Here is a 72,089-nt window from a genome sequence, read left to right on the forward strand (position 1 = left end):
CAGACGAAGAGGATTCAGAGAAATATAATGATTCATAAAAATGTAAGAATTCCTGTAGGATATCTTCGTTCTTGTGTTTTAGTAACCCTTCACAACCATAAATAGATTCAATGTTGACTTTGTTTTGTTTTACCTGTAGATAATTTGCCAACAATTTCCCAGCCTTATTCTGTCCACCATAGAACTTGGTGCTAGATTTTAAAAGAAAATTAGAGGCGTTATATGTGGAATCTTTATTAAATTGAAGTTTAGAAGCAATGAGGTCGTTTAAGCAATCTTTTGATTTGGAAGTATAATATAAGTGCTCCAATTGTTTAATTTTAGAAAGAAGGTCATTAGTTGCTTGTTGGGCTTTCTTCCGCTGCGAGAAACATAGTTTTTTTTTAATTGTATTTATTAAAGATTGCATAGTAAAAACGCAGCATTTACATAATATAACAACATGTGTACATCAGATGAAGCAATCAGTGTGGCGCTGCTGCTGCACATTTCAAAAAGGATACAATTTTTAGTTTTCTCATAACTAACCAGAAAACAGGCAAACGTCAGTATAGTTATAAATCAAATCCAACATTACAGCATTTGAGTGTCAAAAGTAGGATGGGTAAACATATTCTATGGAGTCAATAAGCAGCATTCGGACCAATCTTTTACCTCTATATACAAAGACAAGCGGGCGACTATATCTTCCTATATCTGTTACGCATTGGGGCGGAGAGCAAAGCACTCCTGGGCCTTCCGCATTCCATCATCTACACATTTTTGTAAGTACGGCACATTCATGCAAACAAATTTAGGGTAATCACATAACATCAGTTCGGAATTATGCAGTCGGTTCGTGGGTGTAGCCATGGGGGACACCACCCTATCATGTGAACACTGCAAGAATGGCTCCCAAATGTCTCTAGGACGTGAGGTAGTTGGCATCAAGTCCCAATAGGCTCCCAGTTGCGTGTGACAATATGTAACATCCGCCTGCCGGTCATTAAATTTAGGCTTAGTTTTACGCCCCCAGTTCATGGCCACTCGCCTTTTGGCATACAGTAACAATAACGCATGTAACTTCCGACCTTTGGGCTCAGTGTTTTCTACCCAGCCCAGAATGCCTAGGAGCGGAGAAGGAGCATCCGCTCTATTCAGGATTTGATTGATAGCAACAAAAATTTCAGACCAGTAATCAAATAAAGCCGGGCAGTACCAAGCCACGTGTAAAAAAGAAGCACTCTCCTCCCCAAAATTTCCAACATTTGTCATCGTCTCTAATGCCCATGCGATGGAGAGCTAGCGGGGTGCGGTAGAATCTATGGAGGAACTTGAAGTGTATAAGTCGGAGTTTGTAATTTGGGGAGAGTTCCAATAGCTGCCTACAGCAGAATGACCACTGATCGTCAGTCAGGGGCGTCTCCAGTTCATTGCTCCATAGTTGCTGAGACTTGGGCACCACTATGGGGGATTGTTCTTGCATGGAGTTGTATAGACCCGACACCAGTTTCTTCCGGGACGCCCTAGCTAATATGTTTTGTAGAGCCTGTAGGTGTGGCGGCTCCTCAGGGAACCGGTCCCACATCGCTTTGCATGCAGATTTGAGTTTGTGGTGTGTGAATCTGTCTCTAAATGACAGTGGATTGTCCTCGTCTGCGACCGGCAGATCCAGGAAAGTGCCATCAGGGTATATGTCTGCGAATGTGTGCAATGTGGATCCAGTGATGGTTACTTCGCCTCCACCGTCTTCCAGGCACGGAAACATAGGATTCTGTTTAAGGGGGATCGCAGGCGCATATAACAGAGATAGGGCAGCTTGCGAGAAACATAGTTAATGATGAAGTCTCTGGCTGACGCTTTGAAGGCGTCCCAAACTACAGGAAATTGAATTTCACCCGTATGATTAACCAAAAAATATTTGCGGAAAAAGGATGTAAATGAAGAAACAAATTGTGCATCAAGAAAGAGAGCATTATTAAAACGCCATTTTTTAATGGAAGTAGGTTTTTGCAATACATCTAAAACAATTGAGACTGGGGCGTGATCAGAAATTAAGATGGAGCCAATGTCAGAAGAAATAAGGGATTGGGTAAGATGATGTGAAGTAAAAAAAATAATCTAATCGGGATTGAGTTTGATGAGGGGGTGAAAAGAAAGAGTACTCTCGCAAAGTGGGGTGGCAGAGTCTCCATGCGTCAGCAAGTTTGTATTGTGCAATGAGTTGAGTGAAAGATTTTTGTGACTTATGTGGAATGTATGCACTAGCTGAATGTCTATCTAAAAAAAGGGTCAAAAACTCTGTTGCAATCTCCCACAAGAATGAAATTGTAAACATAGTGTTGAGTGTGAGCAGTGCTAAGGAGTTCCAGAAAGATGCATCACCACTTGTTGGAGCATAAACATTTAAAATGGAAATAGGAACATTATCTAGAATGAAATTAACTAACACCCATCTACCTGAAGTATCAGCAAAATGCGTTATTGACTTGATTGGAAGAGATTTTCGAAACAGAATCAAAACTCCGTTACGCTTATCATCACCTGGGGAAAAATATACTTCACCTACCCAACCCCTCTTCAGTTTAGCATATTCATCTGATGATAAATGTGATTCCTGTATACAAGCTACATCTGCGTTGAGTTTGGTCAGGTGGGATAATACTCTCTGTCTTTTAATTGGCGAATGTAAACCTCGAACATTCCATGAAAGTAATTTCAAAGGCATAAAATAATTTTAAAAAAGCATATCAAAAAACCAGTTGACGAACAAATATGAGAAAGAAAAACAATTAAGTCATATAAGCATGTTGATAAGAAATACCAAAAGTAAAAGAAAATAATTTCACAGAAACCAGCCAAGTAAAGGCCAATTACATGATAAAGAGAAAAGGTGAGAAGAAAGAAGAAAAGGTATAGTAAAAAAGTGAGCAGAAAAGAAGGAAAATGAGAAGACTGAATCAATAAGGAGATACAAAGAAGAGGATGAAAAGCAAAATAGCTGAAGGAGAGTAGAGAATCTGAGGAACATGAGGAAGAAAAAGAGAGGAATATGAGAACAGAGTAGCATAATAAGAAGAACGAAAAACTTACATAGTGTCGCGAACAAACAAAGAGAAGGGAGGATGGAGGCCACATAGAACAATGACGGAACTTAAGCTCCAAAGGGAAGGCAGGGAAGGAAGACGACCACAATGGACTCCAAGGACAGGATGGTGGGTGGTGACGTGGAGGAAGAAATCTGTGCAAAAGGAATAAAGTTAAAACATTAAGAACACAGAAAATTAGTGTAAAACAAGCAACTAGGAGAACTGTCAAAGCATAACAATCATGAAGATCAACAAAGAACATAGCATAAAAGCATTAATACTAGATAGGTGCGTGAGAAACAATTATTGAGAACTTGATGAAGCAGCAGTGTCCATTTTGTTATCAGTACAAGAGTACAAAAAGCTCTTTAGTTTCAACGGATCATCATAAGTAGTGGTTTTGTTGTTGAAAGCCACCTTAAAAAGGCAGGGATGAAAAAGCCCATATCTGGCTCCCATAGAACGCAGCTGTGGTCTGAATGAAAGAAATTCTTTGCGCCGGTCAGCAGTGGATTTTGCATAGTCCTGTGAAAAGAAAAGTTGATTTCCAGACCAAGTAATTCGAGGGAGAGCTTTGGCTGCAGATAAAACTATAAGTAGATCTGTATACTCGAGGAAATATAGGATAACACCTCTCGGTCTTTTAACATGAGTAGTAGATAACCCAGTAGGAGGAGGGCCTAAACGATGAGCTCTTTGTATATTGAGATTAGCGCTATCTGGTAGCTGGAGAATCTTTGGCAAAAAAGATTTGAAAAAAGTAAGGGCAACAGACCCTTCTGCATTTTCCGCAAGGCCATAAATGCAAATATTGTTTCTCCTATTCCTATTTTCCAAGTTCTCAACTTGTTTGTGGAGCGCAGAGACTTGGACACAAAGTGGATCAACTTTGGCAGCAGAGGATGCAAGAGTGTCAACATTTTGTTCAAGAAGGGTTACACGTTCATCAATATTCGACCACTTGTCAGATAACAACTGAAGAGTAGTTTTGGTTTCCTCAAGAGTAGTCTTAGTTTCTTCAATAAAAGGGTGTAGGGCCCTAATTTCCTCCAAAAGAATATCAATTGTTACTGATGAGGTTTGTTTGGGAGGAGAAAGTGGGTCTTTTTTTAGTCTTTTAATTGAACCTTTGGTAGTACCACTCGCTTGTGGAGCCGAAGAAGATGAGGAACTTTTAGAAGAGGCATTGAGGGGGTCATCCATCTCGAGAAACTAATACCTAGAACTCGTATGAAGGAGAAATTTACGTGGAGTTGGAGAAGGCTTGCGAAGATCCTTATATAATCTACCCATAGAGTAAATTACCTATGCAACTCGATTACATTAGAACAGGTAAGTGAGCAATATAAGGTTCCTACCATGGACGAAAATCCAAGTGTGAGTAAAACATGACCATATACAATAATACTGAGGTATTAAGGCAAAGATGCCATCAAAATAGAGTTAGTGAATTAAAAAAAAGCAAAAAGTATGAGCCCACAAAAGTCAAAAGACGCAAAAGGCCTCCAAATGAATAACACAATCGTGTACAGTTAAGTGCAGTAAGGCTGAAATGCTATAAACAAGAATTATTACTAAGTGAACCACATAGGAAGGTCAGTTAAAGACACATCAATTTATATAAAGAAGGCAAAACAGTTTAGTGAAAGAACACGCATTAGAGCTAGTTATTGTGTAAGGTTTATAGGACCATTAGAGTAGAAACATCTGTGTGATTAACTCTGGAACCAAGTAGGCAATGTAATACAACATCAATCTGGACAAGAAAAATGAAATAATGGTCACTTTTAGGTACAAAAACATCAACAGTTCTGGAGAAAGAAATGTATGACACAATAAGTATGTGAAACAAGCTCTGAGTTCATAAACAGGTATAACCCCAGAGAAGTCAGACAGTCAACTGTGTCAGCTTGAGGAGAAATGAGCTGCAATAAATATAATCAGTGGCATCCAGAGGCATGAGGAAATCGTCGAAACCAATAAAGTCACAATAGTGGTATAATTATATAACCAAGGTAGGTTGTCATAAATATAATAATAAATCCTCCATACATTGCAAAACTGCTAGGAGTGGGACTCCGTCGGCAGATTCACAAGATGGCGGCCGCAATTCCAAAAGTCAACACTTACTAATTTGTGAGGAAAAAATAACGTTAGACAGAAGAGCGAAAATAACAGGTGGCTGATAAGTGCATTTTCTGAAAAAATAGTAACTGCAGTGGATTTAACAAGCAGGCTGCAACATCGCTGTGAAGGAGCAGCATCAGTGTCATAGGTGCCAGGATATCCAAAGCGCTCGAAAAACGTGCTAATATATGCCCAATCGCTCCGTGAAGGCAAGTGGGCGCAACATGTTGACTAGCAGGCTGGCAACCAAGGTGGTATAGAAATAAAGCCACAGAGTGCAAATTTAGCAGAAGACTGCTAGGAGCGAAGCTCCGTCAGCGGTGTGGCAAAATGGCGGCCGTAATGAGGAGAACCGGCTCAGCTTACACTTGCCTGAAAAAGTCATCACACAGGCATATTCGAGTATTCAAAAGCACCCTGGTAAATCTCCACAACATCCAGCAATGAAGTCCATGACTTCCGAGGATGGAGACAATGCAGGGAGCCACGTCGGGCTCTCCACTCACCGCGTTGCCCGGGAGAGCTACAGAGTAGCGGCCATCATCAACGGGCGCTAGCCACGCCCCCCAATCCCAATGATCCTCTTACCTGTTCGATGGTAGAGAAGCTTGTGCCTCTCAATTTGACTCAAGTATTCCTAGATCCAACCAACCAAGCAGGGCATATTACTGATGTGGTATTTTCGAACATCGCTATACCAGTCAATGAGCCTCTTGTTGTGTCACGGTCTGATCACTCAGTCATTTGTTTATTTTCAGTGGCTCTACGGGGCAACCCCAGGCGGCAATTTGCGAATGAGTCTTAATCCTTCAGCTCCCGGAGTGAAAGCAAGCCCTTACAGCTGAGTTGTTTTCTTTCTAATTCAGTTCCTGTCCTCACTGATGACATAGTGTGTTATGTAGGTGTTGTTAATAGATGGGTACCATTTGCTTCTGATATTCTTGTTACTGTGGTATCTCGTTCTAACTGCAAATGCGGTGCATCAGCATCATGATTTTCGCCAGACATGAAACCAATCAAATAGCATAGCAAATGTGTGAAATTGTGAATAAGAAGTGAAGAGCAGTGTTAACTTGTCATCCTTGGTGTGGTCTTCCTCCTAACATTTTGCCTTCACCCCTCCTGTGTCTGAATTTCCTTTTTGTTGGCATTAGGACTCTGTGAACTTCACCACTGCTATCCAGTGCTAATGTGCTTCTGCTCTCTCTCTAGAACATGGTACACTTAACTTACACCTAATTGGCATATTTAATTTACCTAGAAATCCCTGATACATGGTACTACATGTAACCTAGGCCTGAAAATGTAATGCTTTTAGTGGGCCTGCAACACTGATTGTGTTACCCACTTCAGTAGCCCTTTAAAGACACCTGAGTAACTGTATTTCCTTGGAGCTAAGCCGTTTCGATATAGCATGAGCAGGCTGGAGCACACCATGGGCCCTGCACTCGACCACTCACTGCCAGGGGCTTGCTGGTGAGTGTCGGGAACTGATCCTGATTTCCTTTGGCTGCAGCCTCCTTTCACGTGTTGCGATATACAGTTGGCATGTGCCCATCGTGGACTCAACAAGGTGGCTGTGGCCACCTCTTGGTGCTGGTGAATAAGCGACCCAGACAGCAGCGCCTGACATCGCCCTGCTCCATGCCCTATCCCCTGACTCATCACTTGAGAATAGCAGATGGCACAGGTGGTGCACTGAGGTGTGGAGGGGCAGTTTGGAATGTTGGGGGTGGCCGGGGGGATAGTGACCACCGGGCCGATTGGCAGTAGCCGCATGACACAAGGAGCCGGAACCAGCGTGGTATCAGAACCGGAGGCCTAGTGACTTCATCTGGGGTGCTGCACGGGCCTCCATCAAGGTACACTTCCACATACCAGCACTGGTGTGAACATCTCCACCATATTGGGAACTCCTGCCTCAATCAATCAATCAATCAATCAGTGACACTTATAAAGCGCGCTACATACCCGTGGGGTCTCAAGGCGCTGGGGGGGGGGGGAGCCGCTACTGCTCGAACAGCCAGGTCTTCAGCTTCTTCCTGAAGGAGAGGTGGTCTTGGGTCAGGCGCAGGTCGGTCGGGAGGGAGTTCCAGGTCTTGGCGGCCAGGTGGGAGAAGGACCTTCCTCCTGTAGTCGCTCTTCGGATGCGGGGGACGGCGGCGAGGGCGTGGTTGGCTGATCGGAGGTGGCGTTTGGGAGCGTAGAAGTTGACTCGGCTGTTGAGGTAGCTCGGGCCTTGGTCGTGTAGGGCTTTGTGTGCGTGGGTGAGGAGGCGGAAGGTGATTCTTTTGTTGACGGGGAGCCAGTGAAGGTCTCGCAGATGTCCGGAGATGTGGCTGGTTCGTGGGATGTCGAGGATGAGTCTGGCTGAGGCGTTCTGGATCCGCTGGAGTCTCTTCTGGAGCTTGGCGGTGGTCCCGGCGTAGAGGGCGTTGCCGTAGTCCAGTCGGCTGGTGACGAGGGCCTGGGTGACGGTCTTCCTGGTCTCGGTGGGGATCCACCAGAAGATCTTCCGTAGCATGCGTAGGATGTTGAAGCATGCCGAGGAGACGTTGTTGACTTGCCTGGTCATGGAGAGGGAGGAGTCCAGGATGAAGCCCAGGTTGCGTGCATGGTCTGTCGGTTTGGGTGCGGTGCCCAGGGCGGGAGGCCACCAGGAGTCGTCCCAGGCGGAGGGAGAGGAGCCCAGGATGAGGACCTCCGTCTTGTCCGAGTTCAGTTTCAGGCGGCTGGTCGTCATCCACTCGGCTACCTCTTTCATCCCTTCGTGCAGGTTGGCTCTGGCGGCGGCGGGGTCGTTGGTCAGGGAGAGGATCACCTGGGTGTCGTCGGCGTAGGAGATTATGCTGAGGTTGTGTTTGCGTACGATGGCCGCGAGGGGGCTCATGTAGACGTTGAAGAGGGTGGGGCTCAGAGATGATCCTTGGGGGACGCCGCAGATGACTTCGGTGGCCTCTGACTTGTATGGTGGTAGGCGGACTCTCTGTGTTCTCCCGTCGAGGAAGGAGGTGATCCACTCCAGCGCCTTGTCCTGGATTCCGACGTTGCTGAGGCGCCGTACTAGGGTGCGGTGGCAGACCGTGTCGAATGCCGCGGAGAGGTCTAGGAGGATGAGGGCCGCTGTTTCTCCATTGTCCATCAGGGCTCGGATGTCGTCGGTGGCGGCGATGAGGGCGGTCTCGGTGCTGTGGTTGGCTCGGAAGCCGGACTGTGAGGGGTCGAGGATCCGTTCGTCTCGAGGAAAGCGGCCAACTGCTTGTTGACGGTCTTCTCGATGACTTTGGCTGGAAACGGGAGGAGCGAGATGGGGCGGTAATTCTTGAGGTCGGTGGGGTCCGCTGTTGGTTTCTTGAGTAGGGCGCTGAGTTCGGCGTGTTTCCAGCTCTCGGGGAAGATGGTGGTGTCGAGGGATGTGTTGATGATGTCTCGCAGGTGGGGTGCGATGACAGCGTCGGCTTTGTTGAAGACGTGGTGAGGGCAGGGGTCGGTCGGTGATCCGGAGTGGATGGAGTTCATCGTGCGGATGGTGTCTTCGGTGCTGATCGGGGTCCAGGCGTGGAGGGTGGTGGTGGGGGGTGGTTGTTCGGTCATGGTGTGCGTTGGTTGGTTGTTGAAGCTGTTGTGTATGTCCGCGATCTTGTTGTGGAAGTATGAAGCCAGGGAGTTGCAGAGGTCTTGCGATGGGGTGATGTCGTTGTTTCCTGCGCCTCACAACTTCCCTCGCTGGATGTCTCATGGGGAGAGCCCCAAAGCACTTCCCAAGGCGACTGCCTCCCCTGGACATCCTTGGTGCCACTAACCTGGGGATCTAACGACACAGGATAGAAGGATTCGGGCCAGGCGCAGGTTTTTGGTCGGCCCTGCTGCCGTGGAGGTACGTGACACCCTTGGCCTGGGTGTTTAGTTTGGGGCCACCAAGTTTTGCCCCAGCAAGGAGACTCTTTATGGAGGGGGCTTCGTCTACCAAGCTCCTCACCCTGGGTGGCGGCTCGTTCTTCTAAGGGCACTCCGACACATTCCACACCCAGCAGCAATTCATCTTGGCGGAAGGGACCGCACTTCTTCACTGAGATCCTCCCTGCAATGTGGACGCAACCAGATACTGAGTGGCTAACTGGTGGTCTTCCGTAATGGCACTACCACTCGTTCTGCACTGGGGAAGGGCATCGGAGACTGTGCTGGGTGAACGCCACAATATTGGGGTGCTGGTTAAATTACTTCCGTCATCAACACTGCACCTTCTGCACCACTGCACCTTTTGCTCCCCTGAGACAAGGTCTTGGCGCCATCAAAGACATTCTCATCGAATCTTCAGTCCAACAGAGGCCCGAACATGTCCACTTACTGTGGCAATAAAAACACACTAACCTCAAGGACATGTTTACTAAGACTTCTGTAGAGAAGGTTTAATGAAGGGGGCTCGGCCCTGCCTGCCCTTTTGCTCTCATCCCCACCAGCTGTGAAGTCTTAAGGTGATGGCACACTGGGCACCCAGTCTTGTATTACCTCTTTGGCACTCTCAGGGATGACCTAGCCACTTTAAAACATGACATAGCAATAGGGATCACGGAAGAACCTTGAAAAGAAGGACCTTAGTGAGCTTGGCCAGAGTCAGAGCATTGGAACAGATGGAAGACTCGCGTGAAGGAGCTGGAGGATCATGGGCGAGAATTATTAAAATTGAGGGACAAGAATGCATAGCTCCTTTACCAACTGGAGGATCTTGAAAAACAGAAGGCGCCCCCTGCGCCTAGGAGGCGGGGCGCCTTTAGTGGCATTTCGGGCGCGTCAGGGTGCCACGGTAACATGAGAAGGCAGGGAGGGGTCGCCAGGAAATGCCAGATGCAAGGGGCAGGCATCTAGGGGCGTCCCTGAGGTGCACGGGTGGGCCCTCGAGGGAGGGGATAAAAGGCCTGGCCACGAGGAGGAAGCCCTCTTTGTTCTCTTGCCCTGGGTGCCCAGCGGGACGCAGCCTGAAGCGAGTGTGCAAGTTGCGGCGTGCAACGGGGTGAGGGGGCCTCACTGCGTGGCAAAGGAGGTCCGGGCCTGGCAAGGTGGGTATTTTAGTGCCGCTTGGCGGTCGCTTTTAGCAATTTATTTTAGCACTTTATTTTAATAAGAAGGAGGGTTCGGGAAGGCTTACTGGTACAGCGTGATGTTTGTAAAAGCGCGAAGTGCGCGCTGGGTTAAAGGAGTACTCGGTGTAGCTAATCGGGTAAGAACAGGCAGTATTTTTGGGTGAGCGTTGGGTTCGAGGCCAGGGTCTGACCCGTATTGATTAATTTCAAATTAGCTATAAGGATGAAGGAGGGTCAGTTAAAGTCTTCCTAATAGCATTGATTAATTGTGGAATTGTGGAATTAGCTATAGAGATAAAGGAGGGTTCGTTAAAGGCTTCCTGGTAGAGCGTGGGGATTGGTTATTTTATTGGCAATTCGACAGCAGCAGTGAGTAAAGAGTAGGCGCGCTTAGGCAACACAGCTTAGATGATGCTAAGAGGCAAACAGGGCAGGATGGGAAGGACCGGAAGGCAGCGAGGAAAGAAGCGCTTGGTGTAGAAACAAGTGCAGGATTGTCAAGAAAGGCGAGCGTGAGGCAGGGAACCGGGGGCCAGTTTCGGCGCGGTTTGAGGCTCGCCAGGTTTGGGAGTCTGTCCGCCTTCCTGGATAGTTCATTAAGGGGTTCCACACAGTTTACTGCTGACAGTAAGATGTCAAAATTAATACAGAGGAGGGCAAATTACAACAGAGAATTGCTGATGCATAGCAGTTAAATGCCTTAAATCATATGTTATTTCTAAAAATGTTGCTCTGCGATAGCCCTGCTAGAGGTTATATGGAGGAGATTTGGACCTCCCCAGAGCTTAGCCTCTTTGCCAGAGAACTAGCTGAGGTAAAATCATTATGGGGCGCCTCAAATATTGTATGGCTGAGGGAAGTGAAACTGGTGTTGGGAGAGATGGGTCTTAACCAGCTCTGGGTCTCTCCGGGGACCTCCTTGTTCCCTTCTAAACAGGATTTTAAAGATCTGTATTGGGCCTCGGTTAAGTACTCAGCTGTTGTTCAGTCAGATGATACCACTAGTCTAACAGGCCTCTTTCTGACCCATAAAGTGACCCCCTCCCTGGAGATCTATTGGGATGTGATCACCAAGACTCTCGACCGGAAATTATATCATCAGTTACGAGTCGGGTCTTTACCCATTAACTCCTTTACAAAAAAGTGGTCTGCCAACTCTAAAGATACTTGCCCCGTCTGCTTAGTCTATCCAGAGAGTGTGGGTCATTTTCTTTTCGCCTGCCCTGCATATCATGCCCCAAGATCGAAATGGATTAGGCCTATTTGTTGTCGGCTAGAAATCAAAGGGAGCACTGAAGCCATGAAGATATTTCGTACAAATACCTCAGAGTTGGTAGTGGTTGGTGTTGCTAAATTTCTTGGGTGGGCATGCTGTGTTCCGTATGTTAACTAAATTGTAGACGGTATGCAGATTGGCTCAGGGCAGGTTTAGCCAGTTTGGCGTAGCGGGTAGCCCAATAGCAACACAGAGCCTGCTTCGAAGCGCTGCAGAGCGTCTAGCATGGTCGGTGTGGGATTAGTACTGCCGGGCTGATGCCACAGAGGGCTGGGGGAACACAGGCCAGTGCGGTGAAGATAAGTATTGTGCAGGTTAGGTAGCGGCAAGGTGATATGCGGGGTTTGGACGGCAGCATATGGGGACTTGAGCCAAGCTGGTACACATAGCGGAAGAGGAAATACAGGTTTCTGCCTTTTGGAAACTCTGGAATAAAGAAACCTGTCCTCGGGGTGGGGGCAAGGCTGTGCAGCATTGTTACCCCTAGGTGGTATCACCTAAGGCCGGGTCCACGCTCAGTATTAGAGGGCCACAGTAGGGCTAAAAAGAAATGCAACCGGGTGGAGGTGCAATTGAGCACTTTGCTTGCTTTCCTAGGAGGTAAAAATTAATAAATCATTGCCCAAGGAAGCGGATACATCAGAGGTTACAAATATGCAGCAGAGTGAGGTGGCAAGCTGAAGCTACTCGGAAGGGGGAGAGAAAGTGGCGAAGCAACTAGGGCGTTAGCTCTCAGAGCGAGGGAACCAGGTTCTAGTCTCAGCTGAGACATGCAGTGATTCTGGACAAAACACTTAATCCCCTGTGCCGAAAAATAGAATGAATGTCTATGTCTGGGGCTAATAGGAAGTCAGGTGATACCTTCAGGACTAGGTAGCGCTATGTAAAACTCCAAGCAAGAGTTGTCCATTTGGTCCCAGAGTTATTGAATGTGTACAACTTCCAGTCTCGGCAGGGATGCTTAATGGGCGGTGTTTGTGCAGATCACTTAATCCCTCGTGCCAAACATAGAATTCAGGTGTCCATCGGTAATGTAATTGGGGCCCAGGGCCTAATTTGATCCGAAGGCTTTCCGGTGCTCAGCACCAGCATTTAAAGCAATAGACATTAAAACACTAATTCCTGCTCCCCAAACTATTCTTACAGCTTTTGGGGGCCTCATACACTCCTAAGTAGTGCACGTGTAGCAGTGTGACAGCTAGTAGTTTGTAAGTACTTTGATTGGAAGCGAAAGCGCAAGCTGGGGTGGCCTCCTCATGGGGGCCCTGGCACTTATTGGATTACACTGTAGTTGCGCACGCAGAAATGAAGCCGGAACTGGTTTGAGGGGTTTTACATTACTTATTGTGTTGACTCCCTGTGAGACACAAAACAATCATGGCTACATTATTCCTCTCATGGGAATATGTCACTGTTTCATGTCCCGCGAAAGATGCTTACGTAATTCAGGATAGCACCTCCGCTTAGGCAGAGCTTAGTTCAATGCACAGCGAGAGGACGAGGGCTCAAATAAGGTTCCCATGTGACTGGGGGGGTGTCCCACATAGAGGGGGTCTTAAGCAGCACAGCGCTACGGCTTCAGCGCTACGGCTTCACATGGACTGCCACAAAGAGACAGCAGGAACAATGAACACCCTGGTGGATGTGGGCTTGCAGCTACCAGGTTCAGGTGCGTGAGAATCTAGAACCAATTGGCAGGTGGAAAGCAGCAAGACTCGGGTGTGCATAGCTATGGGTATGGTGTTCAAGATCCCTTGGGCACTGCCACAGTATGAGTGTTGTATAAAGTTTTTTTTTATAATCAACTTTATTGGTTTTGTAAGAACAGTGAGAATTTGTTGGTTGAAGTTCAATAAACATCAAAGGGAACATGACAGGGATGATTGATGATACAAATAGGGTTGGTTCATCAGAGTCTAACACAGCATTTTGGATGATGGTTACAGTGTGACACAGAGTAAAAAAAGACAGATTATCATGGTGGCAGCATAGTAAACCATTTACCCCACACCTTGTTAAATAAGTCCGGACAACCTCGAGCCTCAAATAGGGCTTCCTACTGGATCCCACACCAGTCTACTCCCCTCCTCCATCTCTGCACAGTAGGTGCCTTAGCCTGTGCCCACTGTGCTGCTATGTCCCTCTTGGCCACTGCCACAGCTGTTCCCAGGAGGCGCTTGTCCATCCTAGAACCATCTAGGCCGTCAAAGACCCCCAACAGCATACGCATTGGGTCGTGTGGAACCTCCCATCCCAAGGCCTGCATAAGCTCCAGCTCCACCCCCCTCCAGAACGGCGCCAGCCCCGGACAACGCCATACCATGTGATAGAAATCGGCAGGGGTTGAGGCACATCGTGGGCGTGCTGAGGAGGGCCTCAACCGGGACTGGAACAGACGTGCTGGGGTGAGGTATGCCGCATGGAGGTAGTATATTTGGACCAGGCGCAGCCTGGAGGACGTGGTAAAGGTTTTGGGTGCCATGAGGGCATCCCTCCAGTCTGCCTCTTCCAGGGGGCCTAGTCAATCCTCCCAGCGGGCCCTAAGCCGGTCTAGAGAAGCGCAACCATTGTTCACCAGGGATCGATAGATGCGGGACACCCCCCCGCCCAGGTTCCCCATCATCACCTGAGCCTCCAATGGGTTGAACTCTGGAAGGGAGACAGCAGGCGGGACATGCGTGTAGAGGGCGTATCTTAGTTGCAAGTACCGATAGAGTTGGGAATGAGGAAGAGCATGACGTTGCTGTAGGTCTGCGAAAGAGGGGATGTGATCCTCCACCCAGACATCTCCGAGCACCGAAACTCCAATGAGGTCCCACCTACGGAACCCCTGCAGGGACGAGACCCCCCGCATCCAAGACCCATGCCAGAGTGGCGTCTGTCGAGTGAGTTTTCGGTCCCATCCCACGTGCCTTAGGGCCGTGCGCCTGGCCTGAAACAACGTCCTAGTGACCGGGGCCATCGCCTGTGGCACAGGGCTACCATACAGAAACGCCTGGACTTCTATGCCAACTTCTGGTACAACTACAGGCAGAGATCTCTGGTAGGTTTATATCTCTGCGATTGCATGTGAGGAGATAAACCTTTATGATTGTCTTGGTCTATGCACCAAATGATCATCAGGAGGCCTTCCTTAAAGATGCAGTGGTACGGGTAGTAGGCACAGTGGATGCATACATACTCATAGGGGCGACTTTAATATAGTCCGAGATGCCCTACTATATGGATCAGCACAAAGAGCAAGGCAGGCAAAGGCCCTTTCAGTGTCAAGCCAGAAATGGCATTCAGACATGGGGTTAGACGATGTATGGCGATAACGTAATCCAATAACAAAAGCTTACCCATTCTTTTCGACTGGACACAAGATATATGCACATATAGATTATTTTCCAACCTCCCCCCCATTCACACTGACTACAACCTCAGGAGACATTGGAGTGGTTGCCCTTTAAGATCACTCACATATCTCTCTCACAGTGCAGCTGACTGGGGGGACGGACACACACCAACGCACCTTGCACTTAAATCATAGATTGCTCACATGTTAATCCAATATCTCAGACATCACTGACACCATATTTGCCATCCAGGATGTTAATGATACTCAGGAGACCCCTGTAGCACAATTGTGGGACACCCTTAAGGTGGTAGTCAGAGGCCATTTCATTGCTATATTGGCAAGGCTTCATTGAGATAGGAGAGACAAATGTGCAGACCTAGGAGGAAATAAAGGAACTATAGGAGGTCTATATATGTACGACTCACTCAAGGTGAGGCGACAATTCACAGCAGCCTGCAAACAACTGAAGGCCCTAGATATGGACAAGGAAGAGTACGTACAAAACAGAAAGATTACACTGGAGAAACAAAATGGGCTGCCTCCTGGCTCAATGGCTCCGTGTCCAAACTATACAACAAGTGGTCACTGAAATTGCAGGGCCGCAGGGTAAAAGGGTAGATAAGGTGAACGAATAGCACAGAAATTTGAAATATTCTGGGGCATATTAGCAAGGACCTGCGGTATTTAACCCCAAAACGCGCTTAGCACGTTTTTTTTTTTCGACGCCTATCGCCGGATATTATCGCAGAGATAACATGCTATTAGCAACAGCTAGCTAATAGGGCGATAAAAATATTGCCGCTTTAGTTGCAAAAAGTGCCGCTAAAGCGGCGATATGGCCGTTGCTAATATGCCCCTCTATGCCACCCTATATGCAATGGAGAAGCTTGACACAGGTGCTGCTGCAGCGTACCTCACCCTGGCTCCCATAACCACTCTTCTTGAACATGAAACCTCTAAAATGAATAAAAATATCCACCCTGATGAGGTAATCACAGCCATACAACTCTTGCTGTCAGGGGAAGCTCCTGGACAGGATGGATACACTTCAGAATTTTCCAAAGCATTTTAAGTCACTCTCGCCCCCCTCACCCACCACCTAGGATTCTTATCCAACTCTTTTAGACATACTGGTACCCTTGTGACTATCAGGGCCCTCCCCAAGCCTGGTAAGGACCTAGCATACTGCACCTCATATCGACTCATCTCCTTGCTGAACGTCAATTTTTACTAGCATACTAGCGGCTCGTCTGGCTCCATGCATGGAAGTCTTATTTACCCAGACCAAACCAGACTTACACCAGAGACAGGATGCAATGATAACACTAATCCCATTTTCTATATCCTTGACAAGACTTAACGCGTGCCTATGTGCAATTTTCTTATCCATTGTCATGTCCCTTAGGTTAGTTGCATCATGTACAAACCGATTGCATACATTGAAGCCCATCCACACGACATAATGGTATTACACAGGTGACCTTTTACCCAGTAGCTTACATCTGTCTCTCCAACATCAGGCTCTTGGTACCATATATCAATCACTGTACCTTACGTACACAAAACATGTCCCCAGGCATGGTAAATTTATTCTGTACAAGGGTCAACACTTTATTTCATTCATGGCCAACAGCCAGCTGCATTTGCTCATGTTTGTTTAGAAAAGGATTAGCAGGGGATTAGCAAATGTTTTCAAAACATATACATTCTAGAAACCCCCCGGAGTGACCACTTTAGTATGAAAGACTCTCACTCCCCCTTACCAAGACAGAGGAGGAATTCCTTCTACGCTGGACACGGACTCTCTAGGCTGATACTTCGACAGGCAGTGACCTGACATCCCTTGCGGGATGCCATCCTTGACGCAGGGATGGGGTCCTTCATTCAGAACCATCAGGTGAGGGGTTAGCATTTCCCCGGTGAATTCTTGGGTATATTAGGTTTAATTAGGACACATCCTAACACTTACACATACATGCTTCACCTATACCTCTAGGCTAGGCACAGTTAGGTAGCTACATATCGTACGAGTACGCTGATGCTATTGTTTAATGTAATATGCTTTTATTCATCTTATTTGCACTCTGGTAGAAATTGATATACTTTTTATGATATTGGTACTAGTGATTACATTGGTCTGCTGATGTCTTTTGATTGTCGCAGCTAACACGTTTTTTACTAGACTGAAGCTTGACTAATAAATAATTATTGAAACCATACCAATCTTCATTCTATGTATTCTGAGAAAAGAAAGCATAAGTGACTGAGCCAAAATATACCGTATTGTTTCCATGATACCTGCGGAATAAGGGTTGTCATGTTCAGTGGTTGCCAGAAACGACCTACCACACTGTATAGTACAGGGAGGTGGTAGTGGCACTGTAGAACTAGCAGGTCTAACAGCTGACTCATCCTGTGGGGGTGTACAGAGTCTGCCTTCACACCAAGCCCTCAGTTTAGGTCATCCAAAACGCGCAGGTCCTGGGGGATCCTAGGAACTACACGACAACGTTGATGCAAAGAAGCCTTTTGACCGTGTGCATTGCCTATACCTTCACTTAGTGCTTTCCGAATTTAAATTGGGCACACAATTTAGATGCTCGATAGGGTGCAAAAATGCAACCCCAGAGGCACGGGTTAGGCTCAAAGGGATTATGTCCCAACCAATTAGGGTGGCTCGGGCATTATTATTTGCCCTTTACATGGAGCCCTTTGCTGAATGGATGTGAAGTAATCCCTCCATAAATGGTATTTGGATGGGTGACAGAGATCATAAGCTAGCACTGTATGCTGCTGACATAATGTTTGCAGTGACACAGCCATTTACTTCCCTCATAACGCTCATGCGTGAACTGGAAAGGTTTGCGTAGGCCTCTGGGTTAAAAATTAATCTTCAAACAACACAAGTCCTTAACCTCACCATCAAACTAAGCTCAAGTGTTTATTCCCATTTGAGTAGGCTACCCAGGGAGTAAAATACCTGGGTTTACAGATACATCCCATAACAGGGTGTACTTTAAAGGACAATTACTCCACGCTCCTTTCTAACACCAGATCTGAACTGTTGTCGTCGAAAAAATATATGGTATTATGGTTGGGGAGACTGGCAGCAGGCAAGATGATTTTGCTCTGCATACTCCTCTATGTGAGGCAGACACTTCCCTTGCAACCCCTGCACACATTTTAAAGAAACTACAATAACTCATAAACAACGGGAAGAAGGCATGCATGACTAGGATACTGGCATATATGAGTCTAGCGGAGGGGTGGATAAGCATACCTCATCTAGAAGGGTACTACCAAGCAGCTCAACTCAGATATATGGTGGAATGAGCAGGACGAGCACTGAGAAACACATATGGAAGGTACTTTGGCTCCCCAAATGACATTGAGAAACAGTGGTTTATGTGTCCTCTATTACCAGATCAACGGATGAGTGTGGGACAGGGTTCAAGCGGCACAACGCCTTTCCTCTTGTTTCTCAGCCCTTACACAATTTATCAGCAATCCAGAATCCCCCCCTTTCCCCATCATTACAGGGATCCACATTTCTTAACTTGCAAGAAGCGAAATGTAAGAAGGTAAGGGATTTTTTGATGCAGACGGTATCCTAGATTATCCCCAACTCCATTATAATTATGAGCCTATTGCTACGAGTGGGGGTGCGCCAGGCAATGCAGTCCAAAAAATTCTTTATTTCAAATTCTTTATTTTAAAATGTGCAGTAGAAAAATAAGCTCAGCCAATGCTTTTTGTTCCCGCTAGGAGAACTTCATCAGGGCTTATAGGCTCAAGCAAAGAAATCTGGAAGCGTGGTAGCTCTACGACAATTTACTCCAGGATATTGCACTGGAAACCATGGTGGTACTTGCAGGCATAATAAAACCTGCATGTTGAAGACCTTTCAACCTCATGTCTGCATGAGCCTATAAGCCCTGATGAAGTTCTCCTAGCGGGAACGAAACACATTGGCTGAGCTTATTTTTCTACTGAACATTTGAAAATAAAGAATTTGAAATAAATATTTTTTTGACATCACACTGTATCTTTTGGACTTCATTGCCTGGTGCATCCCCACTTGTAGCAATTTGTCTGGATCTGGAACACAGAGGCATCGCGCAACGGCTGGCGCTGGGGAGCAGTGAGCAGAACCAGGATAAGGTGGAACTAGCATGAGGTGCAGAGCTAAAAATCTGCTGTTGATGCTTTGGATGTTTTTCCCTCTAAGGCAGGGGTCTTCAAACTGTGGGGCGCGACCCCCAGGGGCCCTTGGAATGATGCAAAGGGGGTCGCGCCTTCACAGTGTCACTTCTGCCTCCAGGGCTTCAGCCCCCCTCCTCCCCCATCCTGTGTCTCAGCCCGGGCTGCTGCAGTGCAGCTCGCGCTCCTGGGGCCTCGGCTGGGCAGTGTCTGGAGTCTTATCTCCAGCCCGAGTTTTCACAGGTCTTTAAAGACCATTCGCATATTTACATGCCTTTGTTGACCAATTACCAAAGATTCGTTTTTTATGGTTCCAGTACCCCCTGGGCCCCCACTCTGCCTATTTCTTACATTTGTATTTTTACACTTACTGCTGTAGTGTGAGAATGCATTTAATGAAAATAAATATAAAGTTGGGTTGCCAAAAGAAACATGCCTGCTATGTGTTGTTTAAAGATCCTGCAGAGGCCTACTCTTGACACTAAATTGAATTATAAATAAAAAAAGTATGTATTAATTAGGTATGTGACTTTTCGGTCTTTATTCTCTTTAATTATTAGTCATGGATCATTAAGGCATCCCTAGAACACAATTAAAAGTGCTTCCTATTTATATTTGCTGTTCTAAGTATTCACAGATAAGTGCAAAAAATACAGCTGTAGGTGACTGCTTATTTCTGGGCCATCAAAATAATGAGCTGGTAACCCTAATCATTAGACTGGAAGTTTGTTGCAGGATCAGCACATTATTTATTTCCTCCATCCTCGAACCCTGATTAATGCCATTATAGCAATAATTTAACTTATATCTGAAACCCTACGCTTCAAGTTTTTGGGAATACACCCTGCTTTCAGACTACTCACTTCTCATTCTCGCCTTCACTTTCACGTTCACCCTGCACTTCCAGCGATCACAATGCACTCACACTGATCCCAATGCACTCACACTGATCACAATGCACTCACACTGATCACAATGCACTCACACTGATCACCATGCACTCACACTGATCACCATGCACTCACAGCAATCACCATGCACTCACAGCAATCACCATGCACTCACCCTTGCACCATGCACTCACCCTTGCTGCTCCCGGCCATGGCCAGGTGAGCTTCTAATGTGGCAGCGCGTATTCCTGCCAATTGGAAGGCCCTTCACAGAGGTTGACTAGACATCTTTCTGATGTTAATTGCTGTATTTTGGTTATAAACTGATACTGATGGGGTGAAATCTTTCCTCAGTATTACTGTGTTTAAAAAAATTCTAAATAATAAAGCAATGCTACCCCAAAATACGCAGCATCACAGAACATTATTTACATTTTCTACTCACACAATTTAGTCAAGCCTGTCGCATAATTTGGTCCTCACCTTCCTCATAACCTAGAGGTTTAGAAATTTTTGTCAGGAGGGGGTCCTTACGCTTGAAAATGTTGACAGGGGGGTCTCGGCATCCAAAAGTTTGAAGACCTCTGCTCTAAGGCCTATTGGCAATACATTGCACTCCCCCACCGGATCCTGCAACCACACATAAATTCCCCTGTTAGATGACCTCTTACACCTGTTGGAAAGAGATTTCTCACACGCTAATCCAGCAAATGCATCCTTTTCAGACATTTATGCATTCCTTCTCACTCCCATAACTCATACCAAATGGGGGGCAAAAGAGGACTGAGGCTCAGACGTTTGGAAGCAACATGGATCATGCGCTTGCGTACTATTCAGATCCGACTCAACACAGATCAGGAACTACACTACTTTTTGGGCAAATGAACCACCAGTATTAACATCTGCACCTATTTTCTGAAATGTCACACAATGTGTCCAAGACACCATCCACTATGTCACCATGGGACTTGTTGAACATGTATTGACACTTTTTGTGATATGCTTTGATGTATATTAACTGTCTCCCGAAATCTTAACTGTTTTAGTAACTTCCAATGATTACTAAACCAATTCTTCCACTCTGATTGTTGATCCCTGTCTCCATACCTGGGGCCCGTCATTACCGTTTCCGATTTCATCAGTTGTCTCCCTCAATGTTTCATCTGATTCGGTCCTTTCTAGTAATAACTACACTACTTTTCCATTCTACTGATGCTTCACATTGCTTCCCCCGCTCCCCTGTGAGCTTCGCCATACTCATCATACTCACACTCAATTTTGGTCAGTTTACTGTTACGGACGCACTTGCCTCATGCCAGTCTGGTTCCGAACTAGCTCTGCTGTCACAGAGCTACCTATCCGTCACCATTTCACATCATTTCTGTACTATCCTAAACATTCTTGATTCGGCTCATCCGATTCCTTCTCCCCGCTCTTCCCCGGCTAAGCATTTTTGTACTTTCGGCATCCACAGGACAACTCGCACCACGCAGGTATGGTGGCTCCACTTATTGCCAATGCGCGGTCTCGTGAACCACGTGTCTGCCAGTTAAATCGAGACCGGTATTTCCGGTCTATCCGCAGGAGACTTCCAAAACGATCCAGTGTCGTCCACGGAGCATCCTCCTGGATTTCAGGTAACCTTTGTAGTAATCCAGAATCACGGTCAACAGTTTAGTGCTCTGTAAGCCTGCACACTGAACACCCACCCACCACTGATGTCACTGGTCAGGTGACACAGCTTTAATAAAAGGGGCCGAGCGCACGTGCTCTGGGCCAGTTGCACTATGTAGCTGTTGGTGTCTGCGTCAGTCATTCTCTAGCATGAGGGCCCAGGGCCCCCAACATTACATTGGCGACGAGGCGGTAACGAAATACCACGCGTGCCGCAGCTGAAGATCCCCGGAAAGAAGAAGGAAAGTGCCCATGTACAGGGCACCCCTCTGGGGTAGCAGCGCCGGCCGCCGAGAGGCCTGAGGGGCGTGTGCCGTGCCCCGGGGCCTAGATATCCAGCAGAGGTGACCGGGAGCTCACCCCGCACCTCCATGCCCAGCGTGAGCCTCCCGGCATGAAGAGAAGTTACAGCGGACCGACCAGAGCCCACCTGTGCCGGCCGCAACTGAGCGCCACGTGGAGGCGCAGCCCGATGTGCCCGGGAGTAAGGGGAGCCGTGCAGAGCCCACCTGCATCGGCCGCCACTGCCTGGTAAAACCTCCGCGGAGCCCACCCGCGTGGATCAAGAGAGGCCCGTCGGCCGAAGGTGAGCCCGTGACCTGCACGCAAGCGGAGCCGACCCGCAACAGTCAAAATGCCATAATGGCGGCTGCCAGCCGGCGCCGCCGAAAACACGAAGCGGAGCTCACCCGCTATAAACACCAACTGTGTCCGTAATTAAAGCAAGGCTCGCGGAGTCCACCCGCGATCTGCCTGCAGCGTCTGCTGTCCCCCGCCGCGCCGTGTGTGACGAGGCGGCTGCGGCGAGGGTGAAGGACATTTATGTGAAAGCAGGACCAGCGGAGCCCACCCGCGGCCTGCCTGTGATGCCTCCTGTCCCCCGTCGCGAGGGTGAATAAACTTTAACAAAGCCAGGCTCGCGGAGCCCACCCACGGCCTGCCTGCAGTGCCCCTCCCCCCGCCGCGTGTGTGAAGTGCGGCGGAGTGGTGAAAGACTACCGGAATGCGCCCGCAGCGTGAGGGGAGCTGCCAGGCACCTAAATCATGAAGCGGAGCCCACCCGCGAATGGCCGAAGCAGCGCCAGCACCCCTACACTGACCCGGCAAGCAGGAGAGAAGACTGCGACCTGTGAGCCGCCAGCGAGCACCCCCCCTCCGCGCAGCCGAGAGACTGTAAGAGGCAGCGGCGGCAGGGGAGAGTGATAAGGAGACAGCGAGTGGTCCGTGGCTGTGTGGAGCGGCCACCGCAAACTGAAGCAAGCCCCCCAAGCACTACTAGCACATGATACTCTCCTGCCCGGCCCACATGAAAAGAAAAGCCGAGACTCCCTCACTGGCTATCACACAGTGCAGCCGTTTTGATCAGGGAGCGAGGCGCTGCAAACAATCCTGCTGCGAGGGGCCGGGAGCGGGAAAAGTAACAGACACTCACCGAGAGGAGAGGCTCTGCGACTCGGTGTCCAGTAAAGCCGAGGCCCTGCACCGGCAATAAACAGGAAAGCCTGCCATCAGGGAGAGACTGCCGGAGCCTGTTCCAAAGTGCTGCAACTGCCATCTAGTGGCCACCCAGCGCCATTGCACACACACCACAAGGAACTGCAACAAGCATTGCACAAAGCAGTCACATCAGGACTATAGCTACGCAGTGTCAAGAGCCGCCAGCATTCTGCCACAGAAGCGATCTCAGGCTGCTGTGACTTACAACAAGGAAATCAAGGCACCTCCACTGAAGCACAGAAGTGCACAAAGACAAGCAAAGCACGAGGTGACTGCGCATCAACACAAACCACAGTGTTCACCAGCCCACTGTCACTGCAGGACAGCATAGAACGGCGCAGGAACGCGCCAGAAGAACAAGAACACTGCCTCACCAGCGCAGGAACGTGCCAAAACCCTCAGGGACACTCCAGGTGACATCGCCGGAAACTCCAGGAAGGCGCAAAGAGTGAAGGAACTCCACACTACAGGAAAAGCGCAGCACTGCGCCAGGAGCGCCAGAAGTCAGGAGCACCCGAGTGACGCTGCACAGCGACACGCCAACGACACAGAACAACACTGCGCAGAACGCGCAAGGAGTGAAGGAACTCCACACCTCAGGACCGAACAGCATTGCGCAGGACCGTGCAAGGAGTGAAGGAACTCCACGCCACCACGACTGAGTGACGCAGGGATCGCGTCCTCGGAGACCTGCCAGTAGGTCACAGCGAAGATGACTTGCCAAAAAAAGTCACCGCCAGATGCGGACCAGTCAGTTGGTCACCCCGAAAGAAAAGGAGAAGATGACCAGTCAGATGGTCGCCCGGAAAGAAAAGGAGAAGATGACCAGTCAGTTAGTCACCCGGAAAGAAAAGGAGAAGATGACCAGTCACATGGTCGCCCGGAAAGAAAAGGAGAAGATGACCAGTCAGTTGGTCGCCCGGAAAGAAAAGGAGAAGATGACCAGTCAGTTGGTCGCCCGGAAAGAAAAGCAGATGACCAGTCAGTTGGTCACCCCGAAAGAAAAGGAGAAGCTGACAGTCAGAAGATCACGACTGCGAAGACATGCCAGAAGATCAAAGGCATAGTAACTGAATAGATCAAGAAGAGGTCCATGGACAGGACCCAGAAGAGGTCTGATGACACCGACCCGAAGTGAAGAAGGAGCGACAGGAAGAAAGGTGCGATGCCTGGTTTGGCCATCGGAAGAAGAGAAGGTGTGTCCTAAGGGTCGGACGCAACCAGGGAGATTCGTGTGGAGTGCACGCCACACGGAGATGGCCTGGGTGGTCGAAGAAAAGGAAAGGGACCGACCACGTCGTGAAAGGAATGGAGGAGAAGAAGGGTAGTGAGTGCCACGGTGCCACTAGAAGATCACAAGAAGAGAAGAGAAGAGATGTGACCAGCCAACTCACACAAACATCAGGAGAAGATGGCGACATGCACCAGAACACCGGAGTGCAGCGGAGAACAAGGCCTGGCATGAACACCGGCGGCACAAGTCAAAGACATCCATCTACAAGCCATCCATCCATGTGGCAATCGCAGAAGAGGGCAAGTTTGGACTGTTGACAACAATCTACCTTTGGGGTTGAGCGGAAGATTGGATGGCGAGAGTGCTCACACATCCGGCTGAGGAACTGACCACTCCACACCAACCTGTGGCAGCCCAAGAACCAAAGGCCTCAAGGGACTCTGGTGGCAGCAAGTCCCGCAAGAGAGACGGATCCACGACGGTGCGTCTGCAAGACCCACTGAGAGGGAAGCTTCGAGCGCAAGAAAAGAGTCAACAGCGTAACCTTCAGGTGGAACTAGGACACAACGGTGAAGATCGTGGAGCGCCCCGCTCACGGCCCGAAGGCTATGGTGGAGCAACATGACCGACAACACCAGTCCAGTGGAAGCCTGGCAAAGAGGTCCTCCCGGACATCTTGTGAGAGAAGAACACCGGCGAAGAGGGGCATCCTAGTGAGAGGGATGTATGCACCTACTCCTTTCATCTGCCCAGAAATCATTTGCAGTCTGCCCGAGACATCACCAAGGACCAGGACTGAAGAAGAGGACCGAGAAGACAAACAATACTCTGTTCACGTCACCCTTCTATCTAGATACCAACAATCACCAGTGGTATGAAGCAAAGACAAGATAATGAACAACGTCCAGGCGGCGCAGACAGAAGATAGGACCCGCCAAACAATGGCAAACCATGCCACAGTGACTCATGAGTCCTGGATGCAGCAACTACATCATCTGCGACTTGCAATCCACCAAAGAGACTCACTTCAAATTATAGAGTCCAGTGTTATATTGTATATCCATTTTCTTTCCTCACATGTTGAACTTTGTCGTGGGGTTTGCAAACTGCACTGTTTCTCCCACAGGTTGGACTTTCTTTTAGTTTCAATTTTCCCCGAACTTTGGGAGGGATGTAGTAATCCAGAATCACGGTCAGCAGTCTAGTGCTCTGTAAGCCTGCACACTGAACACCCACCCACCACTGATGTCACTGGTCAGGTGATACAGCTTTAATAAAAGGGGCCGAGCGCACGTGCTCTGGGCCAGTTTCACTATGTAGCTGTTGGTGTCTGCGTCAGTCATTCTCTAGCATGAGGGCCCAGGGTCCCCAACATTACAACCTTCATTTCGCAGCTCCACAACTACCCGCGTCATGTGTGGCTTTTCACTAACATGCAAACCCCCATGCTTACCCTCCCTCTCCCTACTCTTACAGGTGCACCCACCGCATCCTTACTCGGACCTGTCTGCCAGCCTCAATCCCTGGGTAATTCCTGTCTCCGTGAACATTTTCGCGGGAGATATTTGCATGTCGCCCAGTTCTGATATCTCTCACCCGTTTTTTCAGCATAACGTTTTTCCGCCTCGCCCTCACGCTCTCACTTAGTTTTATTTGCTGACACTGGACGTTTCCTCCTGGACCGCTTAACTCATTTCACTCATCGGGTAAGTCCTTGTCCCTCCTTTACTATGTCTTGACATCCCTTGGAGCCCCACCATTTACTCAGTTGTCATCCTCTCCTTTCAGCATACCCCACACTCGCAGCAAACTTGGCCTTGTCTACCCAATCCTTTTGACACTAGAAACACCTCCCCACCCACACCAAGGGTAAGCCGCCTTTTGTCTAACAACGAGTGATTTTCCAAAACTCGGTTTTGTGCTCTTCCCTATTTCGATGTTTTCATTTCCTTGGCACAGCGCTATCTTCTATTGGCAGTCCATCATCTGATTGATCCACATTGGGCGATACCGCAGCCCACGGACATCACGTCCTTTACCTTACACACTGCTACCCTAGACTGGGTTGGAATTATCACCGGTCATTAGGTGAGCATTGCACTGATCTTTCAACTCAGCTTTTGAAGTCATCCCACCTCCAGTCTTCTTCCAGGACTCATCCATTTACCTTTTTTTCTTCTATCTAGGGGTCTCCTCCCACTCTGTCCGACTCAGAACAGGTAACCGCTGCTCCCCCTTGTCCTTCTCTATCCTCGAACTTAGATTCATCTTGTTATTTCTCCCACCACCTCGATTTTCCATGTGTTTGCCTCTCTTGTTCTTATACAGATGCTCCTTTTACTCATGGTAGTCAATCATGAAAATCAGAATCCTTTCTGTCTCGCAGAATCCACGTAATTTCCCCACCCGGTTTTAACAATATCGTGACTCAGTGTTTTGTTACAATCCATTGTTGTTTTAGTTCACTCAACCTTCATCAGTCCTTGGGACTAACCAATACCAGCAATGCCACTCACACAATTGCCAACTGTCACTGCAGTGTATGTTTTGTACCTTCCCGCGCATTTCTCATGTGGTTTCTCCCATGTCAGCGGCACACACACAAATGTCACTACTTTTTGCATTTTTTCCCGTGATTACTCATGCATCACATGACAGCGCCACATGCACCACAGTTACTGTCCACTGATCTCTTTGTCTCCCCGCTTTCCCACAAGTACACTCTTTGGTGCTTCCCTATATCCCCCCACTTTAGGATAACACCCCTCTTCCCCCCTCTATTCCCTACCCGTTCATGTAACCATGGTTTATAAGCAACTATTTCACAAACTGTCTCTCTTTTATCCCTCACCCTATGTTTTGTATCTCCCCCAGCCCTGAACAGTCACTGGATACTTCCCTGTGACGAAACACGTGCTGGCTGGTTGTTTGGCTCAACAATGTCGTTGATTCATGATTGCATAAAAACTTGTTTTTTCTAAACATACATTGGTGTCGACCGCCGCTTTATTGGAACTTAGACATTATTTGCAACAACTTTGTAATACCCTCACCATGTGTGCCCGGGACAGTGCATAATTTACATTGTGGATCTTATGACCCACATAAATTTGGTGGTTATCGGGTAAATCCCCCAACCTGGTTGCACCGTATCTACCCAGATTCTTAAGACCCTTAACACATATCAGCCTGAGCACCATTTCTTCCTGTCTTATTAAAAACACCACCATTAGCTCTCACTAAGTATGGGTCATCCTGCCAGAATAGGTGAGGCAAAGCTGTTCCTTCATTTCAAGGACACAAAAGGATCTAACTCCAGTCTTTTTCACCCCAAACTACTTGGAGCCTTGGCAGGGGAAGGGGAGAACTTTGCAGAACCAGATGTGAGAGTAGACAGGATGTCATCCCGATTCCAAAGACTGACACCAGATGTAAATATTGGTGTTCCTGGATCAGTATACTCCTGGACCTGCGGATAACACTGATGAAGAATTGCCTTGTTCACCAGAGGACTGTCCTGCTGCTGATATGTATGATGAGTTATGAGGGATGGTATATATGAGGTTTTATTTCACTGGCTGTGTCCTCACTGTTATAGAAAATTGGTTGATTTTATGACACAAAATTTAAAATGTGCATTATCAAATTATTTTTGAATAAACAGCTATTGAATAGCAAACCAAAGTATTGAACTCTGGTCTGTACTTTGGCTACATATTTGAGATAAATGGAGTATCAGTATTGGCAATTCTCCCATGTTCCTGGTCCCCTTCCAGCATTGAAGAAAGGCGTTCACCGCTAGAGCACCCGGGTCGGCCATCCAGCTGTAATAATTCTCCAATTGGAATGTTAATCTGCTCACAAAGAGATCTAGTTCCATTTGACCCCATATTTGGTTGAGAGACTTGAAAACGGAAACATTGAGCTTTCAATCACTGTGATCTAAAAGGAACCTCGAGTTCCAATCCGCACATATGTTTGTTTTCCCTGGAAGATATTCAGCTCTTAGGGCAATCTTGTGTTCCAGACAGAACATCCAAAGTTTCTAGGCTAAATTCGAAAGGTCTGAAGCTTTGGTACCTCCCAGATGATTTATATAGGCAACTGCGGACATATTGTCCATCTTTAGAATGACTGATCTGCCCTGAAGAGAATGTCTGACACTCTTTAGAGCAGGGGTCTCCAAACCGGTCCTGGAGGGCCGGATCCATGCCAGATTTTTTGGATATCCCCATTTAGATGCATGTAGTTATTTTAAAAACCTGGCATGGATCCGGCCCTCCAGGACCGCTTTGGGGACCCCTGCTTTAGAGCATAGAGACCGGCAGTCGATCTTAGAGCTCTCAATTTTACCCTTTGAAGAGCTCAATAGTTTAGGGTACCAGGAAAGGTAGCTTGAATAGAGGAAGAAAGGAGACCCAGTAGGCTGGCTAGTTCCCTCAAGGATAAATTCCCTTGTTTCAAAGCGCGTCTTATCTCTTTTCTGATTTTGGTTATTTTCTTTGATGGGAGTAAAAGAAGGAATTTCATGGTATCTACAGTGAAACTCAAGAATTCCAGGGTTCTGGAGGGAGACAATATTGACTTCTCTTTGTTTATAATGAACCCCAGGCTTTTTAATAGATCTATAACAGTCTTCAAGTCTTGAATGATTTGAGAATGGCCCTGGGACTAAATGAGGATGTTGTCTAGGTATCTGATTAGACGAATACCCTTTTCTCTTAAAGAGGAGGCAATTGATCTCCTCACTTTGGTGAAACACCATGGGGCAGAAGAGAGGCCGAAAGGAAGTGCTTAGAATTGGAAGAGATGGTTTTTCCACATAAATTGATGGAAAGGTTGGTGGATCTTGGCCATAGGGATGGTAAAGTAAGTGTCTTTTAGGTCTAGTTTGACTAGCCAGTCTCCTTCTAATAATAAGTCTCTCGGAAGATGGATGCCCTCCAGCTCGAAGTGTCTATAGACAAGATATTTGTGAGTTCCCTTAAGTTTATGACGGGTCTCCAACCCTTGTCCTTTTTCTCGACAAGGAAGAGTGTACTTATAAATCTTAACATATCCGGAGGGACTTTGATAAATTGCACCCTTTTGAAGCCTAGAGGATATCTCCTCCTCTATTATTTTTTCCTGATCTAGAGTGAGAGAGATGTTTCTGGGGAAAGAAGTTTGAGTAGGAATTTCTATAAAATCTATCATAAACCCTTTCACTGTGACTCAAGACCCATGTGTTCAGCACCCATGGGTCTTGAGTAATTAATTTCTAATTCAGATAGAAGAATTTGAGTCTGCCACCCACCTTTGGGGAAAAAGAAGGGGAAAGAAGAAGAGTTGTTGTACTCACTCTGATAGTTGTTGTCGCTGGAGGTTCCTCGTAATCTGAAGCCTCTGGAGCAGATGCCTCTTCATCTTAGTGGATACAATTGAGGGGTATTTGAGTGTTGGTAACCCCTTCCAAATCCGCTGGATCCTGGGTTGGGCCTGTGGTTGAAGAGAGGCCCCTTCTGCCGGCCCGGCCAAAAAGGTTAGTGTTAAAAACTCTCTTCATATTTTGGTGGACCTTATCTAAGGCAGTAAAGGTAGAAACGTATTTACCTAGTATCTTATTAAGGTCTTCCCCAAAAAGTAATCCCTTGGGGTTCAGGGAGGGTTCTTTGTCTGCCAAATCACTCAATTTAGGACTAATCTTGGTGAGAACCACCCTTCTCCTCTTGGAGTTGGGGCTGGCTTTGGCGTTGCCCAGTAAAATTAAGGCTCTTTGGCTCCAACCTTTAATTACTTCAGTGTCCAGAGGCGTGCCGTTGCTGTGTCTTTCCTCTGTTGTATCAATGATCCGGGCCAGAGGACCCAAGATATCGAGAACACAATCTTGATAACCCTTAAGGGATCTGTCCATGCATCGGCCTCCCTGACACGCCTGGAGTCGGAGCTCCTCCAGTATGAGAGGGAGGGTGAGGGGTCGGGTGAGCACTTACGCATTCTGGTGACCTGCGCACTCGGCACGCAGCGCTTATGGAGCAACTGCGCTGCCACAATTATGCGGCTCACACGGCCAGGACATATGCTAAGGCGGACAGGGCTGGTCGGCTGATAGCTTGGCAGGTGCAGAGAGATGGACGTGGTGCCCTCATAGGAGCTCTGCGCACGGCGGAAGGGGGAATGGTTTACACGCAGCAAGAAATCCACTGCGCTCTGACCGACCATTATAGGCACCTGTACCAGGCCCGAGGCACTGACCCTCGGCATGCACTAGGCGAGTTCCTGGACGCTGTCACTTTTCCGGTGGAGTCGGAAGAGCATAGGGGTGGGCTGGAGGCCCCCTAACCCTGGAGGAGGTGGGAGATGCGATCCGGGCTATGGCGGCCGGGAAAACTCCCGCGCCGGATGGCCTGCCTGCTGAATACTACAAGGCGAATAGAGATATTTTGGCACCCCTGCTTCTCCAGCTGTACAATACCGCTATCGGTGATGGCTCATTCCCCCCGTCACTAAGGGAGGCGTTCCTGGACTCCTTACCCAAGCCCGACAGGGACCCTACTGCTTTGGGTTCGTACAGGCCGCTGGCAATGCTTAATGCGGACTATAAGGTCTTCGCAAAAGTTCTGGCGGAGCGGCTTGCAGCGGTGGTCCCCCATCTGGTGCACTCGGACCAAAATGGGTTTGTGCAGGCGAGATCCACATTCCTGAACCTCAGGAGGTTCTTTAGGGTGGCGTCTAAAGCGGCCAAGACGTGGCCTCGAGCGGGGTGCCTGCTAATAGACCTGGAAAAGTCCATCGACTGCCTGGAGTGGGGGTATCTGGCTGAAGTACTCTTGCGCTATTTGTATTTGTATTTGGTATTTGTAAAGCGCGTATATCACCATAAGGTCTCATAGCGCTAGCTAGTGATTCACGGCAGGACAGGACAGAAAACGGCTATGATTTACGTGACTGAGCTAAACAACCAAGTTTTGAATAGTTAACGGAACTTCTTATGATCAGTCTCCAGGCGGAGGGGTAAAGGCAAGGTTTTCCAGGTTTCTGAGGCCTCCTGGGAGAAGGATCTACCCCCTTTTCTGGCGGTACGGATCTTCGGTACTGTCAGAAGAAATTTGCTATTGGACCTGAGTGATCTAGCCTGTTGGTATATAGTAAGTTTTTTAGCTAAGTAGAGGGGTCTTTTGTTGTTGAGTGTCTTATGTACCAGGCAACATAATTTAAAATGGATTCTTTTTTTGATTGGGAGCCAGTGAAGAGTCTTCAGACTAGGCCCGGATGGAGATCGTGCGGGCAGGTTGAGGACCAGCCTAGCCGCCGTATTTTGCCCGACCTGGAGCTTAGCCAGGAGTCCTACATTTATGGAAGCAAGTAGGGAATTGCCGTAATCCAGGCGGCTAGTAATCAGTCCCTGCATGAGGGGCATCCTGGAAGAGAGGGGGATCCATTTGAATATTTTTCTGAGACTATGCATGAGTCCATAACAGACGCAGACCAGATTGTTAATTTGGTTTAACATGGACCGTTAGGAATCCAGGATTATGCCTAGATATTTGACCTTGGTGTGGGTTTCCTGCAGATGGTTCAGCTCCTCTTCACTAACCCTGTGGTTCGGGTGCGGCTAGGCTCATATATTTCTGATGCAGTGGCGGTGAGTCGGGGTACCCGGCAGGGATGCCATCTGTCCCCACTGTTGTTCCCGCTGGCCGTGGAACCATTGACGGCGGCACTGCGGCAGGATCTGGGAATGGGAATCCCCTTGGGGGATGCGATCCAACAGGTTTCGCTCTACGCTGATGACTGGCTGGTGTTTGTTAAGGATGTGACGTGCATACCAGAGGGTCTGACCTCCTTGCTGGAACGGTTTGCGGTTGTCTCTGACCTCCGGGTCAATGCGGGCAAGTCATCCCTTTATGCGTTTAATGCTACAGTAGAGGATCCAGGGTATTGGCTAGGCGACACGAGGGTCCAATGGCAGGCCGACACCTTCAAATATCTCGGGATCCAGGTCTATAGGCAGCCGGCTGATCTTTTCAACAGTAATTTAGGGAGGGCGGTGGCAGCACTCCGATCTCAGATCCGCTTCTGGTCCTCCCTTCTGCTAACCACAACGGGCAGGGTGGCTCTCTCCAAAATGGTCATGCTTCCCCGACTCCTGTACTATTTTGCCAATTTGCCCCTCTATGTCCTGGCCTCCTTCTATTCGTCGCTCAACGTGACACTGCGGGACTTCATTTGGGGCACGTCCCGGCATCTCTTGGCGCTGGCAAAACTGTTCCTTCCGAACGATGGGGGTGGGCTAGCCGCTTCCTGCTTTGAACATTACTACCTGGCCGCGCAGCTCCAATGGATTGCCCGCTGGCTGGTGGATAGAGGTAGAGAGGAGACGGCCACAGTTGAGCCGCCGTACTCCCTGGAACGTTTTGTCAGGCTTTTCCACCCTCTGGCGGCCCCTGCGAGGCCCACTCCACTGCTGCTGGCGTATAAATGCTTCCGCAAAGCCCTCTTTCTTACCCGACGGATGCATCCGTACGCACCGGCGGTACCTTTGGAGGGCTTTCTGGGGGGCGAAGGGGTCCTCACGCGCCCTATGTTGGCACACTGGGGAGGAGCGGACATGCAGACGTTGGGTGACCTCTTTCGAGATGGTGCGTTGGTGGCGTATGAGACGCTGGTCCTCGAAGATGGGCTCCCTCCTGGGGGGTTCCTGCTGCATCGCTCCATAGTGGCGAAAATGGCTGCCTGGTGAGGAGACGTGACCTCGGAGCCTGAACAGCACTTGACCATGCAGTACCTACATGTCATCGGGAGGGGCAAGCATCTGATCCGTTGGTTTGCCGGGTCGTTAAGGACACACACAGGGGTTAGCTTGGCACCGCTTAGGGGCAAATGGGAGCGAGATTTAGGCCAACAACTCTCCGATAAGGAATGCGAGAGACTTCTTAAAAGCCTGGTGTGCATCCCCAGAAATTCACGCTTCCGCCAGATACAACTTTATGTTGTTCATAGGGCCTATCTCACGCCTGCACTCATTAATAGATACTTCCACCGTGCAGATGCGTCTTGCCCCAGATGCGGGGAGCTAGACGCAGAGATTCTTCACCTTCTATGGCATTGCCCTAGGTTGGGCTCCTACTGGAGTGCAATAACTGAGCTGTTTCGCAAGTGCACTGGACGCATTATACCCTTTGACTGGCCGGAATTCATCCTACACCAATTTAAGAGGCCGCCCAAAGACAGGGCGTCTTCCCGTTTTTTAGACCTGGCGATGGTGGTGGCTACGCTCCTCCTTACAAGGCGTTGGAAGGCAAACGACCCCCCAAGTGTACAGGTGTGGACCTCCTCCTTGCAGGCATGGGCCCAGGCGGAATGGGCGGCCATACAAAGGGAGGAGACGGTGGGGCGCCGAAAAAGAACCAATGGCGGAGCGTTGGGAGCGCATGCTAAGCATCTTGCAGTCCCCTGGAGAGGTTGGGGACAGGGGCGCTGTGGAGAGCTAGGTGGCGCCCTCTAAGGCTGTGGTGCACAGTGGGATCTACTCCAGGCTCAGTAGGCGGTTGCTGCTGTCTTCATTTTCTGGGGTCATGTTGATTTTGGGTGTAGGCCCAAGTGTGATTGGAATGTGTGCGTGTGCGGGGGGGGGGGTCGGTGGGGGGAGGCAGGTAGAGAACCATCATGTGCCAGGGTTGTTGATTATGCCGCCGTTGTTTTCTTCCTTTTCCCTTTTCTTGTTTATCCACTGTTTTTGTAGTAAAGTCATGTTTATGCATAAGTCGGGTGATGGGTTGATCCATCCCCAATTTAGCTAATGCCAACAAGCTTAGTGCGTGGACAGTCATGGATCTAATTTGGGGTGGCTGCCCCGGCAAACTGGGCCTGTGCCAGTAATGGGCGGTTATCCTCTTTACCTACCAAGCCCGTGACATAGCATTCCTTACTTGCATGTTATGATGTCGCTGACTGTGTATTTAGCATGCCCAATTACTGAGATGACACTGTGGAAATGTCTAATGCGCTGTGAACCTTTGTTTGAAATGCCAATAAACAGATTTGACAAAAAAAAGGGATCTCTCCATACCTTTTCTCGGGTCCCTCTCGAGTTAAAAAAGATATTTAATTAATTTGGGATCAAGGTTTGGAGTTTGGCAGGTTTTGTCCTCCATGGAAAGCCTGGAGCATTCAGCTCTTAGTAGGTTACGTGTATCTCTATCCAGAGGGTTCCTAAGCCTCTTTTTAATGAATTTGCCCACATTTTCTTTGGGGCACCATTCTGAGCTTCTAGGGTGCTTTATAACATTTCCTAGCCAGAAGGATTTAGAATATTGTCTTTGGATGAAGAAGGGAAATCGTCTTTTAATGGTTGAAAGTAAAACTCTTGGTCATCGTCATCTAAATCCAAGACATATTCATCAAGAAGGTCAGATGCATCATCATCTTGGAAGTCATCATCTCCCAAGTGGTAATCATTATGATGAACACTTAGATATTTTGTGCCGCTAGGGACACCCAGATAATTTGTGCAGCTGGGGACACCATTATAAGTTGTGCCACTAAGGACACCAAATGTAGTTGAGGTGCGGTGACCTCCAATGATAGCTGAGGTGCTGGGACCTACCCAAGGTGCTCTTGGGGTAGGTTGTTCAATATTCTTATTCTTTTTAAGTCTCTTCCCCCTTATTTCAATGAGATCGTCATTTGGTAGGGTATGTTGGTTCTCATTAGTGTCATCCTCCTCGGTAGGGAGGGACCACTTTGATACCATTACTTTAGATAGTGTTTGCAACATACAGGATCTCACTTCGTTATGAATAATATTTTTAAAGGCTTCATTATCCATACTAGAGATGGGCGCACTAGCCTCGTCTGTATCTATATCATACATAGTATAGATTAAAAAGGTATAGTGGTTAGTTAGAGAGAAAATGAATGGCACCCTTTATATCTTTTTTTTATTTAAAGATCTAACAGTACCAAATAAATATCGCCTCCCTTTTCAAAAAATATATATTATATATTAATTATATTATTAGTGGGAATCTTCTCTGTGAATATAGTGGGGATCTTGTCTGTGAAGGGAGACAGCTGGCAGAGGGAGCCACAAGAGAGCGTTGCAGCTTAGCAAATCAGATTATGTACAAAAATGCTTTTAAGAAAAATGAGCATCCGGTTCACAAACAGCCGATCGGGAAGACCGAACAACTGTCAATGTGCTTGTGTGCCTGATCAGCTGAAGCTCGTAGCTAAGGGGACAAGAGTGGATAGGAAGAGAGCACCTTGGCAACGGGACGATGCTACAAGGGCGTTGCCAAGGTTTCTTCTTCTAAAGCGGGTGCGGTATCTCCAAAAGACTGAGAAATGGAGGTGGAGAGGTAAGAGCGAGCATGAGGCCAAATTTCCAAATGTAACAGCGGAACGGTGAGTAGCATAAATGGGACAAAACTAAGGAATAGGGGACAGAAGTTACAGTGGCGGTGCGTCCATTGGGGCGTTGCCACACTAATGCCACAGCCCCAAATTGTTCTTTCTACTTCTTTCTAATTTCACTCAGGACTCCAGTCCTGATTGGAATTAGTGTCTCTGCGTCTGAGAAATAGAACGAGGGATGTTGGGGTGGGGGCGGGGCTGCGGCAGCACTCAGGCAGGGAGTTGAGTGGCAGGTCAGCAGGCAGCGCAATTGAAGTCCCAGCAATAGTGCTCATGTTCATTTTTGGGCTGATCATTTTTATGGTCAACCCGAACATGTGCACTCTAGGCTGCACATTAGGAGACCGAGGGTTTGATGCCACAGCCCCCCAGTCTCCTAGTGGGCAGGGAATATCCCTGCCCTCAACCAATCCTCGCAGTGCTGCTGGAGCAGTGTCAGTAGAGGCACTGTCTGCAGTGATGTGCGGCTGTTCCTGTTTGCTCCAGGGTCCCGCGTTAGGCAACAGTCATGTAGAGGCGTGGCGGACCGGTAAGGTTTTGTTCTTTTATTATATTAGTTTAATATTTCCAGGCCCCCACCCCTGCACGACCCCCGCAAGTTTATTTAAGCCTGGATGTATTTTAGTATTTGCAAATCAGTGCCCATAACGGAAGGAGGAAGGGCGCAATGGGAAAAGGGAAGGAGAGAGAGGCAAATGGGAGTCCGTGTATGAGCGAGACAAATTAACGTGCAAGGTAGGGTAAGTATTTAGGGCATGTGTGTGGGCTGTGGAAAGTATGGAGGGAAAAATGTTTTATTAAGGGCAAAAGCAAACGTGCAGAAACATATTAAAATGTTATTAGTAATACTACATGGGGTAATGGTTACTTTCAATCAGGGGGCTAAAACTAGTACAGAAGCAGCAGAGGGAGAAGGGGATAAATATAATATAAATAGTAGCAGGGAGGGGAAGGGGCGAAAAGAGAGTACTGAGGCCTAGAAATATTGTGTGGCTAGTACCAGCATATAATGTAGAGCAGAAGTTCCGACAGGGCAGGGAGAAAGCAATCAGGAGGCAAATGGTCATAGGTCTGGTAAGGCGGCCGCAAATGAGTTTGTGGGGCAAAAGGGAGGTGCTAAAAGGCATGGGTGTGTGCTGTGAAAAGAGTGAATAAGGAAATAATGTATTAAGAGCAATATTTAAGGTGCAGTACTTTGTGAGTAAATTGGAATTGCGGTACTTTAGGGGGTAATGGCCTGTTTTGGAAAAATGGTGTCGCTGCGGGCTGCGGCTACATGGTACATGCTCGCTTGTACAGATGGATAACTGGACACCTTAAGTAAAATTACCTGAAACCCATGCTGCTCGTATTCCTTCCGTTTACTTGTTTGGTTTAATTGTGTGCTAGACAAACCAGCTTAAAATGTTGTTTATTGTACATTAAAAGAAAGCTATGTTCGGACTCGGACCTTTAATAAAGGACATTCACAAACTACCCCATAAACTAGTAGCTTAAATACCTACTACGCACTAATAAAAATATTTCTTGGCCCATTCACAAGCCCACTTTGTTTAAACCGCCACTGAAACAGCTGGGAGCCTCAGTGTGGCACCAGATGCAAACTCAGCGACTTTTTGGGTTCACCATCAGAGCCGCGTGGTGAAAAAGGCACAGGCCATGGTGTTCCAATCAAGCTGCTTACATGCAAGTAATAGCACATATGCAAACCGGTATCATTGTATTAGCTGCGTGCTCGTCTATTCATTTTATAGAATATGACGTTTAATTCATTTGGGCTCTGTGATTAGTAACCTAGTTTATGCCAATTGGAGAAATGTTGCATACTCTCATTGCTAGGTTAAACCTCTTAAGCAGACTTTATTCCATTCTGTGAAACAAATTAGTTAAACACTGTACATTTTGGTAGAGTGAACCTGAAAACCAGAGTCTCTGATAATTGAATGCAAAGTCTGCATAAACCTGTAGATCACTGCTGGTTCACAATCAATGTTACAAAGTAGGGCTGTCTGTGCCTAAATGGCATGCATGTCCATGTAAGGCCTTTCTTAATTTTGGGACTTTGTTGAGGTCTTGTGAGCGCTGCTAGTCTAGTGGAGGGGGAATACCACAACCAGAATCCACTGCACCTGGAGGCGCTGCAATGAGCGAGGAAGGAGGCGGGCCATCAAACACCAATGAGCCTAAAGAGCATCCTGGCCTTCCAGCTAATGTGCGGGCAGAAGCAAATTGTGTCACTATGTTGTTTACCCAGCTGTGCACACTGTTTTGGACAGTTTAACGGTCACATTGTTTTTTAAAATGAGTGCGCGAGCTTGGTCATGCGCTTTTTCCTTACCTCGTTGTCGCGAGGAGCACCTCAGTGGCCACTCTGACGTCTGCCGATCTCAGCTGCTTCTACGGCACCCGCATACGTTTGCCCAGCACTAACATGCCGAGAGCCACCCTGGGCAGCGTATTCTGTGTGCCGCCATTTTAGGATTGTCTTTAAGCATGTAAGCAGGACCGTTTTAAGCATGTAATACACACGCTTTGCCAACCACGTTTTTGAAGCTCTGCCAACCGCGTTATTTTCCTCAGTGCAATGTTCTGGGCGACATATTGTTGTATCTCACTTATGTTCCCCCCTGTGCCCCAGCGCGTGGTACCTTCTCATCCCCTGCGCGTGAGCTCCCTCCGAGTTCTTTCCTTCCCCATTGGTTCCCCCCAACATTCCATTCCTCCCCGGAGTTCACCCTCTGTGACATCACCTGTTACAACTGATGTTCCGCTGACCCACGCATCTCCACCGGTGTGGGGCTGTTATAATAAACCTTACTTTATAACAACTACTGCTTCCTGATTGCTTTATAACAGTGGCGACGATGAGCGGATACCAGCGGAACTACAGCCTCACACCGGGGTACATGTTCGAAACAGCTGACAGATTTAAACGCTGATGAAATCGGTATTCTACTGAAAAATTGGAACAATTTCTCCTACCTTTGGAATTCCGGTGCCTGTGCCTCATCGTCATGAGTGGATGAGGACGAGAGCAACGTGGCTGTCGTGGTATGTGGATGCCAATTGCTTCGGCCGAGATTTGAGTGTCTCAAGACGTGTCTCCTGTGGCGTTTCACGGAGGTAGGGCCGAACGGCATTTGGGACTTTCTGTTCATGTGTGCCGCCTGAAGGTGTTTGACGTGTCTCCAAGCAGCTGTTGAGCTTGCGCGCTGAAATTCCTGTCAGCTGTGTATGCGTCAGCCGTGCGCATTCTTCAAAGAAATCCCTGTCAGCTGTGTTTGCGCTCAAAATCCATCGCACCAGCGCATGCTCTGTGACGCGTGACGTCACTGAAACGCAGCGTGGCGGCCATTTTGAAAAAACGTACCGAGTGAAATTGATTGTGCTGTTCAAGCCCAGTGTTCGAGCCCGGCCAGCGCCCTGTATTCATGGAATCTTGCATAAAGTGTTCATAAAAGGGCCAATTATTATACAAATGAAACTGAGTGAACTAAACAGTTTACATAAGACTATGTTGAATTAAAGTGACAAAGTAGGAGCTTTTAAGGTGACTGCTGAGAACAATTCATAAAGTGAAATTTAAGTGACATTCACAAGCACATTAAAACGTATGACTGTGAGAATTTGAGCCAATAGTTTGTCCACCACCATGTGTGCTCTTAGTTCCTTGAATCTTTCACAACCTCAAGCATTTCTACCTCTCAAAGGTGCACCATGCATGCCTTGGAAAGAATGGAAAGAATACTTCATTAATTATATTGAGACAGTGGAGGATGATGATTTCACGGCTGTGAAGAAGAAAAAAGTACTTTTGTACTGTTTGGGTCCAGGTGGAGTTAAGACCTACAACAACATAGAGAAGAAGGTGAGAACGGGTGATGATGTATATCAACATGCCTTGGATGATCTGGATGATCTGAACGATCATTTCTCACCAATTGTGTGTGTCGCGGTCGACCGGTACAAATTCTCTAGAAGGAAGCAAGGGAAGGAAGAAAGCATCGAAGATTACGTTGCTGCCTTGAACAACTTAGCCTTAACCTGCAGATTCGGTGCACTGCAAGAAGAGTTTGTGCGTGATCAAATAATTATGCACGCGAGCAACTCCAATATCCAGGACAAACTTTGGGTCAATGGAGAGGCTTCTTTGAAGGAGGTTGTTGCTCTTGTCAAGAAAGCTGAACTTACAGGAAGATGCGCCAAAGCAGTTATGGATGAACCAGAGGAAATTAAAGCTATAAGGTCCTCCAATGCAAGCAAAGTAAAACAGAAAGGTAACAAAAAAGAAATGAGGCAAGATTATCAAAAAAGAAGGGAACCAAGCAAATCAAAACAAAGCAATGATAGACGTGGTAACACAAGAGACTATGATCTTCCTGAACTTAAATGTTATCGCTGTGGGTCTCCAAACCATTTGGCTGATTCAAGAAGGTGTCCAGCTATACATCAAAAATGCTTGTCATGCGGAATGACTGGACACATCGCTAAGGCTTGCAATAGGAAATTGTACAAACAAAGCAGACAGGTCCGACAAATTCAAGAAGAGAGTGATTCCACAGAAGAGGATTCTGAGTACTCTGACTCCGACAGTGTCAGTTATGTTTTCTCAATCGAATATGATGTGTTGGAACTCACGCCAACTAAGAAGAAAAAACCCATGTGTGATGTAAAATTGGGTGGTGTGACAGTCAATCTGATGGCAGACTCTGGGTCTCCCTTCACGATCATCAACGAAAATGTGTGGAAGCAATTCACAGATAAAGTTGGCTCAACTCTTGAAAAATCAAAAGTCATCGCTAGAAGCTACACGGGAAACAACATAGAATTCTTAGGAACTTGTGATCTAGAATTTGAATTTAAAAACAGGAGAGCATTTTGCAGACTTTATGTTGCTAAGAAAGGCCCTTCTGTCCTTGGCTGGAGTGACCAAGTGGATCTTGGTATCATGCTCGATCCCAACAGTGCTGATCCGGTGTTGTCTATTAATGAATCTAGTAAATTGGCAATACTAAAAGACTTCCCAGAAGTGTTCTCAGGTAAAGTTGGTCTTCTTAACAGCTTCGAACATAAAATCGAACTAAAAGACTCAGCTGTTCCTTGCATTCACAAGGTAAGACATCTACCAGTGTCAGTGAGAGATGATGTTCAAGCAGAATTAAACAAACTTGTCAAGGATGGTATTACAGAAGAGGTGTAATCGGCGGAGTGGGTTTCCCCCTTGGTTGTTGTGAAACGTCCCAATGGGAAAATTAGACTTTGCATCGACCTCAGGGACCTCAATAGGAACATCATTGTAGATCAATACCCCCTACCACGTATTTGTGAAATGTTTAGTGCCACAAATGTTATGTGTGTATTTTCCATTTTAGACTTGAAATCCGCAAACCACCAAATTCCACTACACGCTGACAGCAAAAAATTCACAACCTTTATCACACCCTTTGGTTGTTACCGGTTTACCAGGGTACCTTTTGGATTGGCCTCTGCTGCAGCACTTTTCCAAAGGGTCATGACATCCATTTTGGAAGGTGTTGATGGCATCAGACTTTTCCAGGATGATATCCTGGTCATGGGTAGCAACCAATCGGAACATGACACACGCCTTAGGCAAGTTTTTAACAAATTGAAAATGCATGGTCTAACTGTAGAACTAGACAAATGTAAAATCTCACAAGACAGAGTGATTTACCTTGGGCACACCATCAGCCAGGAAGGCATTAAACCCAAACAAGGTTTAGTGGACGCTATCCTCAATGCTCCGTGTCCCTCAAGCAAAGAAGATGTACAAGCTTTTCTTGGCTTGACGGAGTATTACTCCAAGTTCATTAGGAATTTCTCAGAAAAAACCTACAGTATAAGACAATTATTGAAAAATAAAACCAAGTTTGTCTGGTCACCTGACTGTCAGGTCACCTTTGATACCATCAAAAAGGAAATCAGCGAGGCACCTTTTCTCAAAGGTTTTGATCCCAAAGCAGAAATCTATCTAGCCACCGATGCTAGCAACAAGGGAATTGGTGCTGTTCTAGCCCAGAAGGACACATCGAACCAAGAATGGGTTGTAGCCTTTGCCTCAAGGTCCCTCACCACGGCTGAGGAAAAGTACTCGGTAATTGAGCGTGAAATGCTGGCCTGTTCATGGGCACTCAATTACTTCAGAGCATATGTGTGGGGATACGAAATCCATCTTCGCACAGACCACAAACCATTGATCAAGATACTGTCTGCCTCGCGTCTACAAAATGCTTCACCAAGACTGAGCAAAATGTCAATCAAGCTGTTGGATTACAACTACACAGCGGAATATTGGCCTAGAGTGAAAAATAAAATTGCAGACTTCCTCAGCAGACTGCCTCTGCCTCACACTGAAAGCATGGCCACACAAGAAGAGGAGGAGAAGGTGGCTCTGCTCTTCAACACTGACCTGGATGGAATATCTGCGGAAGAATGGAGTCAACACATGTCGCGTGACCCAACGTTGCAAGAAGTATGCAAATTCGTCAACTCTGCATGGCCAGAAAAGCGCAACCTACATGACAATATCAAAGCATACTGGGAAACGAGAAATGAACTCAGTTGGGAAAACGGTGTGTTGTACAGAATGGGTAAAGCAATAGCCCCAGTCACACTCGGAGACAAAATTCTAAAATTGTGCCACATAGGCCACCTTGGCATCACCAAGACTAAGCAGAGAGTCAGGTCAAGTTATTGGTGGCCGGGTATTGACAAACAAATTGAGGTCCAGGTCAGGAACTGTGTAGAATGCTGCGACTCCGACAAAACCCTCAAAACGTCAAAAATCAGTCTCTCTCCAATTCAACCCCCCCAAATGGCATGGGAGAAATTGGGCTTAGACATTGTGGGGCCCATCGAAGGACATGACGGAGAAATCAAGTACATCCTAGTGGCGATAGATCATTTCTCCAAGTGGCCAGAAATTAAAATAGTCGATGAAATTGACACCTCAAAATTCATTAATTTCTTGGACAAAGTGTTTTTGAGTGAAGGATTACCAAAATCAGTACTCACAGATAATGGTCCGCAATTCTGCTCAGAGGCATTCAAGTCGTTTCTAGCAAGGAACTGTATCACTCATCACACCACTTCAATTTACCATCCAGAAGGTAATGGTCTCACTGAACGATTCAACCGTGTCTTGAAGGGACATATACAACTATCTAGAAATGCAAACCAAAACTGGGAAGAAGAAATTTACAAACTCATCTGGGCATTCAGAATATCTCCGTGTGCCAGCACATGCACAGCACCATTTATCCTCATGAGAAGCAGACAGCCTTTAAGCATCGACCTGGGGTGGATGTCCAAATCTAAGCAAATAGAATGGTCACCAGAAAACATCAGGAATAACATTATCAAAGCCCAGAAATACTACAAGGAATGGTATGATTCAAAACACAGTGCAAAGGAACATGCATTTAAAGTCGGCGATCTTGTTAAAGTTCGTTTGGAAAAAAAAGTAAAGAAAGGAGATAGCAGATTCACTGCCCCTCTTTACATTGATGAACTGTTTAACAATGCGGCAAGACTCAGTGATGGGAAAGTATGGCACATGAGCAGATTGGCAAAATATCACCCAGGAGGCAAGACTCACAACCTACAGCAACAGGTTACGGCTAACAATGATCTGTGGGTGGATGTGGATAGGGCTTGTGTTGAAGATAATAACTTGTCTAGAAATGACATCACACACGATCTCCAACCTGACTCTGACTCAGATGATGGTCAATCGACAGATCAGTCTGTTGGTGTCAATCCCAGCACTTCGTCATGTAATCGGAGTAGTCACGATGACCCACATTCTGACTCTGAAGTTGCGTCTGACGGTCACAGGCTCAGTGGTAGGTTTGGCAGAACAAGCTATGATTCCCATTCTGACACCGAATGTGCACCTAACTTACCGTCGGTATCTGGAAGGTTTGGTAGAACCATCCGGAGACCAAAACGATTGGATGACTTCTTCTGTGACTAATTGTTCACTAGTTTATGTACCCTCATGTTATTGTTTACCACATTCCGTGGCACAGTTGTCAAAACCCTCAAGAGAGGAAGATGTGTTGTATCTCACTTATGTTCCCCCCCCTGTGCCCCAGCGCGTGGTACCTTCTCATCCCCTGCGCGTGAGCCCCCTCCGAGTTCTTTCCTTCCCCATTGGTTCCCCCCAACATTCCATTCCTCCCCGGAGTTCACCCTCTGTGACATCACCTGTTACAACTGATGTTCCGCTGACCCACGCATCTCCACCGGTGTGGGGCTGTTATAATAAACCTTACTTTATAACTACTACTGCTTCCTGATTGCTTTATAACACATATTAAACATGACCAGTTTCAGTTCCACAAAGTGCACAGCGGAGTTTGTGTCTTTCCGACCCTGGGTGAGAGTTTCATTTCGTGACTTTTATGACATTTATGAGCATTTGCATTTGGATGCTTTCAAGCTTTCTTTACATCGCTGGGTGCATTTGAGGCTTGCCATTTCCATGAGGAGGTGTTTACAGGAGCCCTGGTGAGACTTTGCTCACCAGAGCTATTGACTTTTGTTAATTCATTTGTTTATTTTTGAATTCCTTAGCATCTCTGTGGTTTTTTTTGTGTCTGGCTTTATTCTGTGTTATATTAACCTACAGCTTCAGTTTCGCTGAACTCTCTCTAATGTGTCTTGTAGGTTATTCTGTATTGTTTTCCTAAGGCAACATGTTCACCCTATGGTGTACCCTTACTTAGGGGAGGTTGTGGTGCCAGTCTATGCCTATTTATGGTTCCTAGGGTCATGTTACCTCATGGTGAACCCTATATATATTCATAGGGGATGTTGCTGTTTTGCTTTTTCAAGGGGTGCTTCCTGTATTTAATACTGCTTCGTCGTTGTTTGTGTTAATCATTCTTGTACTTGTGTTATTTTCTCAGTACGTGTGGTGGGTGGGTGTGTATATCTATTATGGTGTCCCCTGCATACATATAGGGGTTGTTGCGGTTTTTGGTCTCACAGGGTGTTTATCCTGTGCTTCACCCTGCTTGGGCAGCTGGGGTGTTTGTGTCTAGTCTATGCCCCATTCACGTACTAGGGATCAGTACCCTATGGTGTACCCTTACTTAAGGGAGGTTGGGGGGTTGTGGTGCCAGTCAGTGCCTACATTTTGTTTCTTAGGGTCTTCTTTGAAGAAGTTACGTTGCACTCTTTTAACGTGGTGTACCCTTTCATTAGGGGAGGTTGTCTGCATGTAACTACTTAGTTCGAAAGTTTCAAGGATTAGTATCCTTTGTGTACCCTTTTCTGGGGAAGGTGTGTGCGTGGTCAGCGCCACCATTAAGTGATGTTGTCTTGAACAATTCTTACATTGTTCAATGGTGTACCCTTTTGTTGGGGGAGGTTGTCTGTGTTTGTCTAATTGCATCACTCTATTTGGGTATGCGGGGTGCGTGGTCAGCGCTACCTCTTGGTCTTGTTGCGTCACAGTTGTCAGTGTGTGGCTACTGTCTTCTTTCTTCCAGGGGTGTTAGTATCCTCTGGTGTACCCTTTCCTGGGGAGTTGTTTTGTTCCACAGTTTAAAGGTTGCCTTTCAAGGTGTACCCTTGGAGGGGAGGTTGTTAGTGCACATCCTGCACTAGTCTTTATTGCAAGGCATTCCTTTTTTTTCTGTGTAGGTTGCTAGTTCATCTTATTGTGCTTACTTCCATCTGCACACATTTCGTCATTACACCCTACTTGGTTTGCCAGATTCGCTACCTTGTTTTATTAAGGTGGGTGGATGGGCATGTTATGTAATTTGCATTCTTGTGTTTTGTTCTACCATGACCATTTGTGCATCTTATGAATATCTTTATACATGCCTCTTTTTATTTTCCTTTGTTTCTGCTTTCACGCTTGTGTTTCCTGCTTTTCAAATTGTCTCTTTGACTAGTTCTTGTGTCTACAGTCGCCTCTGAATTCTTCTACTCCGTCTTAACTTCTTTCTTGCTGTTGTTCGCTAACGGAAGAGGATGTGTGGTAAATGGTTTCTATCTCTTTTCCCTCTCTACCACTTTATCAGAATGTCCTGTGACATCATGGAATGTTTGAGTCCCTCACTCTGTGGAGATTGTCAGTTGGTCATCTCAGGCTGAGGAGCTGGTAGCTCTCTCCTGGTGGGGTTTTCTCCTTGTATCTTCCTATCCTGTAACCTGCCACCTAACTACCTGCTAATAAAGAGGGATCTTCTACTACAACTGGACTATGCATCCTTGTTTATGTATCACAGTTGTTGGGATACTCAACAATGCACATACTGCAGACTGACAAGGCTCCAAAAGACAAAGAAACATAGAAGGGTGATCAGGCCAGCTAAGTTTCAGACGCCTTTGTTGCTGGAGACAAAACATATGACAGCAGGATGACAAAGAGTACTTTCACTGCAATTAGTTCCTTCACAAACAAACGCCCACGTGCAGGCTGTCCAAGGTGAAACAGGACACTGGTGGGGTTTACTAGGCGTTACTCTGATCTCCAGGAGATAAACTTACTCAAATGTAGAACAGTCCTTGGTTTCCTTATAGCTGAGTACAATCCTCTTTCTGTGCAGCGTAGGTTAGTCCAAGAAACGTCGCCACACTGTGATACATAAACAAGGATGCGTAGTCCATTTGTAGTAGAAGATCCCTCTTTATTAGCAGGTAGTTAGGTGGCAGGTTACAGGATAGGAAGATACAAGGAGAAAACCCCACCAGGAGAGAGCTACCAGCTCCTCAGCCTGAGATGACCAACTGACAATCTCCACAGAGTGAGGCACTCAAACATTCCATGATGTCACAGGACATTCTGATAAAGTGGTAGAGAGGGAAAAGTGATAGAAACCATTTACCACATTTTGCTTCTGCCCGCACCTGCCTTGGACAGCCTGCCTTGTTGATGCTTGATTAAAAAATACTCTAGCCTAGAGAGATGTCGACTTACACCAGAAGAATATCAGAAGCTCCCGAAACGAACCTGTGAGGCAAGCAGGGTCTGCTCTAGGGCAGCGCGACTGCAACTGGTGTCAGTGCACGGGGTGCTAACTTCGGGGGGCGCAGTGTGTGCAAGAAACTCAGGTACAAAACAATTTGCACCACCACTTTGAAAATCCACCAGCCTCCACTGCAGAAGTAAGAACGAGTTAACAAGATATTTCATATCAAGGAAATAGAAGGAGGAAAGTAGGACAGGGGCTGATGTACGTAAATTGGAGATCGGGTTGACCAGGATGAAGACAAAACAGAGGGTGGGGAGAGAGGGGGGGGTAGCCCCAGTGATAGGCCCAAGGCAATTAGGAATAGTAAAACATATTAAAAAGAGAACATTAAAGCAATATCACAATTCAATTCAATTCAATTCAATTAATTTATATAGCGCGCTACATACCCAGAGGGTCTCAAGGCGCTTGGAGAAGGGTGGGGAATTGCTTGTCGAATATCCAGGTTTTAAGTTGCTTTCTGAATGCTAGGTGGTTCTGAGTGAGGCGAAGGTGAATGGGAAGTGAGTTCCCGGTTTTTGCCGCCAGGTAGGAGAAGGATCTTCCTCCCATAGTGGTTTTGTTGATGCGAGGTACAGCAGCAAGGGCTTGGTGGGAGGAGCGTAGCTGGCGGGAGGGGGTGTAGAAGGAAATTCGTGTGTTGAGGCATTCGGGTCCAAGTTCGTAAAGTGCTTTGTGTGCGTGGGTTAGAAGGCGGAATGTTATCCTCTTATTGACGGGGAGCCAGTGGAGGTTTTTCAGGTGACCAGAAATGTGGTCTTTACGCGGGATGTCTAGTATGAGTCTGGCTGATGCGTTCTGGATGCGTTGGAGTTTTTTCTGAAGTTTTGCGGTGGTACCGGCATATAGGGTGTTTCCGTAGTCCAGGCGGCTTGTAACCAGTGCGTGGGTGACCGTTTTTCTAGTTTCGGTGGGAATCCCGCGAAATGTTTTTTTGAGCATGCGAAGAATGTTGAAGCAGGATGATGAAACGGTGTTGACTTGTCTGGTCATCGAGAGTGAGGAGTCCAGAATGACGCCCAGGTTCCGTGCGTGGTCTGTCGGGATGGGTGCTTTTCCAAGGGACTCTGGCCACCACAAGTCGTCCCAGGAGGAGGGGGAGGTGCCTAAGATAAGGACTTCTGTTTTGTCGGAATTCAGTTTCAGATGGCTCTGCTTCATCCACTCGGCTACTTCTCTCATTCCTTTATGTAGGTTGGTTTTGGCGGTGTTAGGGTCTTTGGTGAGTAAGAGGATCAGTTGAGTGTCATCAGCGTAGGAGATGATGTTGAGGTTATGTTGGCGTGCGATGGCCACGAGGGGGCTCATGTATACGTTGAAGAGGGTGGGACTGAGTGAGGATCCTTGTGGCACGCCGCAAATTACTTCAGTGGCCTCAGATTTGAATGGTGGGAGGCGGACTCTCTGGGTCCTTCCGGAAAGGAACGAGGTGATCCATTCCAGTGCTTTTCCTTGGATACCGATGTTTCTGAGGCGTTGTAACAGGGTGCTATGACAGCCTGTGTTGAAGGCTGCGGAAAGGTCGAGGAGGATTAGGGCGACTGTGTCTCCATTGTCCAGTAGAGTTCGAATGTCGTCTGTTGCTGCGATGAGTGCGGTCTCAGTGCTGTCTTTGGCTCGGAAGCCGGACCGAGAGGAGTCGAGGAAGGCGGCGAGCTGGTTGTTGACAGCTTTCTCGATGACTTTGGCCGGGAATGGAAGGAGCGAGATGGGGCGGTAGTTTTTTAGTTCTGTGGGGTCAGCTGTGGATTTTTTTAGAAGGGCGCTGAGTTCGGCGTGTTTCCAGCTTTCCGGGAAGGTGGCAGAGTTGAGGGAGCAGTTGATGACGTCTCGGAGGTGTGGTGCTATGATGGAATCTGCTTTGTTGAAGATGTGGTGAGGGCATGGGTCTGTGGGGGATCCTGAGTGGATGGAGTTCATCAGGGTGATGGTGTCCTCAGTGGAGATTGGGTTCCAGTCATTAAGGATGCTCAAGGGGGGTGACGGTACGGCAGAAGGTTGGGTGGGTTGGCCTCCGGGTTGGTTGTCAAAGCTGTTGTGGATGTCTGCGATTTTGTCGTGGAAGAACGAAGCTAGGGAGTCGCAAAGGGCTTGAGAGGGAGTGATGTCGTTGGAGTTGGCAGTGGGGTTGGTAAACTCTTTGACGATGTTGACTAATTCCTTGCTGTTGTGGGCGTTGTTGTCAAGTCGGTCTTTGAAAGCGGCTTTCTTGGCAGTCCCGATCAGTTGGTGGTGTATGCTGGTGGCGTTTATGAAGGCGTCCCTGGTGCTGGTGTTTGGGTCTTTTTTCCATGCCTTCTCAAGGGAGCGACAGAGTTTCTTGGATTTCTTAAGATCATCGTTGAACCAGGGGGCGTTTTTGCTGCCTATTTTGATTTGACGTTTTTTCAGGGGAGCTAGGTTGTCGGCGCTGTCGGTTAGCCATTGAGTGAGGTTAATGGCTGCTTCGTTGGGGTTCGAAGAATGGGCAGGGGGTTTTGAAGAAGCGATGAGGAGATCTGGTCGAAGGTGATTTTGTTCCAGTTTCTTTGCAGAGTAGGTTGAGGATGGTTGTGGACTGTGGTCTTTTTGTAGATAAAGTGAACGCAGCTGTGGTCCGTCCAATGGAGAGCTGTGGTGTGACTGAAGGAGATATGTTTGCTGGAGGTGAAGATAGGGTCGAGTGTGTGGCCTGCGTAGTGAGTGGGGGAGTTAACAAGTTGTTTGAGTCCGAGGTTGGCGAGATTGTCCAGAAGGGCGGTGGTGTTGCTGTTGTTGCTTTTTTCCAGGTGAAAATTGAGGTCTCCCAATAGAATGTAGTCCTCGGAGGGGAGGGCGTGTGGGGTGATAAAGTCAGTGATGTCTTCACTGAATTGTGCACGGGGTCCTGGTGGCCTGTAGAGGAGGGTGCCTCTGAGTGTGGTCTTGGGGTCGGTGTAGATCTGGAAGTGAAGGTGCTCGGCGCTAGCGAGGTTGACGTCTGAGCTGGTTGAGATGCGGATAGAGTTCTTATGGACGATGGCGATGCCTCCTCCTGTTTGCTTGGTGCGGTCTTTCCGGATGATCTTGTAGCCTTCCGGGATGGCAATGGTGATGTCTGGGGCTGAGGAGGCGTCGTCCGGAGAGATAGTGTCTAGTAGATTCCAAAGGTCGATGGCGTGTCTGTGGACTGAGCGGGTGTTGAGCAGGATGCATTTAAGGTGGTTGGTGTCAGGTCTCTGTTTGGTGTTAGTGGATGAGGAGTTGGTCTTGGTGCCGTCATACTTGCAGGGGTTGCATGTGAAGGGTCCATGGGTGTGTCCAGGGGCGGCTTGGGCGCAGTTGGAGAGTCGACCGGGGTTAAGGGCTAAGAGGGTGGAGGCGGCGTATGTAATGCGGGTGGGGTGGGTAGTACGGGAACCAGGGGGTCTGGCGCTGGGCACGGGCTTGGCGCGGATGGGCGTAGACGGGCTTACCTTTGGCGCACATTCGGCGCGGATGGGGCGCGATCGCTGCGCGTGATCGCTGCGCGTAGGTCCTACTGACATAAGTGGAGAAGTGGAGTGGGGCAGAGCGTGGGAGGGGGAGCTGGGAGGCGGTAGCGAAGGGGGAGGGACGGGCTGCAGGCACAACAAAATGGTGGGATCAACAACAACAACAGAACGCTATGAGAGGGCAATGGGAAGTGACAATCAGCAGCGCTGTGCACACAGGTCGGATGCAAATATAATAAAACAAATGCGAGGTCACAAACAGCAGCGCTATGAACACAGGTCTATAAATAATATTATAAAACCCTGAAAGCAATGGGAATTGACAATAAGCGGCGCAATCCACACAGATCCAATAAACACCAATAAACTACGCAATGCGGAGCGCTACGCTGGATACTGGGCGCTGAATCAAAATGATTAATGGCAGTGGACAGGCAGCGCTACGATACCACAATAGCGCTTGTAGGTCGGGAGGTAGGCAGGAGCGACCGCTTCACACGGAGTTAGGCTGGTCACAAGGCAGTAATAGTACATGTAAATCAACTTATCTGCTTGGAGCTGCATTTAAAAGAGGTTGATTGTTATGGGCTCATGCCTTTTATATGTTCTTAATTTTCTATTCTGGAACCCTTTTGCTTTATGATCTATGCGGCTGCTTGGACTGCATTAAAAGAAATATGCATAATGGTAGCCTCCGGTCTTGTATTTAAATTCAGCAAAGCCAAATGGAAAACAACTTTGAGATATCTGTTTCTTGACATATGCAAAAACCCATGAGATACGATAGAAACTTACCTGGGACAGTCACATATGCTGTCTGTGTTGATGGACACAGCCATCAGCTGCTCAAAACAGTCCTTGAAGGTGGCTGAGGACATGTCCATTGATGTAGCAGATTCACAGAAGAGTAATGAAAAACTTTTGAATCCTGTCAGTGTCACTGAAGACAGCGTTAATAGGTGTCGCAACTTGTGACATCATTTGATAAATTTAAAAGAAAAAATATGTCATATTCCTTTACCATAGAGAAATTGTTAAATGGACAAACATTTTCTGGAAAGGAATAATGGAGAAATAAGTACCAATGGTTACAGAGAGTGATATATGTGTTATGGTAATAGATGTACCTAAGTGATAAAGGGATAAGGGCTGATTTGCTGCTTGCAGAATATCCCCTGATGTGATTTCATGGGTAGAATGTAGTGTTGACACCAGAGGCCACTGTATCACTGCAGCTGTTGATACAGATACATACACTCTATGATCTGCTGCAATGAGTGAATAAGTGCATTTAAGTGGATGACAAGAGATATATCCATAAACCAAACAATGAAACAGCACACTTGAAGATTGTATTTTGTGACATAAGGACAGAGACATGATACCTATACACTTACTCATTACACCTTTTGGTGAGACCTACTGAAATGAAGTCATTATTGTGCTATAGAAACACATTTTCACTATCCTCACACTTATCCAGAAAGAGCTATGCATAGACAATTCTCAGCTAATACTGTAGTAGTTCGGTGTCTGCAGCTGTCAACATGTCAGACAGACAGTGCAGCCACAGTGGAGGTGGTGACAGGTGTCAAAAAGGGGCTGATAACCAGGGACATGAAAAGTAGATTATGACATAACATAGATGGCCAAATCTGCCTCCAATTTACTTACAAGATAAATATGTGATGAGTATATTTTCCCAACTCGTGCATACAAGATACATTAATGGTAGTTTTGAGATATGACAATCAAATATGTACACTGTTCAAGAGTGTGGTTGAAATATTGATATCAGTAAGTCATACCTGTTTGACTAGGGTTGTGTTGAGATGCCAGGAGCGGGTATCTCCCTGTTGCAGGCATGACATGTGTGGATTATGGGCCTACCTGTGAAGGGGTGATGTGTGCCTTTTTAGGTTAGTGTGAAATGACTAAGGAGATGTAATGTCCTTTAAAGGTATTATGATTTTACCTGGTCTGTTGTTGGGACTCCTGGAACATGCAGACAATAGAGCAAATCAGGGTGCACTGTGAAGAGAATACAATCCACAAGGGGGGTGAAATGGAGGCAATACTTGTACCTGGAAATCTTCTTCATTCACCTACTCTCATCGTGACGTTCGTCTTTTTAATCCCCCATGGTCTGTACTTCCACCCCAAATTCATTAATTGACTCTGTGAGCTCCTGCAACATAGCCTCCTTCTCTGCTCCACAAGGGGTGTGTGAAGGCTAACCATACAGTTCCCTGTGGTGACACAATACTGTTGTGTAGTTCCTATATTACCTATGCAGGACCAGCGTGTTCTGGATAACATAAACTGTGGATAACCAAGGTATATCCTGAGCTAAGAACAGCACATAAAGTTTGTCAAATCAAGTTGCGTAGTCTTCATCTCTTCATTTATTCAAATAAAGATCTTCACAAGCAGTCTAGCCGCCAACACGTGTTTCGTCTATCGTGGTATTGACCACAGGCTTCTTCAGGGCTGTAGCTAGGCTACCAATCAATTGTCCTTAAGAAGAAGATATCGACAAAATAGTAGTACGTATGATCAGGATCTATATATAGAATATGAGGCTTCCTGGTTGAGTGTAACAAGAAATATTTTTTAAGGTCTCCAGTGTCATGGAAGTACCCCAAAGCACCAAAAAACAAGGACCGAGTAAAGTCCGGCATGAAAGGCAGAGATTGGTGTGTAGCCCTGAAGAAGTCTGTGGTCGATACCACAATAGATGAAACACGTGTTCGCGGCTAGACTGCTTGTGAAGATCTTTATTTGAATAAATGAAGAGATGAAGACTACTCGACTTGATTTGACAAACTTTATGTGTTGTTCTTAGCTCAGGATATTCCTTGGTTGTGTATTATGTATGGTTTTGATTTATCATCACCAGTTTGGTTGTTGGTGGATGGCCATCACCTTATCCTTTGACCTTGCCATATTGTATATATAGATTTTTTTATCACCTCCCAGCGCAATTATCACCCAGCCATCCATTCTTGTGTATACAACATAAACTGTGGGTTTGGTGCTAGACTGGTTCTGAGTACCCCCATTGGATATGTTAGCCTGTTTGCATTAGCTAGCTCACAGTGCCACTAGAATCTCCTCTTATCAGGGAGAGAATAGTTTCTGGCAACCTCAGAACATGACAACCCTGATCCCCCAGGATTGTAGAAACAATTTACTACTTTTCGCTCAGTCACTCGTTCTTACTTCGTTTGTCTCAGAGATGCACAAAATAAACAGTCTGGGCGTTTCAATAAAGATTTATTGAACAGTTGTTATTCTAGTGTAGAATAGATTTGCTGTAACAACCATTAGACAGTAGCAGAGATATATGATGAACAGTACTACGAAAGTAAAGGGATGGTACAGTTCTACTATCTTGCTGTAATTATGAGTATATACAAGTACATAAAACACATGATAAGAAAGTGTGTACTCCTACGATGCCTCCCTAACTAGATGTACCTATGTGTACCTAGCTTTGGTGTAGGTGTTATGCGTTACGCGCTATATCAAGAATCCCTCTAAGGCAGAAGTCTTCAAACTTTTGGATGCCGAGACCCCCTGTCAACATTTTCAAGCATAAGGACCCCCTCCTGACAAACATTTCTAAACCTCTAGGTTATGAGGAAGGTGAGGACCAAATTATGCGACAGGCTTAACTAAATTGTGTGAGTAGAAAATGTAAATAATGTTCTGTGGTGCTACGTATTTTGGGGTAGCATTGCTTTATTATTTAGAATTTTTTAACACAGTAATACTGAGGAAAGATTTCACTCCATCAGTACCAGTTTATAACCAAAATACAGCAATTAACATCAGAAAGATGTCTAGTCAACCTCTGTGAAGGGCCTCCCACTCCGCAGGAATACGCGCTGCCACATTAGAAGCTTACCTGGCTCACCGGGAGCAGCAAGGGTGCATTCAAACCGTGGTGGTCTTGTGCAGAGTTAAGCAATTTACCCATGCCCCTTTCCTCTCACCCCCTTCCTTCCATCCCTCTCTTCTCTCCTCTCCCAACCCCGGATCCCTCTCTCACATTACAGGCAGATGGTTATTAGCCCCAGGACACCTTTTGGTAACAGTAGCACAATACAAATATAAATAATAGCCAGAAGCAGGGGATCCACTAGACCTGAACTTCGGGGGACGGGGGTTAACACTCCCAGCCAGGGCTTGTCCAAGCACTGGTCGCACACGATGCAACACTCTTCCCACCTTCTCCATGAATTCCTTCACTACAACTCACCAACAATACACCTCATCTCTCTATAGCACCTGTCTGACAAACATTTCATTTTTTTATGGCGCTACTCATAGTTTACTCACACTCAGTTCTCTGATGTGCATGGTACATCTTCTTTGTACCAGGTACTTTAACCTTCTGCACTGTGTGGGTGACAAGAGTGCCCATGTGACTGCACGGTGAGCAATGCAACAGTGTGAGAGTATGGTAAAAGGAGTGACTGCAGGGTGAGTGAGATGACCATATGAATTTGGGTTCGGCTGTAAGTGCAGAGTAGGACGAAATAGTGCATGGTTAGTGATGGCCTTGTTTGAGTGAGCTACAGATTGAGCAGTAAGGGGGGGACAGGTGAGTGGAGTGTCACATGAGTGCAGGGTGAGAAGTGTGCTCGTGGGACTGCAGGGTGAGGTACTGAGTGAACAATGCAAGCAAATTTGTAGTGCAGAGTGATCACTGTGAGAGCAGGGTGAGCGGGTGAATGTTGTGAGTGCATGGTGATCAGTGTGAGTGCATGGTGATCAGTGTGAGTGCATGGTGATCAGTGTGAGTGCATGGTGATCAGAGTGAGTGCATTGTGATCAGTGTGAGTGCATGGTTATCAGTGTGAGTGCATGGTGATCAGTGTGAGTGCATGGTGATCAGTGTGAGTGCATTGTGATCAGTGAGAGTGCATTGTGATCAGCGTGAGTGCATTGTGATCACTGTGAGTGCAGGGTGAGCGCGTGAATAGTGTGAGTGCATGGTGATCAGTGTGAGTGCATGGTGATCAGTGTGAGTGCATGGTGATCAGTGTGAGTGCATGGTGACCAGTGTGAGTGCATGGTGATCAGTGTGAGTGCAGGGTGAGCGGGTGAATGTTGTGACTGCATTGTGACCAGTGTGAGTGCATTGTGATCAGTGTGAGTGCATGGATATTGCTATGAGTGCATGGGGATCGCTATGCGTGCATGGTGATCACTATGAGTGCATGGTGATCGCTGTGAGTGCATGGTGATCAGTGTGAGTGCATGGTGATCAGTGTGAGTGCATGGTGATCAGTGTGAGTGCATTGTGATCAGTGTGAGTGCATTGTGATCAGTGTGAGTGCATTGTGATCAGTGTGAGAATCAGAAGTGAGTAGTTTGAAAGCAGGGTGCATTCCCAGAAATTTGAAGCGTAGGGTTCAACTATTGCTATAATGGCATTAATCAGGGTTTGAGGGTGGAGGCAATAAATAATGTGCGATCCTGCAACAAACTTCCAGTCTAATGATTAGGGTTACCAGCTCATTATCACCCACAGCTGTATTTTTTGCACGTATCTGTGAATACTTAGAACAGCAAATATAAATAGAAAGCACTTTTAATTGTTAGATAGGGATGCCCCAATGATCCATGACTAATAATTAAAGAAAATAAAGACAGAAAAGTCACATCACTAATTAATACATACTTTTTTATTTCTAACTCAATTTAGTGTCAAGAGCAGGTCTCTGCAGGAACTTTAAACAACACATAGCAGGCATGTTTCTTTTGGCAACCCAACTTTATATTTCTTTACATTAAATGCATTCTCACACTACAGCAGTAAGTGTAAAAATACAAATGTAAGGAATAGGCAGAGTGGGGGCCCAGGGGGTACTGGAACCATAAAAAAAACTAAGCTTTGGTAATCAGTTAACAAAGGCATGTAAATATGCTAATGGTCTTTAAAGACCTGTGAAAAACTCAGACCAGAAATAAGACTCCAGACACTGCCCAGCTGAGGCCCCAGGAGCACGAGCTGCTCTGCAGCAGCCCGGGCTGAGACACAGGATGGGGGAGGAGGGGGGCTGAAGCCCTGGAAGCCAGGGCAGAAGTGACACTGTGAAGGCACGACCCCCTTTGCATCGCTCCACGGCCCCCATGGGGGTCGCGCCCCACAGTTTGAAGACCCCTGCTCTAAGGTCCAGTCAACCGCATTACCTGAGTAAGGAGAGAACATGTACTGGTCTCGAGTTGGACACCCCACGAGGGCTATTAGACCACTGCTAGCTGGATCCTCTGCATGCTGAAACCTCAGCATCTCTGGTCAGTGTGTCAGCCGGGAAGTCACGTTCTACTCTGAGTATCTAAGCAAGACATGATGTATATATACCCACAGGTCTCCCCCGGGGTCCTACCTTGTTGTGTTACTATGTCGGCCTAAAGAATGACGTCAGGCTTGAACTTTAACATAGATATTATACAGAGATGTTCATCCTGCTGTGAGTACTGCTGTGCTTCCAAGAAGCCTTGAGCATAATGTATGAGTATCGAACCAGGGAAAAACCTGCGTTCTGAATGCAGTGTTGTATCTAGTTAAAGGGCAGTCCCTATGAACAGTAATGCATGAAATGTAGGAAAGGACATAGGTGAAAGGTTGCAGTGTTTTACCTGCACATATAGAGGGTATCTATATGGAATATAACAATACAAAGTTAAGGACAAGTTCTGTCTCCTCGGCGCAGGAGGAGCAGGTGTCTGACTTTTGCAGAAGTAGAAGGGGAAGAAGGGAGATGTATGAATGTGGGCTGTAGTTATCTACTACCACAGTTAATGTTTATCAAGTCTGTGTAATTTTCTTCAGGTTAATTTATTCTCTTCCATTCCTAGTTCCATGTAGCTTAGGCAGAGCTTTACCCCTAGGCTGCTTTGACTACAGGCGTACACCCAAAATATCCCCACCACTAGCAGCTTTATAGTCATAAATTCAGCAATGCGTGTCTCAATCCACTCATGTAACAGGGGGAAGACTTTTTGCAGGGCCATAGCTATGGGGGGCTGAAGGGGATGGGCACCTCTATAAAAATGCCTGGCCCCCTTAAATGCAACTGCCAGCATGTCAGAGATTGCTTTCAAAACAAAAGCTTGCTCTTCAGTGCTTATGGAACTGGTGAGATCCTCCCATAGGCAGCTGTTCTAAAAAAGAAAATCATGAAACAGGCCTCACTTTTTGCACAGGTGAGATTCGCTTTTGCTGAGGGTTTAGTAGCTAGAAACTACCTGCAGGGAAAGTGCTGCTAGAGCCACAGTCAGAGGCTTTTGGATAGGGAAAGCAGCAACATTGTAATGATTTTGCACAGGGCAGTACCGGAAAGCAAATTTTTTGCGGGCCCTGTTCTTCAAACCCCAAGCCTAACAGGAACAATATTTCTCTTCAGTCTGCAGCACCTATTAAGACTACAGCAGGGTAAGACACACTGGCCACATTGGCCATGAATCAAGTTAAAGGTCAGGTCTGGTGTGGATTCTGTTTAAAGTTTAACACAGTAAAATACATTTACCCACTCTTTGCGTTGGGAGCAGCTTTAATGTATTGAATTGATAGTCACTCTCAGCCCAGAGTGCCTGTTGCTAGTATATGGGGGATGAGCAGGGTAGGTCTGGGCTGTGGGGCAAGCTACCAGTGGCAGAAGGCCAGGTCTGACAGGTCAGTGGGTTGGCTATCTTTGGCTGTTTATGGTCTGTTTTATGGTCTGGAGAGCTGTTTTATCACATTTGATTTCTGTGAATCTACCACAACCATTGCCTGCAGCAAGCACAAATGCATGCAGTCTCCCATACAATGCAAAGCAGCCATACAGCATGTCTCTGTAAGCTCACAACTGCTCTGATTTGTAAATGAAGGATTTTCTATCCATCTAATTCCTTAATGGGGCCACTTTTATTTTGATGTTGGACTCTATTTTACATTATAGTCTAACCCTGGAGCTGAGAAGGGAGACAGAAATTCTGTCTTCTGTGAACCCATGACTGTGGGTTCAAAACTGTTAAAAGAGGAAAGCAGGTCTTGGAAAGTGTGCGGATTAAAGAGGAAACAAAGTTCTTTTGCATGATAATGAAAACAATTGGTGAATGGGATATGTTTCTTGTATGTTTCTAAACCCTGTACCCATATGAGCCCCTCTCTGTTCCTCAAGAGATAAAACTACCTGACTCGACTTCTTCTCTTTGAAGAAGTAGTCCTCCACCCTTAGTCTTACAAAAAAAGGTTTTCTCATTCAAATAGCTTAAAGCAGTAGAAGAATACATGCTCTTAAGTCTTTACAGATGTGCAGAACTGCAGGGTTTATGGATATTAGTGAACACAATAAAAATACAGCATTTAATATTTATCAGAGGGCAGCATTAGGATTTTGTGGACAGAGACATGAAAGGACAGTGCTTGCATTGGAAGTGGGAGGGACAGTAATGTCAATTGCAGGAAATACAGATTGTGACCTGGGACCAGTATTAACCCCTTCCATGCTGATGACGGCCCCTAGCTGTCATGCATCACGGTGCTCGTGTGCTGATGACGGCTGGGGGCCGTCATGAACCCGCCCACTCTTACAACGGCTGCACAGGTGCAGAATAGCGGCCGCACCCAAGGGCTTAAGCAGTCGTAAAGGTTGTTTAAAAGTCTGTATACTGTATTGTAATATTATAGTCATTCAAACCCTTATCTAGATGCTAAACAACGTGCATTTTTGTATCTGCATGTGTGTCCACTGAGATATGCTGATGGGTGGATGAGTGTGTGTGTGTTTCTCTGTGTGATGGGAATGAGGAGGGGAGGCTGTTTATCTATTGACAACTTACGGCAGACATACGCTACCAGTTTTGTAGAGTCTATCATTTTTAAGGCAAAGGTGCCTTTTTTTGGTTTCTCCACAGTGTAAAAATCCTCCAGTTCAATGTGACTTAATGGATACAATACATTTTATGACTTCTTTTGTACATTTCCCTCTCATCTATTTCAACATGTTGGTGTGTATGGTCATTTGCCCACTTTCACAGCTATCACTGCCCAGCTCACTGGTATGCCTGTGTCTTGGATGAAGGAGTACTTAAATACAAGAAAGTTTTGTCTCTTGGTGTTGCCCAGGATCCCCCGGTGCCCAGCCTGCCGCTGAATCCTTGGACGGTGAAAGGGATGCCTAAATATGCCACTGTATGCAGGAACATGCTAAAATGACGGTCTTCCTCAGCCACATCATTCGCTTTCCTGGATGCAAGAAGACATCTGCCTTGCATCTTGATTGGTATGCAAGAGAACAAAAGACAGTCTGATGGCAAAGCATATGAGCCAAATGTTAGCAGCTCTAAAGAAGAGCCAGGAATTCATTTAAGAGCACAGGGACACAACTGGGGATCAGGCTATGACTCAGTTGTTGCATATTTCTAACAAAATAAATCACCACAACAGCACAGCTAATTGTGATTGACAATCACACATTTCATTGCATGAATGGAGAAGTGGCGGTGGTACCAGTACCTCTCCCCTTTTAGGTCTGACACTTCCTGGAGTAGAAAATGTGGCCCAGTACAATCAGTAGTATGGTAGCAGCTTCCTGATCTGGTATTTGAAAGTTTGAATTTACATTTAGGTTTAACACCTCTGTTAAAAACAAATTCTCCAGTCAACCTATGAAATACAAGTAACCTATCAAGGAGAACAGAAATACAAAAGTTACTTCAACAAACAAAGAACAACTCTAGGTGAATCTAACATTGCATGAATGTGTAATTCTGCAGATTCAGAACAAATGCAGTCTACAATTCATTGGTACTTATGTTCAAACCTCGTTGAACATAAGTAAAGCACTGTACATTGTACAATTGTGCATTTTAGATTGCACAATACTGGCAGTAAGCCCTTGCAAAAAAATATTTGTGAGTTGTCATTTATTTTAAAACAGAAAGAACTGCAAGATTCACATCCAGCTCTTTAACCTCAAGAGAGACAGAACTCATAAGAATCACACTATTTTGCCTACTGAATAATCAGTTACTGGGGAAGGATTTACAACTAATCCTGTCAACCAACTTTTACATACCCAGTCATGAAGGCAGCACACACAGACATCAACATACAGCACAACACAAAGCAAGTCACATATTAAGCAAAAATACAGACCACGGACACAAACATAAGTCATCATGATTACTGCAAATAGACAAAAGCCATGCATGCTAAGCATATAACACACTGGTCACAACAAACAATACAGACACAAAACACACACATGATGCTTAGATACATTTTCAGGTGCACTTTGTCTCTCCCCCTAACTCAGTGGTTCCCACATTTTTTTGACCCGTGGCTCCCTTGACCTAATTGGTAGTTGGCCGTGGCTCCCCACCATTTCTTTTACCGGCGGGCGGGTGTGGGGAGGAGGGGTGCAAGCCCGACCTCGGGAGACTTCCTGTTGTCTTCCTTAAATTAATTGGGATGCAATGAAGGTAATATAATCATATTTGTAACAAAATAAGAAGATAACAGTTGTTTAATAAAAACTTGTTAAGTGTGAAACGATACAAGATTAATAGCCAAATATGCTTCCATGCAACAAATGCCACTTCGATATTCTGCCCAACCTCCAGTTTACACCTGTATCACCAGCATTATTATTCATAAAGGCGCGGGATTGGCTTGTATTCAAGTCATTGTATGTCTCACAGGAGTAGAGTGAGCAGTAATTATTATCTCTTCTTGCAAAAACTGTAAGACACTTTCCTTACTTGAGTAACCTATTTTAAAGAAATAACACTGTGGCTTGCGGATATTGAGCTGCTCCCTATGTGTGGTGCTGAAGAAAGTATCAAATATTTTAACTCCAGCTGCAGCCAGTCATGTATGGGACATCTTTGGGGCTGAAAAACGGAGGCATTGATGCGCTTTTCTTTAAAGACACAAGTGTCATGGACGGTTGGAAAATAATTTAGAAAGGCTGCTTACTATGCCAGGAGGAATAAATGCGGCTTTAGAAGGCTGACTTGTCCGTATTCTCCTCCACAGTACCATTTTGCAGGCTCAGAAATGTATAAATCAGTACGTGGGTATAAATGATAAAACGGTGCTGGATTCCTGGGTGGTCCATTCTGTGAGTCTGTTGCACAGCAGCAAGGCCGGCTTTAGCACTGGTGGTTCCCAGTGCGATAATGTTTTTGGGCACCCCCCCAATGACCACCTCTGCCACGGATTCCCTCCCTACTACCCTTTAACTGTCTCCATAACCACTCTCTCTCAGATACATTTAATACATTTTATAGTGTCACTCATAAAAGTGAAGGCAGGGCCGGCTCTAGGGCGGTGCGACTGGTGCCACTGCACCGGGTGCTGACTTCGCACAGGTGCGTACAAACACCTGCTGCCCTGTTCCTGGCCTCTAGCAGTGTTCAGGCACTTCCTTTTGTTAGTTGCAGTTTACAGTGAGCTAATATTTGTCATCAAAGAACTGCTGGCAGACTTCAAGGTATAGATTAGAACATATGGGTTTTTTCCCCCAAACTTTAATTATTCTAATATTGCGAAAAGGGTTCACTTGTGTACATATCTGTTCTTGACATTAAAGAGAGCCCCAATCCATTGTGTTACGTTTTAAATTCAGAGTTTGTGCTTCTCTAGACCAAGTACTCTTCAACTATACTGCCTACCAATATGGATGACATGTGAATTCACCCCTTGTTATCATTTGTCTTATGTAACATGTCCTATACACTGATTTGCACACCTATGATTGATAGTCTCACAAGAGTCTAGCAGTTAAACGTACTCTGCTGCACTCCCACAAAGCACTGAGAGGTTCCTGATGGCTAAGTCTAGCTGTATCTCACTGTTGCTAACAGACCGACAATATCTATGTATTGGCGTGTGTCCAAATGGGTCAAAAACAGGAAAAGAGAAGTTCAAAGGTAATGCTGGGTCGGGTGAAGTATTTGAATCTCATGGAGGGCGGTTCTTTCTCCTGCCACACATTTCAAAGGCGGAAGCCACCTTTAATTGAAGTGTGTGAAGGATAGACTCCCGATAGCACTGCACATTTAAATAAGACACACAGTTTTTTGCTTTTCGATATATACATGTCATAGTCTCAAGTTAATGTTCCAATAAGTGAAAGGCTTTACATTTCTTATATAGGAGCAGCAGGACTTTTAGTTCCTTTGCAATCCGGCTGCCATCCACCCCAGGGGACAAGTGAGGGTGGAAACATAGAGCGCCCCAGTGACAGGCAATCCTAGCTAAACTAGTCTACTGATTAATTAGTAGGAGGAGCAGGAGGTTTAAGTAACGTGTGAAATGAATGAATGAGTAGTTTAGTATTTCAGACACAAAATGGTGCTCATAGAGAAAGCGATTAAGTGATAATCACACGTAAGGCAGTGATCAATTGCACCCTCTAAAAAGAAAGTATTTAATTGAAAGAGGTTGCCCAGTCAGTGTCGGCCAATCGCCGAAGAACACTGGGAGTGTGGAAAGTGAACGCTGGAATCAGGTATTCCCCACGCACGAATATGCTTCCCACTTCTTATTTGAGTGACTAGTTGTTGGAACTAAATAAAGTCACTTACCCAGGATCACACAATGCAGCCAGATGGGGAACCCTAATCTCTGCAGTTAAACACAACTCCTTTAAAGTGACATTTGTTTCTCACCCCCGGCCTCTCTGTACGTAGCCTGTGGACAGAGGGCGATTCAGCACTGCCTGAGAAGTGATGGGAGCAAGAGCTTCCTCTAAGGAGCATGGGGCCTTTATTAGCATCTCTCGGTGAAAGGCAGGCATCAAAGTTTGAGCTCTAGTGCAAAGGCAGGCGTTAGCTTTGACCAATCACGAGCACACTAGGGGACACAACCCCCGCCCTCACCCCAGCATCTCTAGGTAAGTTATCTAGAAATCCGCCTGCAGGAGATGAAACACTTGGCCCATCAAAGGCATTGTTGTAGTAAAGACTCTTTAGGCTCAGCTATATGAAAGAGGCCTTCTCACGGAAATGCCCCGAAGCCCAGGCTTTCATCGCATTCCACAAGAAAAACTCTTATTTCATGGGTTTAAATCCGACTCTTTAACGTAAACTTCACTTTTCCACATTGTGGTCGCAGCGCCCCTGGCTCCTCACAACGGCGCACGGGGTGCAGCGGCGCACAGTTTGGGAACCACGGCCCTAACTGATGAAGGTCCAGAAAGTGCTCCTATGTAGAATCAGTTACTAATGCTTCATTGAAAACTAGGAGTTGTTATTCTTTATGCATCATATCTCAATTTTCAGTGAGCCTCTACTGTCAGAAAGGGATCAATTCATAACTAGGTGTGTATCAGTCTTGACCCCCAGTCCCAACAGGTCACCCAGAAAATAGCTTTCACACATGACGTACACCACAAGTGTCACTAGCACACTGCCAAAGGAAAACCAACAATGACATTGTGGCACTGATGTGGACACGGTGACAAATAGGCAGACGGGCACTAGCAAATGGGCACTTTCAGTAAGATAATGAGACCGGCAAATCAACACTGACACTAGGGCACAGCACAGGGGTACTGAAAGAGGACCATCAATACTAACATGGAAACAGTGACATTGGGGGGTATACATGAGACACAAACACTAATGCTGGGACACCGACACAGGCCAGTTATGCTTGGACACTGACACAGTCATGCCATGGCTCAAGGATATTGACACTAAGCAGTGGGACACAATATTAGACTGTGACATGATATACTGAGATGGACACTGACTGGGGAATACATCATTAATGTATCTATGAATGCTAACGGAGGTTACTGACATGGAGACACTGCCATTGGGACACGGACACTACAACACTGACAAGTGGCATCAACAATGGCATGGGGATGTTGGCAATGTGGCACTAGAAGTCGTTCAATGACAAGAGTCACAAATATTGACACTGTGCCACATTAGGACATTAACACACCTACACCTTGATGATGCTGATACAAGGGCATTTTCACTGGGACGGTACCACTGGGAAACAGATAATAGAGCACCAACATGGGGATATTGACTTGGGGACAAACACACTTGCAAAAACATTGTTGCTGGCCCAATGCCGTTGGCAGTGACATTGGGAGATTGTCATAGGGACTTTAGAATATAAACACTTAGATAGTTATGCTTGAACATAACACCAGGTGATTCAAGGGCACTTACTGGGTGGAGGAAATTATTGGGTAATGACCTGTGGTTCCTGAGTTAGGTCTCTGACACTGGCATACTGCACAAAGGTGCTGACATGGAGGCACACACATATCAATCAACTGATCAGCATTTGTAGAGCGGGGCAGTCACCCCGGGGGTATTTGTGCAGTGGGGTGTGAGGTCTCAGTCAAAAAGATAGATCTTGAGGAAACAGAGGGAAGAGGGGCATAGGGTCACAGACTAAGCAATTTACACTGAGACACTGGCATGGACATTGGGCGCTGCCACTCTGCCAAGGGGTTACTTCCCAGAATCCCTGTACAGACAGACACTAGGAAAAGTGGACACTAACACAGAAACACTGAAACTAACATGGTATATTGAAATTGGTATACTGACATGGGCACAAGGACAATGGCACAGAACAACTGACAAGGGAACAATGGCACTGGGACTCTGGTGCCAGGGCACTGTCACTGGGACATGAGTAGATAGGGAACTAGGGCCACTGATACTGATACTGGAACCCTCATGGTGGGAGAAAAGTAAAGGGACACATACACATATGCAGTAACAGTGTCAAAGGGACACTAATCCAGTAACACTAATAAGTCCACAATCTCTAATACTGAGGCACTTAGACAATGGTGTCAGCATTGGAATACTGAAATACTGAGTCAGAGATACTACATGAAAAGAGGCCATGAACAACAGGCACAGAGGTACTGACACTCGGTCATTGGCATTAGAGCGCTTACACAAGGAAACTGTTGCATGGACTGAGACAATGGAACACCAACACAAGCACAGGGACAAAGGGAAATCAATACTGACAATGGAACACTTGCACATCAATAGGGCAGTTTATTGCTGGCACTGAGACGCAGCCACAGATATTGAGTGGCACTGGCACTGGCATTGGAAATGCGTCACTTGGAAAATGACACAGACACTGATGAGGATATTACCATGTCAAAACTGATGCAGGAACACAAATTCAGTGAAAGGGGGACTAACACTGGTAAGGGGATATTGACATTTGGACATTGATATCAAGATACTGAAAGACAGACTTACACTAAAATCATAATATTGACACTGTAGTTCTCACAGTTGGGAAATTGAGCGACACAGACACAAAGGCATATAAACAGGCACTAAATATTACATAATAGCACTGACACTGAAGCACCAATGAATGGATACAAATATAGGGAGACACACCAGAGACCACAAATGCTATAGACATAAGTATAAGCAAGTATATGGTCCCATCTAAAAACATTCCTTAATAGCACCAACAAGGCATAGTGTGAGCAAGTGCTGCAGATCAGCAATACTTCCTAACCTTCTTTTCTGAGATTATATGGAAGCCTGTTAGCAATTACCCCTCTGTACTGCCTAAAATAACCCAATACCAATAGGAATCTCCTTTCATACTTTGCATGTTAGCCCATGTGCTGGGGGAGAAACAATGAACTGAAACTAAGACAGAAAGATGTGAGATGGATAATTGAGCTTGGCACCAAAATCCCCTATGGTTGGAACACTGAAGAAGAGCTTAAAATCTATTTACGTGAGACATAACAGATTTTTCCGTCTTTTGACGAATCTGTGGTTGTTTTTGCTTCTCTCTGCCGGCTCTGTATGTCCACCTCTAACTATGATATTGAATGATTATGTTATTTTTTAAACATTTGCTCTTACATCTTGAGTTAAGGTACAATGGTTGACTGAATCTCCCTACCCTTTCCTCTCCCCCCACAGCGACCCTAGATGAAACTCGACAGATAATAGTGGATTCTTTGTTTTTTTTCTTTTCTTTTTTTCTCTTTTGTTTTCTTTGGATGTTCATATTGGTTGATGGTTTCTGATAAGTCTTTTGTACTTTTTGCCATTTGTTTTGTCCTTATACTGTTTTGTATGTTCACAACATATGTAGTGGGACCTTCTGTTTTTCCCACAGCAGGGGGTTCATAGATATAACAGTTGGGAGGTTTGTATGACTGTGGAGAGGCCCATTTCAACTGTCTGGGATTCATACTTTTCTGTGAGTTGACTAGATTTTGTCTACACTCTGTGTGTCATCTGCTTCTATGAAATTTATAATATGGGCTGACCTTTTTCTTTGTGCTCTTTTTTTAATTTCTCCTTTTTGACATGATATCATTTTCAGCCCACTTAGGCGGTATTTTGCAATTCATGAAATTCGCATCTTGAATACCTTGCTTCCTGCATGAGATTTTCTCTGTATTTTCTATTTAATTTAAGCCCACTTGAGCACTATTGTAAGGCAGGATACATTTTCACACGTATGAATATCTTTAGGAGTTTTCCTCATTATATTAGATTGTGTTCCCATATCATGACTATTTACTGTACAAATTGCCTATGTTATATTGAACTTCATTCCCACAGGTCTAATAATGAGCGTTTGGAGGGTATTTTACGCCTTTACTATTTTTAATACTTTTTGTAACTTATGCCTTTCCTCCTCATGCAAATTTCACTGGACTATTATTTGATTATTTATCTCCTGACCTATTTCTACACTGTAAGCCGACTACAAATTTTGATATGTAACACACCATTACCATTTGCTACTCACTTAGTTTTTCCTGTGTTAAGATGGCCAAGGATATCTATGGAACATGGAAGTATCATGCTGTTCCTCTACTATGTTTACAAACTGTATAAGGTGTTCTGACACAATGTTCTGGTCAGGTGATCAGACTTTGGTCAAAACGAGCATGTGGTGATTTGGCAATAAACCTACTGACTTCTAGTACCCCTTGTTTGACAGCATTTTGCTTATTGGATTCTTGCCAAGTTTGCTCCCTTGGCAGCAATTTCTCTTTCCATGAGTTTGAGGGCTCCCCACCCTGGGGGGGGGACCCTCTCTCGTGGAGATTTGTAAACAAAATGTTTTGATATACATATAATATATATATTGATAGATATATATAATAATAATCCTTCCCGCCGAGGCAGGATAAAGTGGGCACTCCAGACTGCATGTTTGCAATCCTTTTATTGCAACTCCTCCAAACACCAATACGTTGGCTGTCTCCAGTCTTTCTCAAACTGTACAAGCCCCATCACCTCACAAAACATTTACATGCACTTTTTTATGGATATAGAAGACATATTTAAATTCCTCCTCAGTCTAGACAAATCTAAAAGAACAGATCCATTCCAACCACTTTACGTGTTAAAAATTTCAAATATAGTATCCACGTTTTTCTTTTTATGTCTTTTTCATGGTTTTACTATTCAGGATGGCAAAAACTAAATATTCATTTACTTTTTAAGTTGAATGGAGTGTTATCAGCAAATTTCAGGCCAGTGCCCTCTTCATAGAAACTCATCTCTTCTCCTCTTGGTTCCCTTTATATTTCTAGCTTCCTATGGGGTTCTTTTCATTGCAAAGCTTAGTTCTATGTAGAGGTTCCTTCATTTCCTCTTGGACCATATTCTCATTCTCAATTTAACCCTCTTCATCTCGCCCTTCAGTCTTTTTAATCACAACTTGCTCATCAAATCTATGTGTAAAATAGCATAAATATAGCAGCTATAAGTTGATAACAAATATACTAATCTTGGACCATATTCTCATTCTCAATTTAACCCTCTTCATCTCGCCCTTCAGTCTTTTTAATCACAACTTGCTCATCAAATCTATGTGTAAAATAGCATAAATATAGCAGCTATAAGTTGATAACAAATATACTAATTCAGCAGCAAATCTCCATAAAGTGCCTCGATCACAATTTCTAATAGAGTATAATACATTTTCCAATTCATGTAAATATGTCACTTGACAATATATAAAATATATATTATATTCACTGAAAAAACCATAGGTTTGACACACGTTATAGTTAGAAATTAGCAATTAAAAAAACCTTGGAAATTCAATGAAAAAAACATAGGTTTCATACATGTTATAGTTAGCTGGACATTTCACTCATACAAAACCTTTGAAATTCTCCCGTTATAGTTAGTTCAGCTAACTATAACTCACATGCCCACAATGCACTGCTGATGACGTCACATATAACATCACTCATGACATGGTCAGTGACATCACTCATGACATCACTCATGACATCTCACATGACATCACTGATGACATCATCCAGTGAAGGTTTTTTTTCTAAAATTTAAATATGTTTTCTATATGTGTATCACAAGGTCGATGGAAGAAGAAATAGATAAATAAATGTCTCAATGGATGTTTTTTTTGTAAAAATTATTGCATAGCTGACTTATTAAGTGTATCTTTGTGAATACATGTATTAGCGAGTAATGTTTAAATATGTAAATATCTGTATCAGTGTCTCACTTTGTCTATAATTGGCTGCATAGGTTAGTGAGTAGCTACATGAGTGTCTATATGAGATATTAGGTGGCTCTTTGGGTATCAGTATGAGTGTCTGTATGGTTTGGTGAGGAGTATTACTTAGTGCATAAATGTGTGAATGAGTGACTCACTGTTTGTATGTGTTTTGAAGACAGCATATATGCAGGACTGTATGGGTGGATGAGTGTGTGTACGGGTGTGTTAGTGAGAGATTGGCTGTCTCAATAGTATCTTTATGAGTAGCTACATATTTTTAATCTACTATATATGAGTATTGATGTATATAAGTGATTATATGTGAGAGTGAGAGATTGAAAGAGTTCCTGTATAAATAAGTATGTGTTTCTGTAACTGATTGTTTAAGAGAGTAAGTATATGTACGTTTCTGTAAAAGTAAGTGTAGTGCTGTGTGTATTTGCTGTATATGCAAATAAATGTATGTTTGATAGTTTATTTGCATGTGTGAGTATATGTGTGAGTAAGTGTATGGATGAGAGTCGGTGTGTAACAGGATGTATAAGTGTATGAGTACATATGATGAGTGAGTACATGTATAAGTGACTATAAAGAACTGTTGGTGAATGAGTGGATGTATGTAGATGGTGGAATTACTGAATAGCTTGTTGGTAAGTGGTATCAGTATCTCCATTTTTTGAAAATGTTAGTTTCTATTTTTAAATGGGTGTATCAAAGGTTATATTACGCTGAGAGGAGGTCTGCCACTCTTTCACAAGAATGATGTCATCAGTGATGACATCAGTGATGTCATTTGAGATGTCATGAGTGATGTCATGAGTGATGTCACTGACCATGTCATGAGTGATGTTATATGTGACGTCATCAGCAGTGCATTGTGGGCACGCGAGTTATAGTTAGCTGAACTAACTATAACGGGAGAATTTCAAAGGTTTTGTATGAGTGAAATGTTCAGCTAACTATAACATGTATGAAACCTATGGTTTTTTCAGTGAATTTCCAAGGTTTTTTAAATGCTAATTCCTAACTATAACGTGTGTCAAACCTTTGTTTTTTTCAGTGAATTTGCAAGGTTTTTTAAATGCTAATTCCTAACTATAACATGGCTGAAACCTATGTTTTTTTCAGTGAATATATATATGCACTGGAAAACTAAACACCCACTTCCTTTACAAAGAAATGGAAAGTTTGCATCTCTGCAACCTCTCTAATTTTTCACCTTAGTCATCTTCCACTCAATCAACACAACAACCACAAATACACACACCTACATGCTACCATTCTTCGCTGAGCTTATGAATTATTCTTCTTTAATTCAAATTCAAAGTGCAGGCCATTTATTCAGCCTTCTTGGTAACTAATACCCATGAATAGCAGTGGTTAATGTGCACACTTCCGTCCTTTCTTGCGTCTTTTCTACCACAAACTGGGGCAGGTTTACAAGCCCATTTTGCCACTTATGCATAATTTTTCCTACGAGCTTGTAAAACTGCTGAACTGTGTGTACTTTATGCACTAGCTTTCTTCCTTGGATGTAGTACTAGTTTCTCTTGCTCCCACTGCAGAATCCAACACCCTATCTGTGTAATGACCTTGAAATTCAAAGGTCCACTTCACTGACAATGCAGTGGGTAGTTTGCGTCTCTCCAGACTTTCTTATTTTTCAGTTTTTTATCTTCCACTCAATCTACACATCATCCACACATACACACATCTAATTACTGCATTCCTTAGCTGTGATTATCAACTATTCTTCTATTTTATATTCATATTCAAAGTGCAAGCCCTTTATCGAGCCTTTTTGTTGTAACTACTGTTCCAGGAATTCTGCTCATACACAGAACTATGCATAAAGACTTAGGACCTCAGTGAATTACGGTGTACCAAAACCCACCTTACTACACAAACCCCCTACCAGACTAGCAATCAGCCACTCATTGGTTCTTCGCCCTAGAGCAAAAATACCAATAACTAATCAACCCAGAACATGCAACTTAAATTACATGAAGTAAACTGGATAACAAGAGCACTCTTTCATCATTATAGTCTTACACCAGTCCAAAACAAGATGTAAATAAAGACACGTGCAACTTTGAAATGTTTATTTCTAACGCCATAATCTAATGCACAGGTCCTTAGATAATACAATCAAACATAATATCAGAAAGGAGGAATACTCCTTCTACTCCGGGGCACATAGAGTGTTCTCGAGACTGGATTATATTTTCATGGCTAGGCAATACCTCACTACCGGGGACGAAGTGATATATAAGGCAAGGGGAATCTTGGATCACTCGCCATTATACGCAAAGATTGGGGCAGACAGAGGAAGGTCGGGCTCAGAATGGCGACTGGCAGCCTGGGATCTCCAGAAACCAGAGATAATGAGAGGACTCAGGGCTGACGTCAAAGTTTACGTGGCAGAAAATGAAGGTACGGTTGACTCCGGAGTAACCTTTTGGGAGGCCATGAAAACGGTTCTGAGAGATAGGGCACAGAGTAGACTACGGGAAGACCGCAGGAAACAACAGGCAGAGATAGTGGAACTGGAGGCCAAAATATTACATTTAGAGGAGGAATACCAGGCACGCAAGGACGAAGGTGTCCTAAGACGCTTGCTAGACAAGCAGCGGGAATATAGAGAGGTAGTTACGAATGAAGCGCGGACGCAATCTCTGGCTACCCTGCATCGGTTATACGATGTGGGTGACAAATCATATTATAAGTAACAAGGGTTAACCCAAAGGAAGTCGCTGGGACCTGGGTAGCTAGCGTTATGAATAAGGGGGTCCCAGTGAGAGAGAACAGATTAATTAGAAAAACAATAAAGTAAATCTTATAAACGAAAATACCTCTATAATGTTTTATTCACATTATAGGAAAGCGAGCATTATTGAATATTCACAAAATATATACAATTGTGGTGGTACAGGTGCCCCATAGGGAAGGAGGGGAAGTGAAATGGTGAAGGTAAAGTGAAGGGAGTTCTTCAGTGACAATAAAAAACACACGATATTGATCCAATATTGAGATATCAGTGTAACACAATATACATAGAAAACGATTACTCAATGACAAATTTTGTAGAAACATGCCCCCATGTCCATCATGAAAACGAATGGTGGGTTGAACGGGGCTGTCAAGGGAACGGGCGTCGACGTTTCGACCCTATTAAGCAGGATAATTATTCCTTGCGGGTGGGTCTTCTTCAGGACAGGCAATAGAGACGGGGCAGCCAACCTGAGTACATCAGTATGGGGAGATAAATCCCAAGGAAGATCAGTGACACAAGTTCGTAATCTAATGAAGTGAAGTCCG

The sequence above is a fragment of the Lissotriton vulgaris genome, chromosome 1_1, assembly GCF_964263255.1.
Source record: "Lissotriton vulgaris chromosome 1_1, aLisVul1.2, whole genome shotgun sequence".
Lineage (NCBI taxonomy): Eukaryota > Metazoa > Chordata > Amphibia > Caudata > Salamandridae > Lissotriton > Lissotriton vulgaris.